The sequence below is a fragment of the Hordeum vulgare genome, chromosome 6H (genome assembly GCF_904849725.1).
Source record: "Hordeum vulgare subsp. vulgare chromosome 6H, MorexV3_pseudomolecules_assembly, whole genome shotgun sequence".
NCBI lineage: Eukaryota > Viridiplantae > Streptophyta > Magnoliopsida > Poales > Poaceae > Hordeum > Hordeum vulgare.
Window position 1 is genome coordinate 200,724,404 of NC_058523.1, and position 72,089 is coordinate 200,796,492.

Consider the following 72,089-nt stretch of genomic DNA (forward strand, 5'->3'; position numbering starts at 1 on the left):
ATGCCTGGTCCCAAGGGACCTATTATGATCAACACAGACAGGAAGATAGCCCAAGAATACGAAGAGGGAGATGCGGCTTAGGCCGAGATGGCTTGCGCGGCTGAGGAGCTCAAGTTTCACCAAGCCAATGTTGATCCGGCAGACATGACGCCGCTCAAGAGGCCAACAATCGACTCTGAGCCGCCCCTCAAGTTTAAACCAACGGATGATACCAAGGTCATAGACTTCACGCCTAGCGACTCAACCAAGAAGTTCACAATTGGGACGGATCTGGATCCCAAATAGGAAAGCGCTCTCATCGAATTCATCCGTGAGAATCGGGACATCTTCACGTGGAAACCTTCTGACATGCCAGGTATACCGAGAGAATTCGCTGAGCACCATCTTAATACTGACCCCAAAGTAAAGCCAGTTCGGCAGTAGCTTCGGGGGTTTAATAAGGAGCGACGTAAGGCGATTGGAGAGGAAGTTGCCCGGCTTTTGTCCGCCGGGTTCATAATCGAGGTTTTCCATCCTGAATGGTTGGCTGACCCGGTCCTCGTGCTAAAAAAGAACGGCACTTTCTGCATGTGCATCGACTAAACCGACCTCAACAGAGCTTGTCCGAAGGATCCCTTCACCCTCCCCCGCATTGATCAAATCATTGACTCAACGGCGGGTTGTGAGCATTTGTGTTTCTTGGATGCTTATTCAGGATACCACCAGATCAAGACGGTGGTGCCAGACCATAAGAAAACGTCCTTCATAACCCCCTTCGAGCCTTTTGTTACGTGTCTATGCCGTTGGGGCTCAAGAGTGCGGGGGCGACTTATCAACATTGCATCCAAAATTGTTTGCATAACCAGATTGGACGTAATGTCCATGCTTATGTGGATGACATCGTAGTGAGATCTTAGAAGAAAGAGTCGCTCTTGGAGGATCTCAAGGAGATTTTGACAATTTGCGTGTATACCAGATGAGTCCTAACCCCACCAAGTGCGTTTTTGGTGTTCCTGCAGGAAAGTTATTGGGTTTTCTGGTGTCAGAACGCGACATTGTAGCTAACCCGGACAAAATTGAAGCTATTACTTCGCTAGGAGAGCCGGCCAATATTAACCAAGTCCAGCGCATGGCGGGTCGTATCGCGGCTCTAAGCCGTTTTATAAGTTGCCTTGGGGAGAAGGCCATCCCTCTTTATCAGTTGCTCAAGAAAACTGATCAATTCGTATGGACGGACGGAGCCAACGAAGCCCTGAAGAGACAATTGGCTAAGCCGCCAGTATTGGCGGCTCCGACGGACAAGGAGCCTATGCTTTTGTACATCGCAACCAATTCTAAAGCAGTGAGTGTGGCGGTGGTTGTCGAGCAGAAGGAAGAAGGAAAGGAATACCCGATTCAGCAACGAGTATATTTTATCAGCGAAGTCCTGACCCTCTCCAAACAATGCTACCCGCATTGGAAGAAGCTAGTCTTTGGGGTGTTTATGGCGAGTCAGAAGCTGAAGCACTACTTCCAAGAGGATCCCATCACGGTAGTCAGTTTTGCCCCCCTTGGTGACATTATACAAAATCGAGAAGCAACTGGACAGATTACTAAGTGGGCCATTGAGTTGGGGCCTCATCACGTGCGATATACTCCCCGTACGACCATTAAGTCTCAAGCACTAGTGGATTTCATTAACGACTAGACGGAGTTGCAAATTCCAGAGGATAGGCCCGATCACACATATTGGACCATCTATTTCGATGGATCCAGGCAGTTGGAAGGCTCGGGGGCTGGCGTGGTGATAACCTCGCCTCACGGTGACAAATTTTGCTATGTCCTCCGGCTCATGTTTCCATGTAGCAACAACACAGCAGAGTATGAAGCCTTGCTGCATGGGTTGCGACTCGCCAAAGAGATGAATCTCACGTGAGTCAGATGTTTGGGCGACTCAGATCTGGTGGCACAGCAGGTTTCTGGCACCTGGGATTCTAGAGATCCCTTGATGGCGGCTTACAGGCGAGCTGTGTCGGATGTAGCGGGTCACTTTCATGGTTATCAAGTGGATCACATCGACCGGCGACTCAATGAAGCAACATATGCTCTTTCTCGTCTCGGTTCACAGCATAAGCCGGTTCCTCCCAATGTCTTTTTGGATGTATTACATAACCCTTCGGTGAGGCTACCTTCAGAGGAAGATTGGCGGTGCCCGACCCTGAGTCTCAACTTGTGGCGGATCTTGGTGCCACCCTAGATTGGACGATGCCCTACATGGCGTATCTCACACGAGGCGAGTTACCCGCGGATGAGTTATTGGCTTGCCAGATCGTTCGTTGGTGCAAATCCATGGTCATACACAACGACGAGTTGCATAAGCGAAACACTTCAGGGGTATTCCAAAGGTGTGTTTCTTCCAAGGAAGGATGTATGATCCTTAATGAAATTCATGCAGGCGACTGTGGCCATCATGCCGGGTCACGCTCCTTGGTCTCTAAAGCCTTTAGGCATGGGTTTTATTGGTTGACGGCTCATCCAGACGCGGAAGAGATAGTTTGCCGATGTGATGGTTGCGAGAAATTTGGATGCCAGATGCACGTACCGGCTCAGGAGTTACGAATGATTCCAATCACTTGGTCGTTTGCACTCTGGGACTAGACATGGTTGGTCCTTTCAAGATGTCATCCAATAAAAATACTCACCTATTGGTGGCGGTTGACAAGTTCACCAAGTGGGTTGAAGCAGAACCTGTTAGTAACTGTGATGCAGATACGACTGTCAAATTCTTGAAAAAATTGTTTTTCCGGTTTGGATACCCTCATAGTATCATTACTGATAATGGTACTAATCTATCAAAGGGCGCAATGCAAGAATTTTGCGGTTGAGAGCATATCTGGCTTGACGTTTCTGCAGCCGCACATCCCCAGTCTAATGGGCAGGCAGAAAGGGGAATCAGGAAATACTACGAGGAATCAAGCCCGGGCTTATGGTGCCTTTGGAGCGTACTCCAGGATGTTGGGTGGAAGAGTTGCCCTCAGTATTATGGAGCATCAGGACCACCCCCAACCGCTCCACGGGTTTTACTCCTTTCTTTCTGGTCTACGGGGCAGAGGCGGTGTTGCCAAGTGACATCAGACATGATTCACCGCGAGTCGCCGACTATGTGGAACAGGACAACGAGTTGGCACGACAAGATTCGTTGGATGCTTTGAGGGAAGAGCGAGACTTGGCTGCGTCGCGATCGATGATCTATCAACAAGACTTGCAACGCTACCACAGCCGCCGTGTCAAGAGCCGGACTTTTCAAGAGGGCGACTTAGTGCTCCGGTTGATTCAGGATCACACTGGTATGCATAAGTTATCACCTCCATGGGAAGGACCATTTGTCATCAGCAAGAATCTTCGGAACGGCTCGTACTACTTGGTGGATCTTTGCCCAGATCGGCCAACTACAGAGGTTGAGACCACTCGCCCTTGGAATATAGCCCACCTGCGGCCTTACTACACCTAGAGCCATGGGCTCCTTTCTTTTTTACAAATATCAGAACTTCTAATCTTTTATTTATAAAGTAATAAAGCCGGCACCCACGAACTTGGGGGTCCTTTGCCATTTCAGCTTCTGGAAAGCATGAGTCTTTATTGTTCTATGAGTCGTCCAAGCATGGACGCTATCAGTACCAAAGAGCATAAGTCACGATGATGCACTTATTTCAAAACTGGGTACTGATAAGACAAAGAGGACCAGTCGCCACGTTGCGCGGTTCAAACATGGGCGCATTATATGATTCTGAGAATTAAGGCGGCTTACATGGGGGCTACTAGTTCCCAAGTCGTTTTGCAGTAAGAGCGTACGTGCTTCTGCAATCCTATGTCTGACTTTTCCCTAACCATAGGTGACTTGGGGGCTTCCACTCATTGAGTTCAGCCTGAGTACCCTCTTGGCTAGCGAAAAATTACCGCATTACAAATAGTTATACTGGACTATGTGTTGGACAAGTCGCCACATGGACCCATGTACTTTGGGCGAGTCAATCCGTTATTTGGACCCTGAATTCGCCTTGGTTAAAACATAAAAGGTACCGGCCAGAGCCACACATGGAAAATAGAGAAACCATTGGTTCACTGAACCTGCTTCACTGAAGCTTGACTCGCGCCTGATCAGCCAGTCTAAACAATATGGGCTGTTGTAAAAGCCTTCTTGGGGTAACACTAGAGTTTTGCAAACTCGTCTTATCCTGTCGCAGCTCATTGAGCCGTCGAATTTTATGATTAACTTGGTGGCACGGCCACAAGGTTTCATAAACACCATTGTATAACTTGCCGCGACTCATTGAGTCGGCCTTTGTTCATAACTTGCCACGATTCATTGAGTCGGCCTTTGTTCATAACTCGCCGCAACTCATTGGGCCGGTTTTTAATTATTATTTGCCATGACCTAGGGGGCTGGTTTATATTCTGCCATAACTCACTCAGTCGGCTTGTGGTGTTTTTTCCTGACACACAGGTTGAAGATTTTTATGTCAAACTATGACACTTCCTCGTTTATCAAGCAGAGGGATTGTAAAAAGGCGATTCATGATTCACATAAAGGATAAACTATCCAGCAATGCCAAGCAAAAGGCATAGGCGGAAGACTGTTTTCCTACAATATAACAAACTATTACATGGCTCACACAGCCAAGTCGGGCGTCATCTCCCGATCAAGAAGAGATCAGATTGTTTTTTAAAGCAATGGTTACATCCTAAGAAGACTCAAGATGCCTCCGGGTCGCCTTGCCTCGAGCTTTCTCTACCTTCAATTTGTAAGTCGCCCAGCTTCCAGTTACACTTGGCCAAGGCGACAGTTACACTTGGCCAAGGCGACGAACTCATCTTCATCGTCAAGGAAGGTAGATAGATCTGCTTCGAAGTCGAAGGGATTCTTGGGCCGACGAGGAGTCAGGCTGGTAGTTTCATACGACGGAGGAGTCACCTTCTTGTTATTATCATCATACGCAGCTTGGTATTTGTTTAAATCCAAGCCGGCTGCTAGTTGAGTCGCTCCAAAGCGGGACTCTATGATTACTCGATGGTAGTATTCTTGGAACACTCCGACCCGTCGTCTTTCAGTTCAGGATAGCCAGCAGTTACCTCCTATGGTTTGAACTCGGGAGCATAGGCCAGGCACCGGCTTAGGGTATTCAGGGCTCCCTTCTGGGCGGCTGATCTCTTCAGCTCCTCCACTTGAGGAGGCAATGTAGACAGGTAGCCAAGCATGCTCTTGATGGACTTAACTGGATCCTTGTTGCCCATCACTGCTTTTATCGCCAGCATGCTCCACGTATACAACTGCTCGGTGAAGGTATACATCACCTTTAGTTTCAGCATGCAGTCGTCTTGGAGATTGGCGGCTCGTGGACCTACAAAGGATAAATCCGTGTTTGTTAGTCTTGGCAAAATAGACTTACTTTTCGATGAAGGGAATTGATCCTCACCAAACATGGCTTGAGTCATGTTGGAGATGTGTTTTTTCAAGCTGGAGAGCTCTTGCTGGGCGGGTTCTAGTTTCTCCTCGGCCTGCTCAGCCCGCTTCAGGATGGTGGCTTGGTCAGCTTTGGCTTTCTTTTCAAGCTTCTGGTGATCAGCCTTCATTTTCTCTATTTCAGCCAGGACCACCTAATACTTCTTCTCAGACTTAGACCAAGCATTCTCCTGTTCGGCTAAATTTTTCCTTAAATCAGCTAGAGATGACTCGGCCTGGGTCACAGATTCGTGCAAAACAAAATTTGGGGAGACAAGTCTCAAAATTATTGCAAGCAATATTCCTGACACTTGGGGGCTAATGTATGATTCTATTCGAAGTCATACAAAATACAAGACCCGACTCATCTTTCAAAAGATGACCCGTCCCTTGCGGGCTACAGGTTGAAGTTTTTCTCTAAATACAAGACCCGCCTCATCTTTCAAAAGATGACCCGACCCGTGGGGGCTACAAGTTCAAGATTTTCTTTAAGTACAAGACCCGACTCATCTTTCAAAAGATGACCCGGCCCTTGGGGGCTACAGGTTGAAGTTTTTCTCTAAATACAAGACCCGACTCATCTTTCAAAAGATGACCCGACCCTTGGGGGCTACAGGTTGAAGTTTTTCTTTAACTACAAGACCTGGCTCATCTTTCAAAAGATGACCCGGCCCTTGGGGGCTACAGGTTGAAGTTTTTCTCTAAATACAAGAGTCGGCTCATCTTTCAAAAGATGACCCGACCCTTGGGGGCTACAGGTTGAAGATTTTCTTTAACTACAAGACCCGGCTCATCTTTCAAAAGATGACCCGGCCCTTGGGGGCTACAGGTTGAAGTTTTTCTCAAAATACAAGACCCGGCTCATCTTTCGAAAGATGACCCGGCCCTTGGGGCCTACAGGTTGAAGTTTTTCTTTAACTACAAGACCCGACTCATCTTTCAAAAGATGACCCAACCATTGGGGGATACAGGTTGAAGTTTTTTTCTAAATACAAGACCCGGCTCATCTTTCAAAAGATGACCCGGCCCTTGGGGCTACAGGTTGAAGTTTTCCTTTAACAACAAGACCCGGCTCATCTTTCAAAAGATGACCCGACCCTTGGGGGCTATGAACAGATATGGGTTTACCAGATATTGCAAAAAAAATATGTCATCACGCAAGACTAGTTTACTGGAAGGCTAGTGGGCGGAAGAATACGTAATAAAGAACGTACCTCATGTTTTACTCTCATCATGTGGATCAAGCTTTTATTCATTTCATAACTCATCTCCAGGCGACTTGCGAAGCCAGAGCAGAGTTGATAAAATTCTAGCTTCTCATAATGGGGAAGCTTCAACTTACTGACATCTTGTTCTGTGGAAGGATGGCATTCATTTGAGGTGTGTTTAGATAACACCGCCGCTGCAGGTTTGGAGTAGCCAGTAATGACGGCATCTGGATCCTCAGTTGCCCTGGGAGAGCTCGGCGGGTTAACATTGCCAGTGGTTTCCTTTAAGGAGCTTGGAGAGTCGTCCCGGACGTCAGGGATATCTTTCGCAGGAACATCCTGAGCAGCCACTTGGTCCTCGTCAAGCTCCGGGGCAGAGGTGCTCGTGACTAATGCCTCAGTCGCCTTAGGAGCGGAAGACAAGTCGCCAGTTTTTCTCTTCTTTGCTTGTGCTCTGAGATTAAGACATCAAAGTTAGAGCAAATATAATTATTGGGAAGAGAAAGGGTTAATAAAAGAACTCACCCCTGTACACGAATCAATGGCGGAAGAGCTGACATCACTGATTCGCCAGATGAAGGAGGAGAAACCTGATAGAATAAAAGTTCGAGGAGTCAAGGAGTTGTCAATCGCGTTTTCTACAAGGAAGAGAGTGTGTTTAAACAAGAGCATACCTCGCCCGTGCGCTTCCGACCGATTGTCTTTTCAGGCAACCCGGAAACTAAGTCACCAGAGCGGCTCCGGGTTTTACGTTTGGGAGTATATTTTGCCTCCTTCAAAAGGAAATCAGGGTCCATATAAGAATTTGGGTGAGGCATGGCAACTTTCCCACAAATCCGCGTGGCTGGCCTAGGTGAAGAGGAAGGTGAGTCGGGAGAAATAGAAACTACCTCAACCGCGTCATCTTCGCTCTCATAGTCATCGCCCCACGCATGAAGGCACAGGTTATAAGCATGAGTCGGAACATAATAATGATAAGTAAAGGGGAAGTTTTACCTCCGACTGTTCTTCGACGGCTTGTGACTCGCCGACGACGGATGAATCCTTGACGGCAGCTTTGCCCTTGCTTGTTTTCTTCTTCGTCTTTGGTGGCGATTTAGTTCTTTTTTGGGTAGTCACCTTTGGCCCCCTTCGCCAAAAGGGATCACCTTTCTGGTGAATAGAATAAAATTTCAAACCCGGAGCATTGGCGCGTATATTTAAAAAGGAAAAGGGAGGCGGCTTAGATTATTAACGGTGGGGCCGGGTTGGAGCGACAGAAGGGCTTGAGCCCGATCTTGGCACAGTCTTCCAACGACTCGCCGGTTAAATTTTTCATTATCGCAACAATGTCCTTCTCTAAGAGTTTTTTATGATGGAAGCATTGCGGATGGTTCACGCTACCATCATATTCGCACATCAGACCATTCAGGCGGCTCAGAGGAAGAATGTTCCATTCCACCCAGCAATGGAATAGGTCAACCCCGGTGAGCCCGTTATTGGTGAAGGACCGCAACTCGGAGAAGATAGGGATGAATTCCAATTCTTCTTCTTCTGTAAGCTTCTCGGGCAGCTTGAAGTCCATGGGCAGGCGATCTTCTCTATAACTCGGAAGTGGGTCCTCACCAGGAGGTGAAGTGTCACGATAGTAAAACCAAGACTCGGTCCAGCCTTTGGGATCGCTGGGCAGAAGGAGAGATGAAAACCCACGTTCGCGGCATCGCTGGATATTGACTCCTCCGAGTTCCAGATTGGGCCTATTGGAAAATTCAGTCTGGCGATTCAGATAGAAAAGTTCCAAAATAACGGAATTGTGGGCTCTCTTTGCAGGTATACGTGGAAAAATACTTGAAACTGGCAGAGATTACTGATGGAGTTGGGTCCCAGGTCCCGAGGATGGACGTTGAAGAAATGTAGAGTGTCTCTAAAGAACTTTGACCCGGGCGGTTTGAAGCCTCATTCAAGATGATCAGTAAAAACGACTACTTCCCATTCGGCAGGGTTGGGGATCACCTCGCGTGGGGCGGTTCACCAACCAATAACTTTCTTACTGTCGAGATGACCCGACTTGACAAATTTCTCAATAATAGCGTCATCAATCTTGGTTGGTAACCAATCGCATTTCGAGACACTGACCATGACTACAAAAAGAGGAAACAAGGCGGCTCGGTGAGAACCATGAAATGTGGTAACTCGCCAGTTGGAGATCTATGATGTGTCTGTGAAGACCTTATGACTCGCCATTAGGTGACTAAAAACCTGGATATGAGGGTATTCTAACTCGCTAGCTGAGAGATTTATGCAATGTCCACGAAGGTGTTATGACTCGCCCCTCGACTGACAAAAGGCGTAGCTATGGTGATGATCTAACTAGCCATGGTGAAAAAGGTGAGCGGCGACTCTCAAAGGATTTTTTCCTTAGGGATATTCCCGGGAGAAGGATAAACATGTTTCTAAAAGCAAGTAGTGAATTACGGATCTATGAACGGATCGAATTAAAAATAATAATACTTTGCAAAATTGCAAAGGCTATGAACGCAAGAATGCGGCAGGGATATCATCTGGATCTACAAAGTAAAACCTCAAATGGCCGAGAGATGCAATGAAACTACCACGGTTTGCTATTACAAAGGACCTACTGCAAGTATATTAAGCTGATCCAGAGTAAATAGAGGTCTTCGTTGTATTCTGGAGTTAAACTAGAAGAACATGGGGTCCTCAGTCTAACCCTAATTGAGAAAGGTGTTTACCTGAGAGAGGAGGACGACGCCGGAGATGGATGCGGAAAGCTTCGCGCCTTCGATTGGCCCGGAGACGCCCAGGATGCAGCGGCTGGTGATGGAGCTTCGGGAAAACGGCGAGAAGGCCGAGCCGTTGGCGCGAGGAAGACGAAGGGTGATGGGGAAGATGGAGCCGAAGTGGGGGTTGGTGACGGTGCCCCCACACACCCCTGCGATTATTTAAAGGTATGGAGCTAGAATCGAGGCAGCAGGCGCGGTAACAGGGGCGACAAACTAAAAATTTGCAATGATGGCGCCTGGATTTCCGGGATAAGTAAATGGCAATGCAAAAGATCCATTGGTTGCGGCATTGAAGCCTCGAAATTGGAGGGATAAGGTGATGTCATCAAAGAGCGCATGGCGGCTCAAACAATTCATGATGGATGACGGCTTATCATCCGTCAAAAGGTAGGAGTGATTCAAGTCGCCCCAAAATGAGTGAAAGTTTATTGGCGTGAATAAATTGAAGACAATCTGGGGCCTAATGTTGGGGATATTACCTGCGGTGTAACCCACCCTAGCTGGGCCGGGTCACTAAAGGGGCGACTCATTCATTGTTAATACAGGCCTTGGCCCAAGGGGCTCCTACTTCTCAAACAACAGCGCTAGAAATTGACACGTTGGCGGAGACTTTCTTGCGTTGGTTTTTCCCTTGAAGAGGAAAGGGTGATGCAACACAGTAGCAGTAAGTATTTCCCTCAGTTTGAGAACCAAGGTATCAATCCAGTAGGAGAATCTCGTCAAGTCCAGAGTACCTGCGCAAACACAAAAGAGCTTGCACCCAATGCTTTAAAGGGGTTGTCAACCCTTCAAGATTGATTGCAAAGTGAGATCTGAAGGCGGAAAGTGCAATGAAGTAAAAAGAGTAAGGCTTTAAATATGGTTTGGAGTAGACCCGGGGGCCATAGTGTTCACTAGAGGCTTCTCTCAAAATAGCAAATATCACGGTGGGTGAACAAATTACTGTCGAGCAATTGATAGAACCGCGCAAAGTCATGACGATATCTAAGGCAATGATCATACATACATGCATCACATCCGAGACAAGTAGACCGATACTTTCTGCATCTACTACTATTACTCCACACATCGACTGCTACCCAGCATGCATCTAGTGTATTGAGTTCATGACGAACAGAGTAACGGCTTAAGCAAGATGACATGATGTAGAGGGATAATCTCAAACAAATGATGAAAACCCCATCTTTTTACCCTTGATGGCAACAACATGATGCGTGTCTCGCTACCCCTTTTGTCACTTGGTGAGGTCACCGCACGGTATGAACCCAAAACCAATCATTTCTCCAATTGCAAGAATCATAGATCTAGTTGGCCAAACAAAACCCACAACTCGAAGAGAATTACAAGGATATGAAATCATGCATAAAAGAGATCAGAAGAAACTCAAATAAGATTCATAGATAATCTGATCATATATCCACAATTCATTGGATCTCGACAAACACACTTCAAAAGAAGATTACATCGGATAGATCTCCATGAAGATCATGGAGAACTTTGTATTGAAGATCCAAGAGAGAGAAGAAGCCATCTAGTTACTAGCTATGGACCCGTAGGTCTATCATGAACTACTCACACATCATCGTAGAGGTCATGGTGTTGATGAAGAATCCCTCCGTATCCGAATCCCCCTCCGGCAGGGCACCAGAACGTGCCCCAGATGGGATCTTGCGGAGACAGAAGCTTGCGGCGGCGGAAAAGTACTTTCGATGATCTCCTGATTTTTAGGGAATATATAGGCGCAAAACCTAGGGCAAAGGAGCCTCAGGGAGCCCACAAGCCAGGGGGCCGCGGCCCCCCTGGCCGCGCCATGAGGGCTTGTGGGGCCCTTGGTGGCCCCCTGCCCTGATTCTCCGGCTCCCCGATCTTTTTCTGTTCCGAAAAAAATCTTTTTGGCAGTTTCATGCCGTTTGGACTCCGTTCAAAATCCTCCTCTGAAAGGGCTCAAAAACATGGAAAAAACAGGAACTGACACTTGGCACTGAGTTAATAAGTTAGTCCCAAAAAAATATAAAAGGCATGCAAACATCCAAATTTGACAAGATAATAGCATGAAACCATAAAAAATTATAGATACGTTGGAGACGTATCAAGCAACCCCAAGCTTAACTCCTGCTCGTCCTCGAGTAGGAAAGTGATAAAGACTGAATTTTTGATGTGGAATGCTACCTAGCATAGTTGTCCTTTGCAACTTATTTCACGTGACATGAATGTTCAGATCCGTAAGATTCGAAACAATAGTTTGCTATTGACATGAAAACAATAATACTTCAAGCAAACTAGTAAGGTAATCATGAACTTTCAAAATAACAAGGCCAAGGAAAGTTATCCCTACAAAATCATATAGTCTGGCTATGCTCCATCATCCTCACACAACTAATGTAAATCATGCACAACCCCGGTATTGGCCAAGTAATTGTTTTCACACTCTTACTTTCTCAAACCTTTTATAACTATCACGCAATACATGAGCGTGAGCCATGGATATAGCACTATAGGTGGAATAGAGTGTGGTGGTCGTTGTTAGACAAAAACCAAAGAGGAGATGGTCACATTGACTCGGCGTATCAAAGGGCTATGGAGATGCCCATTAATAGATGTCAATGTGAATGAGTAGGGATTGCCATACAAGGGATGCACTAGAGCTATAAGTATGTGAAAGCTCAAAAGGAGAACTAGTGGGTGTGCGTCCAACTTTCTTGCTCACGAAGACCTAGAGCAATTCCGAGGAAGCCCATCAGTGGAATATACAAGCCAAGTTATATAATGAAGATTCCCACTAGCATATGGTAGTGACAAAGCAAGAAGCTCTCAATCATGAAGAACATGGTGCTATTATGAAGCACAAGTGTGGAAAAAGATAGTAGCATTGTCCCTTCTCTCTTTTTCCCTTTTTTTCATTTGGGCTCTTAGGCCTCTTTTTTTCTCTTTTTATTTTTATTTTTGGTCTCTTTGGCCCCTTTTTTTCCTCACATGGGACAATGCTCTAAGAATGATGATCATCACACTTTTATTTACTCACATCACAAAGCTCAAAATGATGACGACTCTATAGGAAATGCCTCCGGTAGTGTACCGGGATGTGCGACGATCTAGCTTGGCGTATGACATTTGAAACATCTCGCTAGCTATCGTACGATCATGCAATGGCAATATGAGAGTGACGGCACACGTCATGAGACGGAACGATGGGAGTTGCATGGCAATATCTCGGAATGGCTATGAAAATGCCATAGTAGGTAGGTATGGTGGCTATTTTGAGGAAGGCATATGGTGGGTTTGTGTACTGGCGAGAATTGCGCGGCACTAGAGAGGCTAGCAATGGTGAAAGGTGAAAGTGCATCTATACCATGGACTCACATTAGTCATGAAGAACTCACATACTTGTTGCGGAAGTTTTTATTAGTAATCGAAACAAAGTGCTAAACGCATACTCCTAGGGGAAGGGTTGGTAGGTGTTAACCATCGCACGATCCCGACCTCATGTGAGAACCTGGAATTTACTTCCAGACCCTCCTGTGTATATTTGTCAACCTCGGGATCATTGTTGACAAGACAACAAAATGGTATCATTGCACGATACATAAAATTATCTTTAATACAAATTGCCACAAGGCATACATTGACAAATGTCTCATGACATTTATTACAGTCAGAAAACAGCGGAAAATACAATGCGTAGAGACTCCATCTCAGCCACAGGCAGTCGATGTAGTCCACATAACCTCACTCCTACGGATCGCCATAGTGGTCGTAGTCATCACCTTCATCTTCATGTAACTCTGTTCTCAACAAAAGTATTGCCATGAGTACATTACGTATTCAACATGCCTCCCTCGGAGAAGGTCTTAACAGCTACATGTGGCTTCAAAGGAAGGTTGTATGGCTCATTTGCATAGAAGCTAATTTTATTTGAAAACAATAGCAATTGGATAAAAGCAGTTTTTGATGAAAACATGTTTATATCCAGAGTAACTTTCATCAAAGTGAGGATCCTGGATCAACTCACACTCATCATAGGTTCCAACAATTGGGGCAAAGAGGGAATAAGCAAGACAGGTCCTGTATGTCAAGAAAGATTCATGTGTCGTCCATGACCGTGGACACGGCTATTCGAATAGTTTTACACTCTACAGAGGCTATACACTTTACCCACACGACACAATCTCGTCTTGATGCCACCAGTGGCCGCTGGTCTAGTACACCATTTGGTATACCGGCAGGGAGATTGTGACGAGGTCTTTCGACTAGATCCCCCAAAGATGTGACATGCCCAACGGGTCTGGGGCACGGAACTAAGAGTAGGTCCTCAAACCGGTCCCCCCATCTATGCCTAGGATAATCCTCGCAAGGCAGCCATCCCATCTGCGGTACGGCGACATCGACACCTAAGGCTGACTAGCTTGCTTGACCAAGCCAGTGCCCATATAGCATGTGGTTGTACTGTTTACACAATCTTCAAATCCAAGACTTATTAGGCCTCATGCGGCAACGGATGACTAATTGCTCCCATCACCTTGGGCAGCCAATCGCTCCTTCAATCCTTGATTCAGCTGTCGCCCGCGCCAGTATTCAGATGGTAATTTTCACCCAGAGCAGAACAAGATAGAGAAGGTCACCAAGGCCAACTGGCCAGCTCAGTTACAATTTGCAAGTGTCAATGACTCCAAGGTCATCCAACAAGTACCTATAGGGTAATAAGCATGGCTAAGCATTTCTACTCTACCGAAATACTATATAGTTCTACTCAGGTGTCAAATGGATAGGCGACAAGCGGATCAAGGTAATGTGTCAATCGACACGCTAGATACGATATTAAAAACATGCATGGTGTAACCATAAAACTCAATGCAATTTATAAAACATAGGATAAGTATGATCAAAGAAGGAGGCATGCCTTCGTTGTTGAGTCCTTCTTCAAAACTTGTTTCTGTCCATGTCCAACATCGTCACTCCCTACTCATCGTAACGATAGAAAAGGACAAACAAATAAATACCGAAGCCAAAAATTCCAAATAGCATCCAAAACAACAATAAGAGTGGATGGGTAGCAAGATATTGATCAAGATGGATATTTCGAAATGGGATAGCACGATAGGGATGTAAGAGAGATGATTCAATGAGGTGACATGGTTTAGGTTGACGATGACTAAGGAACGCTTGGTGATCAAGACTAGCGTTCTAATGGGAACGACGATACTGACGATTAGTACTGTCCACTACACAACTCAGTTAACTATATATGACTACTACATGATGAAGCCGATGAAGTTCAACACACATGTAATGGAATCAACATATGCATTTTTACTACACAATCTCAACATAACACGGTAGATGTAAAGGTTAACCACAAATAAATATTTAGATATACAGTGGTAACTATAAGAAAAACAAAACATCAACCATAACAAACAATGTTTTCTAGAACAAAAGATAAACCAATACTATGGTAGAACCAATTAGGTAACTTAATAATAAGGCGCATCTCATGAAAGCCATGTGAGTATAGGATAAATATGCATTAACTAATAACACAAGCATCAAACATACAAGTGATCATGAGAAATAATTAAACTAGGAGATGCTCTTTATGAAATAACAAATATCCAATTAACTACTAACAACAAGATTATACCCACATGCTTGTAATAACATGGCAAACTAAGCACAGTAAGCATATGAGAAAGGAACAAGTCAACTAACGAAAGGTAAACCATCCAATCATGTGGTGAACTAATGAAACAAGTATTAAACACTCATAATACTAAAATGATACAAAGTCAAACATCTATACGGAGGAACTAAGTAGGCGACTATAACACACAAAACATCATGAGGCACGAAAGATGTCTAAGCATAGAATAACGCAATAGCAAGGTAAACAAATATAACATCTAAACATGGATGATCATCACATGAGATACCACACTAAGCTACAAATAGAATACAACTCGTAACTATGAGATAACTTAGTTGATATCCACTATCATGAAGATCAAGCATGGCACTAGCACTAGTAGAAAACGGGCCTTTGGCCTGGACCATTTAGTCCCGGCCTGCCTCTAGGCCGGGACTAAAGGCCCGGCCACGTCACCCCAATTCTCAATGCCTCCCTCGAGGCTTTAGTCCTGGCCCGTAAGGAGCCTGTAGTCCCGGTTCGAGTCACAAACCGGGACTAAAGGGCTACGCGGCGGGCAGTGGTGGTGGCAACCGTTCGCATCCCACTTTAGTCCCGGTTGGTGGCTCAACCCGGGACTAAAGGACTAACACGTGGCATGTCGTGGTTGTGGCGACGGTTGGTATACCTCTTTAGTCCCGGTTGGTGACTCAACCCGGGACTTAAGGACTAACACGTGGCCTGCCGTAGTGGGGCGACCGTTGGCGTACCTCTTTAGTCCCGGCTGGTGGTTGAACCCGGGACTAAAAGCCTAACACGTGGCCTGCCGTAGTGGTGGCAACCGTTTGGTATACCTCTTTAGTCCCGGTTGGTGGCTCAAACCGGGATTAAAGGCCCAAACGGTTTGCATCCCGCGTCGTTTCGGGCGATGAAAAGCACGAACCGAAGCGTATAGTCGCCATTTCTCTGTTCTTCTTCTCTCTCGCGTCGCCCTCTCTGTTCTTCTTCTCTCTCGCGTCGCCCTCTCTGTTCTTCTCCTCTCTTCTTCCCTTCTCTTCTTCCACCATGCCAACTACCTTTCATGAGGTGGTCGTGCATGGCACGACGAAGCTCTGTGTCGTGTACACGAACCTGAGCACGGAGGTGCCGTTTTTCCTTCAATAGTTGAAGGAACGATGGTTTAACCACGCACCAGTTCATGAGAAGTTTTTCGGGCTGGATCTGGAGTACACGGCCGATCAACGCGGTGTTTCCGTCATCCAAATATGCTTCGCAAGCCATGTCTTGATCTTCCAATGGGCGAGGTAAGTTTTGAGGCTTTCTTTGATCCAAGATAATGACATTGTATAAGTTTATTTGTTTCTATCATAGTTGGTTCCCTTCAAATAGTTGTAGTGAAACAATTTTGATTAGTTGAAGGGGAGCACAATCTAATTGGAATAGTGTTCCATAATCTGAAAAATCGTATTAGAATCAACTAGTGTTTAATATGTTCCATTGGAATCATAGTTGCTTCCCTTCAAATAGTTGTAGTGAAACAATTTTGATTAGTTGAAGGGGAGCACAATCTAATTGGAATAGTGTTCCATAATCTGAAAAATCGTATTAGAATCAACTAGTGTTTAATATGTTCCATTGGAATCATAGTTGGTTCCCTTCAAATAGTTGTAGTGAAACAATTTTGATTACTTGAAGGGGAGCACAATCTGATTGGAATAGTCTTCTATAATCTGAAAAATCGTATTAGAATCAACTAGTGTTTAATATGTTCCATTAGAATCATAGTTGGCTCCCTTCAAATAGTTGTAGTGAAACAATTTTGATTAGTTGAAGGGGAACACAATCTGATTGGAATAGTGTTCCATAATCTGAAAAATAGTATTAGAATCAACTAGTGTTTAATATGTTCCATTGGAATCATAGTTGGTTCGCTTCAAATAATTGTAGTGAAACAATTTTGATTAGTTGAAGGGGAACACAATCTGATTGGAATAGTGTTCCATAATCTGAAAAATCGTATTAGAATGAACTAGTGTTTAATATGTTCCATTGGAATCATAGTTGGTTCGCTTCAAATAGTTGTAGTGATCTCTCTAGGTTCCATTGCATATGTTCTATTTGAATCCTAAAGATAAGTTTCTCTTTAGTTGTAGTGAAACATGTTTCCTTATGGCAGCAGTATGTAACATTTGTTCCATTCTAATTTGTTTCTGTTGCAGGAGTGACAAGCATTGTCCTGGACTCATGGAGTTCCTTCGCAGCGGCGTCACTTTTGCTTCCGTTGACATAAGGAACGACAGGCTGAAGATGAGGCACAGCTTCGGTATTGAGATACCAGCTGGTTGCCTCGTTGATCTCCAAACGATATTCAGGCTTCGACATGACAGGACTTCGATGGCTCATATGGTAGTTGCCTTGATCGACGAGTCATATGGTGATATGAAGACCAGTTTCCCAAAGTATCAGCACAAACTTTGGGAGAAGGGCCCACTTGATGATATCAACATTCAGTATGCAGCAAAAGATGCATACGTTTCATACGAGTTGTACCGCAAGATTCGAGTCGTCAACTATGGCCAGCGTCACCTCGAGGAACTTGGACATTCTGATTTAGATGATTCAGACGAGTAGTGTTCTGAACGTCTAACACTTGTATATATATCTATGGTAGCTATTATTATGTACTGTTTGGGCTAGTATCATGTACTTCTTGGACCAATTTATATATGTCTAGTTTCTGTTTGTGCCATTATAGTTTCCAAATTTGAATGGTTTAGCCCTTTCTAACTTCATTTGCTACTTTTGAATGGTTTAGCCCTTTCTAACTTCATGGTATCATGCATTTCGACCACATATATATACAAAAAGTCTTCAGTTCAAATAAGTTCAAATAAGTTCAGTGCTTTTCAATTTCAGGGTCAACTAGCTCAAAAAAAAAAGTAAATGCACGAAATATACCAAATGAAGTCAGAATTGTTGAAAAATTGTGATGTGCCTTTGAATGGTGCATTTTGAACACACAAAAAGTATGGAGTTCAAATAAGTTCAAAAAAAATGAAATCCCTTTGTAAGAGATGAGTTCTCGTTCGAAACCCTGCTACTTCGAGAGAGATTGTCAGTTTTGTACACGAACTGCATCCAGTTTTTGTCGTAGCCCTCTCAACTTTTTAACACATGCTATGTGGGTGAAATGATGATAGCATGCCAACTTTCAACATTTTCAGAGTTCATTTGTAGTGCTTTTCAATTTCAGGGTCAACTAGCTCAAAAAAATAAGTAAATGCACGAAATATACGAAATGAAGTCAGAAATTGTTGAAATTTTGTGATGTGCCTTTCAATGGTGCATTTTGAACACACAAAAAGTATGGAGTTCAAATCAGTTTAAAAAAAATGAAATCCCTTTGTAAGAGATGAGTTCTCGTTCGAAACCGTGCTACTTCGAGAGAGATTGTCAGTTTTGTACACGAAGTGCATCCAGTTTTTGTCATAGCCCTCTCAACTTTTTAACACATGCTATGTGGGTGAAATGATGATAGCATGCCAACTTTCAACATTTTCAGAGTTCATTTGTAGTGCTTTTGAATTTCAGGGTCAACTAGCTCAAAAAAAATAAGTAAATGCACGAAATATACCAAATGAAGTCAGAAATTGTTGAAATTTTGTGATGTGCCTTTGCATGGTGCATTTTGAACACACAAAAAGTATGGAGTTCAAATAAGTTCCAAAAAATGAAATCCCTTTGTAAGAGATGAGTTCTCGTTCGAAACCCTGCTACTTCGAGAGATATTGTCAGTTTTGTACACGAAGTGCATCCAGTTTTTGTCATAGCCCTCTCAACTTTTTAACACATGCTATGTGGGTGAAATGATGATAGCATGCCAACTTTCAACATTTTCAGAGTTCATTTGTAGTGCTTTTCAATTTCAGGGTCAACTAGCTCAAAAAAAATAAGTAAATGCACGAAATATACCAAATGAAGTCAGAAATTGTTGAAATTTTGTGATGTGCCTTCGAATAGTGCATTTTGAACACACAAAAATTATGGAGTTCAAATAAGTTCCAAAAAAATGAAATCCCTTTGTAAGAGATGAGTTCTCGCTCGAAACCCTGCTACTTCGAGAGAGATTGTCAGTTTTGTACACGAACTGCATCCAGTTTTTGTCGTAGCCCTCTCAACTTTTTAACACATGCTATGTGGGTGAAATGATGATAGCATGCCAACTTTCAACATTTTCAGAGTTCATTTGTAGTGCTTTTCAATTTTAGGGTCAACTAGCTAAAAAAATAAGTAAATGCACGAAATATACCAAATGAAGTCAGAAATTGTTGAAATTTTGCGATGTGCCTTTGAATGGTGCATTTTGAACACACAAAAAGTATGGAGTTCAAATAAGTTCAAAAAAATGAAATCCCTTTGTAAGAGATGAGTTCTCGTTCGAAACCCTGCTACTTCGAGAGAGATTGTAAGTTTTGTACACGAACCGCATCCAGTTTTTGTCGTAGCCCTCTCAACTTTTTAACACATGCTATGTGGGTGAAATGATGATAGCATGCCAACTTTCAACATTTTCAGAGTTCATTTGTAGTGCTTTTCAATTTCAGGGTCAACTAGCTCAAAAAAAAGTAAATGCACGAAATATACCAAATGAAGTCAGAAATTGTTGAAATTTTGTGATGTGCCTTTGAATGGTCCATTTTGAACACACAAAAAGTATGGAGTTCAAATAAGTTCAAAAAAAATGAAATCCCTTTGTAAGCGATGAGTTCTCGTTCGAAACCCTCCTACTTCGAGAGAGATTGTCAGTTTTATACACGAACTGCATCCAGTTTTTGTCGTAGCCCTCTCAACTTTTTAACACATGCTATGTGGGTGAAATGATGATAGCATGCCAACTTTCAACATTTTCAGAGTTCATTTGTAGTGCTTTTCAATTTCACGGTCAACTAGCACAAAAAAAAAAGGAAATGCACGAAATATACAAGATGAAGTCAGAAATTGTTGAAATTTTGTGATGTGCCTTTGAATGGTGCATTTTGAACACACAAAAAGTATGGAGTTCAAATAAGTTCAAAAAAATGAAATCCCTTTGTAAGAGATGAGTTCTCGTTCGAAACCCTGCTACTTCGAGAGAGATTGTAAGTTTTGTACACGAACTGCATCCAGTTTTTGTCGTAGCCCTCTCAACTTTTTAACACATGCTATGTGGGTGAAATGATGATAGCATGCCAGCTACCAACATTTTCAAAGTTCATTTGTAGTGCTTTCCAATTTTAGGGTCAACTAGCTCAAAAAAAAGAAGTGAATGCACGAAATATAACAAATGAAGTCAGAAATTGTTGAAATTTTGTGATGTGCCTTTTAATGGTGCATTTTGAACACACAAAAAGTATGGAGTTCAAATAAGTTCAAAAAATGAAATCCCTTTGTAAGAGATGAGTTCTCGTTCGAAACCCTGTTATTTCGAGAGAGATTGTCAGTTTTGTACACGAACTGCATCCAGTTTTTGTCGTAGCCCTCTCAACTCTTTAACACATGGTATGTGGGTGAAATGACGATAGCATGCCAACTTTCAACATTTTCAGAGTTCATTTGTAGTGCTTTTCAATTTCAGGGTCAACTAGCTCAAAAAAAATAAGTAAATGCACGAAATATACCAAATGAAGTCAGAAATTGTTGGAATTTTGTGATGTGCCTTTGAATGGTGAATTTTGAACACACAAAAAGTATGGAATTCAAATAACTTCAAAAAAATGAAATCCCTTTGTAAGAGATGAGTTCTCGTTCGAAACCCTGCTACTTCGAGAGAGATTGTAAGTTTTGTACACGAACTGCATCCAGTTTTTGTCGTAGCCCTCTCAACTTTTTAACACATGCTATGTGGGTGAAATGATGATAGCATGACAACTTTCAACATTTTCAGAGTTCATTTGTAGTGCTTTTCAATTTCAGGGTCAACTAGCTCAAAAAAATAAGTAAATGCACGAAATATACGAAATGAAGTCAAAAATTGTTGAAATTTTTTGATGTGCCTTTGAATGGTGCATTTTGAACACACAAAAAGTATGGAGTTCAAATAAGTTTTAAAAAAAATGAAATCCCTTTGTAAGAGATGAGTTCTCGTTCGAAACCGTGCTACTTCGAGAGAGATTGTCAGTTTTGTACACGAAGTGCATCCAGTTTTCGTCATAGCCCTCTCAACTTTTTAACACATGCTATGTTGGTGAAATGATGATAGCATGCCAACTTTCAACATTTTCAGAGTTCATTTGTAGTGCTTTTCAATTTCACGGTCAACTAGCTCAAAAATAATAAGTAAATGCACGAAATATACCAAATGAAGTCAAAAATTGTTGAAATTTGGTGATGTGCCTATGAATGGTGCATTTTGAACACACAAAAAGTATGGAGTTCAAATAAGTTCCAAAAAATGAAATCCCTTTGTAAGAGATGAGTTCTCGTTCGAAACCCTGCTACTTCGAGAGAGATTGTCAGTTTTGTACACGAACTGCATCCTGTTTTTGTCGTAGCCCTGTCAACTTTTTAACACATGCTATGTGGGTGAAATGATGATAGCATGCCAACTTTCAACATTTTCAGTGTTCATTTGTAGTGCTTTTCAATTTCAGGGTCAACTAGCTCAAAAAAAATTAAGTAAATGCACGAAATATACCAAATGAAGTCAGAAATTGTTGAAATTTGGTGATGTGCCTATGAATGGTGCATTTTGAACACACAAAAAGTATGGAGTTCAAATAAGTTCCAAAAAATGAAATCCCTTTGTAAGAGATGAGTTCTCGTTCGAAACCCTGCTACTTCGAGAGAGATTGTCAGTTTTGTACACGAACTGCATCCTGTTTTTGTCGTAGCCCTCTCCACTTTTTAACACATGCTATGTGGGTGAAATGATGATAGCATGCCAACTTTCAACATTTTCAGTGTTCATTTGTAGTGCTTTTCAATTTCAGGGTCAACTAGCTCAAAAAAAATTAAGTAAATGCACGAAATATACCAAATGAAGTCAGAAATTGTTGAAATTTTGTGATGTGCCTTTGAATGGTGCATTTCGAACACACAAAAAGTATGGAGTTCAAATAAGTTCCAAAAAATGAAATCCCTTTGTAAGAGATGAGTTCTCGTTTGAAACCCTCCTACTTCGAGAGAGATTGTCAGTTTTGTACACGAACTGCATCCAGTTTTTGTCGTAGCCCTCTCCACTTTTTAACACATGCTATGTGGGTGAAACGATGATAGCATGCCAACTTTCAACATTTTCAGAGTTCATTTGTAGTGCTTTTCAATTTCAGGGTCAACTAGCTCAAAAAAATTAGTAAATGCACGAAATATACCAAATGAAGTCAGAAATTGTTGAAATTTTGTGATGTGCCTTTGAATGGTGCATTTTGAACTCACAAAAAGTATGGAGTTCAAATAAGTTCAAAAAAATGAAATCCCTTTGTAAGAGATGAGTTCTCGTTCGAAACCCTGCTACTTCGAGAGAGATTGTAAGTTTTGTACACGAACCGCATCCAGTTTTTGTCGTAGCCCTCTCAACTTTTTAACACATGCTATGTGGGTGAAATGATGATAGCATGCCAACTTTCAACATTTTCAGAGTTCATTTGTAGTGCTTTTCAATTTCAGGGTCAACTAGCTCAAAAAAAAGTAAATGCATGAAATATACCAAATGAAGTCAGACATTGTTGAAATTTTGTGATGTGCCTTTGAATGGTGCATTTTGAACACACAAAAAGTATGGAGTTCAAATAAGTTCAAAAAAAATGAAATCCCTTTGTAAGCGATGAGTTCTCGTTCGAAACCCTGCTACTTCGAGAGAGATTGTCAGTTTTATACACGAACTGCATCCAGTTTTTGTCGTAGCCCTCTCAACTTTTTAACACATGCTATGTGGGTGAAATGATGATAGCATGCTAACTTTCAACATTTTCAGAGTTCATTTGTAGTGCTTTTCAATTTCACGGTCAACTAGCTCAAAAAAAAAGTAAATGCACGAAATATACCAAATGAAGTCAGAAATTGTTGAAATTTTGTGATGTGCCTTTGAATGGTGCATTTTGAACACACAAAAAGTATGTTGTTCAAATAAGTTCAAAAAAATGAAATCCCTTTGTAAGAGATGAGTTCTCGTTCGAAACCCTGCTACTTCGAGAGAGATTGTAAGTTTTGTACACGAACTGCATCCAGTTTTTGTCGTAGCCCTCTCAACTTTTTAACACATGCTATGTGGGTGAAATGATGATAGCATGCCAGCTACCAACATTTTCAAAGTTCATTTGTAGTGCTTTCCAATTTTAGGGTCAACTAGCTCAAAAAAAAGAAGTGAATGCACGAAATATAACAAATGAAGTCAGAAATTGTTGAAATTTTGTGATGTGCCTTTTAATGGTGCATTTTGAACACACAAAAAGTATGGAGTTCAAATAAGTTCAAAAAATGAAATCCCTTTGTAAGAGATGAGTTCTCGTTCGAAACCCTGTTATTTCGAGAGAGATTGTCAGTTTTGTACACGAACTGCATCCAGTTTTTGTCATAGCCCTCTCAACTCTTTAACACATGGTATGTGGGTGAAGTGACGATAGCATGCCAACTTTCAACATTTTCTGAGTTCATTTGTAGTGCTTTTCAATTTCAGGGTCAACTAGCTCAAAAAAAATAAGTAAATGCACGAAATATACCAAATGAAGTCAGAAATTGTTGGAATTTTCTGATGTGCCTTTGAATGGTGAATTTTGAACACACAAAAAGTATGGAGTTCAAATAAGTTCAAAAAAATGAAATCCCTTTGTAAGAGATGAGTTCTCGTTCGAAACCCTGCTACTTCGAGAGAGATTGTAAGTTTTGTACACGAACTGCATCCAGTTTTTGTCGTAGCGCTCTCAACTTTTTAACACATGCTATGTGGGTGAAATGATGATAGCATGCCAACTTTCAACATTTTCAGAGTTCATTTGTAGTGCTTTTCAATTTCAGGGTCAACTAGCTCAAAAAAATAAGTAAATGCACGAAATATACGAAATGAAGTCAGAAATTGTTGAAATTTTGTGATGTGCCTTTGAATGGTGCATTTTGAACACACAAAAAGTATGGAGTTCAAATAAGTTTAAAAAAAAATGAAATCCCTTTGTAAGAGATGAGTTCTGTTTCGAAACCGTGCTACTTCGAGAGAGATTGTCAGTTTTGTACACGAAGTGCATCCAGTTTTCGTCATAGCCCTCTCAACTTTTTAACACATGCTATGTTGGTGAAATGATGATAGCATGCCAACTTTCAACATTTTCAGAGTTCATTTGTAGTGCTTTTCAATTTCACGGTCAACTAGCTCAAAAAAAATAAGTAAATGCACGAAATATACCAAATGAAGTCAGAAATTGTTGAAGTTTTGTGATGTGCCTATGAATGGTGCATTTTGAACACACAAAAAGTATGGAGTTCAAATAAGTTCCAAAAAATGAAATCCCTTTGTAAGAGATGAGTTCTCGTTCGAAACCCTGCTACTTCGAGAGAGATTGTCAGTTTTGTACACGAACTGCATCCTGTTTTTGTCGTAGCCCTGTCAACTTTTTAACACATGCTATGTGGGTGAAAGGATGATAGCATGCCAACTTTCAACATTTTCAGTGTTCATTTGTAGTGCTTTTCAATTTCAGGGTCAACTAGCTCAAAAAAAAAATAAGTAAATGCACGAAATATACCAAATGAAGTCAGAAATTGTTGAAATTTTGTGATGTGCCTTTGAATGGTGCATTTTGAACACACAAAAAGTATGGAGTTCAAATAAGTTCCAAAAAATGAAATCCCTTTGTAAGAGATGAGTTCTCGTTCGAAACCCTGCTACTTCGAGAGAGATTGTCAGTTTTGTACACGAACTGCATCCAGTTTTTGTCGTAGCCCTCTCCACTTTTTAACACATGCTATGTGGGTGAAACGATGATAGCATGCCAACTTTCAACATTTTCAGAGTTCATTTGTAGTGCTTTTCAATTTCAGGGTCAACTAGCTCAAAAAAATAAGTAAATGCACGAAATATACCAAATGAAGTCAGAAATTGTTGAAATTTTGTGATGTGCCTTTGAATGGTGCATTTTGAACACACAAAAAGTATGGAGTTCAAATAAGTTTAAAAAAATGAAATCCCTTTGTAAGAGATGAGTTCTCGTTCGAAACCGTGCTACTTCGAGAGTGATTGTCAGTTTTGTACACGAAGTGCATCCAGTTTTTGTCATAGCCCTCTCAACTTTTAAACACATGCTATGTGGGTGAAATGATGATAGCATGCCAACTTTCAACATTTTCAGAGTTCATTTGTAGTGCTTTTGAATTTCAGGGTCAACTAGCACAAAAAAAATAAGTAAATGCACGAAATATACCAAATGAAGTCAGAAATTGTTGAAATTTTGTGATGTGGCTTTGAATGGTGCATTTTGAACACACAAAAAGTATGGAGTTCAAATAAGTTCAAAAAATGAAATCCCTTTGTAAGAGATGAGTTCTCGTTCGAAACCCTGCTACTTCGAGAGAGATTGTATGTTTTGTACACGAACTGCATCCAGTTTTTGTCGTAGCCCTCTCAACTTTTTAACACATGGTATGTGGGTGAAATGATGATAGCATGCCAACTTTCAACATTTTCAGAGTTCATTTGTAGTGCTTTTCAATTTCAGGGTCAACTAGCTCAAAAAATAAGTAAATGCACGAAATATACGAAATGAAGTCAGAAATTGTTGGAATTTTGTGATGTGCCTTTGAATGGTGAATTTTGAACACACAAAAAGTATGGAATTCAAATAAGTTCCAAAAAAATGAAATCCCTTTGTAAGAGATGAGTTCTCGTTCGAAACCCTGCTACTTCGAGAGAGATTGTAAGTTTTGTACACGAAGTGCATCCAGTTTTTGTCATAGCCCTCTCAACTTTTTAACACATGCTATGTGGGTGAAATGATGATAGCATGCCAACTTTCAACATTTTCAGAGTTCATTTGTAGTGCTTTTCAATTTCAGGGTCAACTAGCTCAAAAACAATAAGTAAATGCACGAAATATACCAAATGAAGTCAGAAATTGTTGAAATTTTGTGATGTGCCTTTGAATGGTGCATTTTGAACACACAAAAAGTATGGAGTTCAAATAAGTTCAAAAAAAATGAAATCCCTTTGTAAGAGATGAGTTCTCGTTCGAAACCCTGCTACTTCGAGAGAGATTGTAAGTTTTGTACACGAACCGCATCCAGTTTTTGTCGTAGCCCTCTCAACTTTTTAACACATGCTATGTGGGTGAAATGATGATAGCATGCCAACTTCCAACATTTTCGGAGTTCATTTGTAGTGCTTTCCAATTTCAGGGTCAACTAGCTCAAAAAAAAATAAGTGAATGCACGAAATATAACAAATGAAGTCCGAAATTGTTGAAATTTTGTGATGTGCCTTTTAATGGTGCATTTTGAACACACAAAAAGTATGGAGTTCAAATAAGTTCAAAAAAAATGAAATCCCTTTGTAAGAGATGAGTTCTCGTTCGAAACCTTGTTATTTCGAGAGAGATTGTCAGTTTTGTACACGAACTGCATCCAGTTTTTGTCGTAGCCCTCTCAACTCTTTAACACATGGTATGTGGGTGAAGTGACGATAGCATGCCAACTTTCAACATTTTCAGAGTTCATTTGTAGTGCTTTTCAATTTCAGGGTCAACTAGCTCAAAAAAAATAAGTAAATGCACGAAATATACCAAATGAAGTCAGAAATTGTTGGAATTTTGTGATGTGCCTTTGAATGGTGAATTTTGAACACACAAAAAGTATGGAGTTCAAATAAGTTCAAAAAAATGAAATCCCTTTGTAAGAGATGAGTTCTCGTTCGAAACCCTGCTACTTCGAGAGAGATTGTAAGTTTTGTACACGAACTGCATCCAGTTTTTGTCGTAGCCCTCTCAACTTTTTAACACATGCTATGTAGGTGAAACGATGATAGCATGCCAACTTTCAACATTTTCAGAGTTCATTTGTAGTGCTTTTCAATTTCAGGGTCAACTAGCTCAAAAAAATAAGTAAATGCACGAAATATACGAAATGAAGTCAGAAATTGTTGAAATTTTGTGATGTGCCTTTGAATGGTGCATTTTGAACACACAAAAAGTATGGAGTTCAAATAAGTTTAAAAAAAAAATGAAATCCCTTTGTAAGAGATGAGTTCTGTTTCGAAACCGTGCTACTTCGAGAGAGATTGTCAGTTTTGTACACGAAGTGCATCCAGTTTTCGTCATAGCCCTCTCAACTTTTTAACACATGCTATGTTGGTGAAATGATGATAGCATGCCAACTTTCAACATTTTCAGAGTTCATTTGTAGTGCTTTTCAATTTCACGGTCAACTAGCTCAAAAAAAATAAGTAAATGCACGAAATATACCAAATGAAGTCAGAAATTGTTGAAGTTTTGTGATGTGCCTATGAATGGTGCATTTTGAACACACAAAAAGTATGGAGTTCAAATAAGTTCCAAAAAATGAAATCCCTTTGTAAGAGATGAGTTCTCGTTCGAAACCCTGCTACTTCGAGAGAGATTGTAAGTTTTGTACACGAAGTGCATCCAGTTTTTGTCGTAGCCCTGTCAACTTTTTAACACATGCTATGTGGGTGAAAGGATGATAGCATGCCAACTTTCAACATTTTCAGTGTTCATTTGTAGTGCTTTTCAATTTCAGGGTCAACTAGCACAAAAAAAAAAAGGAAATGCACGAAATATACAAGATGAAGTCAGAAATTGTTGAAATTTTGTGATGTGCCTTTGAATGGTGCATTTTGAACACACAAAAAGTATGGAGTTCAAATAATTTCAAAAAAAATGAAATCCCTTTGTAAGAGATGAGTTATTGTTCGAAACCCTGCTACTTCGAGAGAGATTGTCAGTTTTGTACACGACCTGCATCCAGTTTTTGTCGTAGCCCTCTCAACTTTTTAACACATGCTATGTGGGTGAAATGATGATAGCATGCCAACTTTCAACATTTTCAGAGTTCATTTGTAGTGCTTTTCAATTTCAGGGTCAACTAGCTCAAAAAAAAGTAAATGCACGAAATATACCAAATGAAGTCAGAAATTGTTGAAATTTTGTGATGTGCCTTTGAATGGTGCATTTTGAACACACAAAAAGTATGGAGTTCAAATAAGTTCAAAAAAAATGAAATCCCTTTGTAAGAGATGAGTTCTCGTTCGAAACCCTGCTACTTCGAGAGAGATTGTAAGTTTTGTACACGAACCGCATCCAGTTTTTGTCGTAGCCCTCTCAACTTTTTAACACATGCTATGTGGGTGAAATGATGATAGCATGCCAACTTCCAACATTTTCGGAGTTCATTTGTAGTGCTTTCCAATTTCAGGGTCAACTAGCTCAAAAAAAAATAAGTGAATGCACGAAATATAACAAATGAAGTCCGAAATTGTTGAAATTTTGCGATGTGCCTTTTAATGGTGCATTTTGAACACACAAAAAGTATGGAGTTCAAATAAGTTCAAAAAAAAATGAAATCCCTTTGTAAGAGATGAGTTCTCGTTCGAAACCCTGTTACTTCGAGAGAGATTGTCAGTTTTGTACACGAACTGCATCTAGTTTTTGTCGTAGCCCTCTCAACTTTTTAACACATGCTATGTGGGTGAAATGACGATAGCATGCCAACTTTCAACATTTTCAGAGTTCATTTGTAGTGCTTTCGAATTTCAGGGTCAACTTGCTCAAAAAAAATAAGTAAATGCACGGAATATATACCAAATAAAGTCAGAAATTGTTGGAATTTTGTGATGTGCCTTTGAATGGTGCATTTTGAACACACAAAAAGTATGGAGTTCAAATAAGTTCAAAAAAATTATTAATTATGAAAATAAAAAATTGTTTTGCATTATTTATTCAATTTGAAACACTTTTCATTATCATAGTTTTGTCAAATTCTCAAATATGCAAAAAGATTTTTTAATAAACATAGTTTTTAATTGAAAATAACAAAATAGATAATAGTTTGGATAGTCAAAATTATTAATTATGAAAATAAAAAAATGTTTTGCATTATTTATTCAATTTGAAACACTTTTCATTATCATAGTTTTGTCAAATTCTCAAATATGCAAAAAGAATTTTTAATAAACATAGTTTTTAATTGAAAATAACAAAATAGATAATATTTTGGATAGTCAAAATTATTAATTATGAAAATAAAAAAAATTGAAACTATATTCGAGATCATAGAGAAAATTCAACCTAAATTCTCATTTGAATTTAGATTGAATTTTCCCTATAATTTCTAATATAGTTACAATTTTCAGTGAGTTTAGGCCCGTAAGCCTGCTTTAGAGAGGAGCTCGATGGAGAAGCTGCGACGGGGCTTACAAACAAGTGTTAGTCCCCCTCGCTGGGCGAGGTGGGACTAAACTTATCGTACAGCCGAGGAGGGGGTTTAGTCCCGGTTGTAGCCACGCCCCGAGACTAAAGACCCCCTTTAGTCCCGGCTGGAGCCACGCACCGGGACTAAAGACCCCCTTCTTCCCGCCTCCTGGTCTGCCCGAAAAGAGGCCTTTAGTCCCGGGTCGTGGCTCCACCCGGGACTAAAGGGGGTCTTTAGTCCCGGCCCGAGCCACGCACCGGGACTATAGATCCACCTATATAAGCGGGACTTCGAAAATTTCCAACCCAATTTGTCCATTTCTCTTCTTCTTCCTCTCGTTCTCCTGCCCGGCGCGGCACATCGACGAACGTAACCGACGCCGTCAGGCTGCCCGCCGTCCTCCTCGCCGCCGCGCCGTCCTCCTCGCCGTCGCGTCGTCCTCCTCGCCGCCGCACCGTCCTCCTCGCCGCCGCGCCGTCCTCCTCGCCGTCCTCCTCGCCATCGCGCCATCCTCCTAGCCGTCGCGCCGTGCTCCTCGCCGTCGCGCCGTCCTCCGTGCCGTCCTCCTCGCCAACACTCCGGCCAGTAAACCCCCACCCCCTCCTCCCCAACACTCCGGCCAGTATAGAAGAAAAGAAGAAAAAGGAGAAGAGAAGAAAGGAAGAAAAAGGAGAAGAAAAGAAGAAAAAAGAGAAGAAAAGAAGAAAAAGAAAAGATTTTTTTGTCATTTAATTCCTATTATTATTAGGTTTGTGCTAGATTATTAGGGTTAGTAATATTTAGAATTAGGTTTAGGTTACAAGAAGAAGAAATATGAACAAAAATAAGAAAATAAGATTAGGAAAAATGAAAATAAGAAGAGGAGGAGAAGAAAAGAAGAAAAAGTGTATATTGTATAGTGTATATGCTTAAGTGTATAGTGCATATAGTGTATAGTGTATAAGGAGAGGAGGAATTTTGCTATAGTGTATATAGTGTATAGTATATAAGAAAAGAAGAAAAGAAGAGGAGGAGAAGCGAAGAAAAGAAGAGGAGGAGAAGAGTAAAAGAAGAGGAGGAGAAGAAAAATGAAAATAAGTGTTAATAGTTTAATTTTGCTATTGTATATGCTTAAGTGTTAATAGTTTATTTTTAGCAAGAAAATTAATAGAACTAGTTTATTTTTTTAGTTCATTTTACGATGCCTATCCCGCATCCTCGTCTTTGACTCGGCGGAGGACACCTGCTTGATCAGAGGGGCCCTATCCGGGACTGGGCTGCGCCCGCCTGGTATTGGGAGGTGCTACCTTCCGGGGGGCGTAGGTTGGTGAGGAGTCAGCCCGTCGTTGACCCGATCCTTGTTTGGTGGCGGTCGCGTGGGCCAGTGAGGGTGCCGAGGCTTCCGGACACCGCGGAGGTGGTACATCACCGTGTCAGAGAGGAGGATGAGCACGTCCGTCGCTACATGGTTGCGTTGGAGGGCAGGTTCGAGCATACCTGGCAGGTTCTTCGGGGATCTCACTGGAGCTATGACCCTGTGATGGTTCCTTCTCTTTGGGTGTCCACCGCCCGCACCGATACCCGTCGGGCACTACGGTTCTAGATGTATTAGTGATGCTATATGTATGATAGTATTCGAGGAGTATTAATGATAATATTCGACGATGTACGGACAAAAGTGATGATGAATTAGCTTATAATTGAATGCATGCTAATTTGAATACTACTTTATTTTACGATTTGGTTTTGGTTATTGAATGCTCAAATTGGAAAATTACTCCTACTTTGAGTACTATGAAGAAATCTAGGAGTCCCAAATTGGAAAAGTACTCCTACTTTGGTTTTTGGTACAAAGGTTAAGAGAATCCGTTTTTTGCAGAACTGTGGATCCACATATCAGGAACCTCAAAGAGGAAGAACTTCTGGAAGATATAATCAAAGACGGCCCCGATGTTGAACCAGCTAAACCTCCGTCGTTATATCTAAACCAGGACATTGGAATGGAGGTCGAGCGACACGAAGATGAAGCTGATGGGGCAGGAGATAGGTCCAATGACGGAGAAGGTGATAGCTCCACTGATGGAGAGCCGGTGAAGAGGATAAGTCCGGCGAGGTATACATATGAAGTTCGACAATCACTTGTAATATGTGAAAAATATTGGAGATAGCGCTATATTGTATACATATACATTCATTTGACGAATGTTTCTCCCTCTTAGGCCTCCACATCGAGCAAAACTACGAAACGAGGCCCGACTAGAAAGTTGGATGCATGGACGCATTACACATTTGAGGTGATATTTCCTACGGGCGAACGCAAGCTTCCTAAGAATGCTGCTGACACATTCAAGAAGCAATGCGGAGTTCTCGTTAGGGATCATGTCCTGATCAGCGTTCGGGAGTGGAACAAGCGCAAAGGGGCAGCCGATAGTGACTATGTCGCCGAAAGGTACAAAGATAATCTTTGGAATGATCTCATGTCACATTTCAGCCTGCCAGAATGTGAGAATGAAGACGCCGCAGAAAAACTGAGGGCCAAAGTCAAGCAGTGGACTCTGAAGAAGATGGCCGAACTGTTCCGTAGCTAGAAAAAGAAGCTATGGAAAAACTATCTGAAGACACAGAAAGTGCTAGTATTCGAGGGGTATCTAGCCAAGCAGGCGAATCACTAGAAGGCATTTCAAGAGTACAAGGAGTCAGAAGATGCCCAGGCATTATCAGAAAAGAACAAGATAAATGTCGACAAGAAGATATATCACCACAAGCTGGGGCCAGGGGGCTATGAGACTGCCATCCCAAAGTGGGATAAGAAAGAGCAAGATCTAATAGATAAAGGCGTCGTACCTGAACCACTTCGTGATGAGTGGGAATTGAGAGCAAGAAATTGGTTCCTTGCGCATAATGGGTCGTACGACGAAACAACAGGGGACCTCATCTGCAATGACAATCTTAGGATACCCAGGGAGAATTGGAAAAAGATAGTGAAAGAAATTAAGGAGGGAAGAAGAAAGTTCACTGCAGATAGAGAGAAAGATTTGCTCACACTGGTCCTCGGCAATGACGAACATGGAGGACGAACGCGAGGCTTCGGTCCTTCTTACCCGTGGTGGCTTGGGTTTGCCAGAGACCAAGACACTTATAGAAGCCGAGAGAGAGCAAAGAAGCGGCAGCAGGATGAGGAGAATGACAAGTTCAACCAGTTGCTTGCCACGATTAACGAGCAACAGAAGCAGATTGATGAGCTTAGAGGAGTACCGCGCGAGGAAGATCCTGCAGTTGATATTACCGGCGCCCCATCTAAGCGGAAAAGCAGCGTGGCTGAATCTGAGGCCCCGCCCGACAATGAACGAAGAATGATAGAGGGCGGTCCCAGCTACCCCGTGGATGGAATCAAGGAGTCAACATCATGTGAACTCCATCAGAAATTCAAGAACATATCCATGAAGGTGGCCGTCGGACAAGCTTTACCTTCTGGCCCTGATGCACGCTGGCATGGCCGTGAGATTCCAGCTGGCTTTGCTAAAGTCGGGGTGGATGAAATCATGACGGGGTTTAATGATATGGAGCTCGACATAGCTAGACTCGAAGATGAGAGGACACTCGGAGAAGTACTGGGTGGAGTCATCTATGGGACAAGAACTACATCAAGCTTCCAGGCTCGTCCCCAAGGACAACACCGCCTCCGAGTCGTCGCAGGTCTACACCTCCATTACCTCCAAGCCCTCCACATGACGTCGGCCAGCACAACACGAGTCCAACTCGATCACCGTCGGCGGACTTGGGTCGTCCGTCTCCGCCGCCGCCCGCACATGATACTAAGCGGAAGCGTGCCAGCAAGAACGCTTTGTCGATGATTTCTAAGGGACGGAGCTCCCCAAAGCGCAAACTGTCACCCCTCCCAAAGGTACCTCATGCTAATCTTCCTATCAGACCTTATGATCGTACCCCCGAGGAAAACGCCAGGATAGCAAAGGAACAACATGAGGCGCAGATGAAAAGGAAGGAACCCGAGCCCCGCCCGAAATACACCGAGAAGAACATAGCATGGGCAAAAGACTTCATAACCACTCCATCACAGTATGACTTACACTATAAGCCTGATGACTATACACGCACATTGCAGAAGGAAGTGAAAAAGAGCAGGTCACATGCAAGTGCAAGTGGGAGCAAATCAAGTTCAACTACAAGCAAGAAAAAATCAGAAGTTCCTCAGCTTGGACAACAGGCCAAACAGTCGATCCCACCCCTCAAGGTGTTAACCGAGTATGTTCCCCCTCCGGTGCAGGGGCAAGCTTTTGAAAAAGCAAAGGAGTTGGCGGATGAATGTGGTATCTTGGTTGAAAATTTGCTGGCTTCCCAAGACGACAGGATACCCAAGGCTGTGGTAGCCCCTAAGCCACAGTTTGTCATGGGAGAGCCTTTGGTCAGCAAAGATGATCTCCCAACAAATATGCGTTACTTGCATACATAGTACTTAAGTGAATCAAAGAATGGGAGAACAATGATCGTGCTGAGTGTCCCACAGGAGTACTACGGCCGCTCCGAAGAAATCCATATCGACTTTGATGAACTCTTCCAGATGTACAATGGCGACGCCCTCGACAAATCGCTTATGAGTTGCTATTGTCTGTAAGTTTTTCAATTCGTTGTCTACATATAACTTGTTTAGTTATTTCAATTCATTGTCTATATATAACTTGTACTCTATTATGCAGAATGAAGATTCTGGAGTGTAAAAGTAAGAGCATCATAAATATTGGGTTTATTGATCCAGATAAAATACATATAGAGACGCTAAATAATTATCCCAAGGAGACGGAGGAAAACCTTCTAAGGTTTCTAAGAGATCAAAATTTCTGTGACCACATACTGTTTCCATACAACTTCAAGTGAGGGTCTTTACTCTGTTGTGTCCATTCACTTATAAGTGTAATTGATAAGTTACTCACACACACACACACACATATATATATACATGTGCAGCTTCCATTGGATTCTGTTGGACATTCAAATTGATAAGGGAAGAGTTGATGCCTTCGACCCATTATCGAGACCCTTGGAACAGTTCCAAAGCCTACAGGACATGCTCCAAGGGTAATTTTAATCATTCTTGCGCTCTGTCGGTCTCTTTCGATGATTTTCTGATATATCAATTAATGAAAAACTTAGCAAATCATTATCCTTGTCGGGCAGGGTTTGGAATCGGTTCAAGTGCGTGACTCCCGGTAACTTTCCTGAGAAGCTGACCTTTAGAGCGGCTCAGGTAAGTAGTAGTATGATATACTTCTATTAATTTTCAATACATTTATGATGCTAGATTATTATTTTGATTATATATATTCCATTCTCGTAAAGTGCGACAAGCAGCCACGGGGAACGCATCTATGCGGATACTATGTTTGCGAGACCATTCGCACGTTTACCTCTGAGTTCAAGGAGCAAAGATTCGACGTAAGCAATGAACATTCACACCTCTATTTTTACCCGTCATTCTATGTTATCATGATTGATATTCATATTCATCTCCTCTTCTTATATAGCACAAGGCCATGAGGACGAAGGTCCTACCAGAGCAACGCGCAATTGTTGTTGCAGAGGAGCTTGCGGGATTTCTGAGGACGGAAGCTATAGAAGACAAAGGACGATTTAGTGTAGCTAAGGGCCATTACTGATGTTCGTCCATGTAATCGAATAGACGGGCTCTAGTCCCGATAATTCAGATCTCCATATAATTGTATATATATGATCGCTTGTAAGATAAGTTAATCTTATATATATATGCATAATTATTTCTATTTTAAATTATATGAAAACTAATTCCCGAACACAAAACGACGCATCACGTTAATCTCCTGAACACCTAAACCCTAAAACCCTAAAACCCAAAAATAATTTCATTCAAAAAAAACCCAAAAACCAGCAAAATCTGAAAATCTGTAGTCCCGGACCGTGTAACGAACCGGGACTAAAGGGCCTGCCCCTGTGGCGCTACGAGGCGCCCACGTGGAGCACCTTTAGTCCCGGCGTGTAAGAGGGCCGGGACGAAAAGGTTAGGCCTTTAGTCCCGCCCCTTTAGTCCCGGTTGGTGAACCGAGACTAAAGCCCCTTACGGGTCGGGGCTATAGGCCCTGTCCCCACTAGTGTAGCATGCAATCTCACATTCTAGTCATGACATGTAAGAACACGAAATTATGGAATAAGCACACGACCCTATCATGTTGGTTAATATAGGTAAGCACGTTCATAAATAGTAATGAGCATGTAGGTAAGTAAACAACTAGATCATATAATCAACTAATCAACATGCATTATACAACACGAATAACATGATGGCATGCGTTTTTAAATAGTACAACCTCACTTGCAAATACATAGAAGCACAACCAAGGCATCGTACAACACACGGGTTGGTACACACATGACATGTAAGTCAACTAAGCATGCATAGCTACCATCCTAGGTAAACAAGACAACTAAGATAATTAACAAGAAGTGATAAAGTAGGTTATATGCTACAACATAAATCATATGTAACAATACAAATCTGAAACGTGACATGAAACAACCAACCATGAATAATGGATAGCAAACATCTATAAAACTAGATGATCCACTAGGCAATAATATCTATGACACAAACTATAATGTAGTCACCTCCAATAACAAAGCATTTCATTTGATATCTATCATAATTAACATATGCAGAACACATGAAATAATACAACTAACCTGTACTAGACATGCATGATTAAATGTTAGTCGAACAAGATAAATATTTAGATAACTCTAAATATTTGTAAAGATTAAATGACAATTAACTATATGCAACAACCAATGATTAACCTTGGCTTCGTTTAGCTTATAGCAACTCTAAAACAATATCAACTTACTCTAAAATCTAATGTAACATAACATGCTCATGATAACTAGTCATTGGAAATTAAATATATAACACATATGATTAGATAAGCGCTAACTTACAACATGCCATTTAATTACACCTAGAATACAACAAAAATTAGATGCCACATAATTAAAACAAATATCAACCTAGAACATGACATCACATAAAAACTATTCAGCATGCATGTGATAGACACTCGTGACAAATATATATATATATATAACACATCTAAGTATCTTCATGTTAAACTATATAATCAAAACATGGAATATTTCACAACTAAATAAATCAAGCAATACCTAGAAAAATTCTAACGAATTATAAGCATGGCAATCATTCACCAAAATTTGTACGCACACATACAATAGGTATCGAGCATTACCAAAATACTAATAATAAGAGTACCTTAACAATGATCCAAATCTAATTAAAATAATAACACCTGTCAAGCATGTATGAACATTGATAAACCGGTAAACTGAATCAACTCCTACACGTGGTAATAAATATATAAAAGTAATACAAAGCCATATCATATTTCTATATGATGAACGAAATTATCTAAAACACAACATACAAAACTATACTTAAAAAATAAAAAGTACATTCAAATCAATCGAGTGAAATATAAGATACTCTTAAAATTATGATATAATACAACATGACTCCTAACCATGGTATCACATATATATACAAATAATATATTACCACAAAAGCTAATCGGACAAATATAACACACTTTGATTTTAACCAAAAAAAAATATACTAAATCCACAATACAACCTACATATGAACATGACAATTCAACTCAACCGTCAAGTTCCTATGGCCTAACCAACCATGTCATATGTTGGCCACAAAGTCATCCAAGGGACAGAAAATAAAGACACAAGCTAAGGCCTTCTAGTGGACTTGGATTTTGGATACGCGCGGCCAACGACTGTGATAGGTTGAAACATGATGTCTACGGGATACATCAGATAATTTCGAGTACGCGTACAAAGGAAATTTGATAGAGGCTCACCGAGCGCGATAAATATATGCGACGAACTCGCTGAATAGTGTAGACGTACATGCGAAATTCTTCGTGTGCAGTGAACCGAACACGTTCTTTCTTTCCTGAATGGATTCACGACGTGACGGAGAAGCTCCTGGCGCAAGGGTTTGTGTCCAAATGCGCGAAGCCGCTAGGAGCGAACAATGGTGTCCATGGATCACCATTGTATCGGGAAGAGCTCTTGGGTGAAGAGGGAAAGGAAGATGTGAGGGGTTGCTGCGGGAATCGAAGAGGAGCTCGGGGCGCACATATATATGCTCACAGGTTGTGAAACTCTTGAGATCAATGGGAGTTATGGGAGGGCTGTACGTTCCTCTTTTTTGTACGGGTAGATGTGCCTGTACGTTTCTGCTTCATGTACGCATGTAGGTGAATTGGGTGAAAGCGTGAGGAAGGAGAAGCGCTTGGGGTGCTGGGAGATAAAAAGTGGAGCAAATAGGCACAGAGAGAGGGAGGGGAATTAAAGGAGGCAAGGTGAATGGACGTGGTGGCTCTTTCTCTCCTTTAGCTAGGAACGAGAGAAGAAACTGTAGACGAGATAAAGAAGAGACATTCACTTCCTTGTACTGGGCTAGTTCGGCCAAACAAGTGGCAAGGTGGCAGAGCAAAGGAAAAAATGGGCTTTGTACAATTTGGTTAGGCGAAAGAAATAGACATAAAGAGAAAAGGAAGAGGTAGGAAGGACTCGGAAATTCTGTCCAGAGTTTTGACAGAAAGAAAAAATAAAACTGAAGTTCTTTTATGGAAATCTAGAAAATGAATAAATCTTAATAAAACTTCAATGAACTTAAAAAAAGGCAAAGGCACACAAAGTAATATGCCAAAGAACAAAAATAAAGCACGATAAAAAAAATAAACCTAAATTTTTCTTTTAGGTTCGCATTAGTTTAAATTAAATCATCCAAATCATAAATACACAATTTAATCTTTTGCAATCAATAAAATAAACGAAATTTTCTCGCCCACATATTTGGAAAACTTTTTCTGAAACATTCCAAGAATCGGGATGTTACACCTCAACACAAAGGATGACAATCAATAGATCAATTATGCTCCGACTTCCTAACATAGCGGTTCACCATACGTGCATGCTACGGGAATCACTAACTTCAACACAAGTATTTCTAGATTCACAACACCCTACTAACATAGCTCTTAATATTACCGAATCCACGTCTCAAAACTAATTGAGAGGAAAAAAGACTTCTCTTTCTACTCAATGCACATGAAGATGGAGGTTTTTGTATCCCCTTTGGGTACCTATCACCTTTGGGACTACTTTCATAGCATAAGCCAACTACCAAGTCACGCACCGCCGTGCTCTAAATAATAAAAGTGAAGCACACAGAGCAAAAGTATCTAGCTCAAAAGATATAAGTGAAACACTATGAGCATTCTAGCAAAATCACGATGAGTGCATGTCTCTCTCTCTCTCAAAAAGGTGTGCAGAAAGGATGATTGCGACACAACAAAAGGAAAAGACTCCTACGATACAAGACGCTCCAAGCAAAACACATATCATGTGGTGAATAAAAATATAGCTCCAAGTAATGTTACCGATGGATTGAAGACGAAAGAGGGGATGCCTTCCCGGGGCATCCCCAAGCTTAGGCTTTTTGGTGTCCTTGAATTTGGCTTGGGATGCCTTGAGCATCCCCAATCTTGAGATCTTTCCACTCTTTATCTCATCGTCCATGAGAACATCACCCAAAACTTGAAGACTTCACAACACAAAACTTAAACAGAAACTCATGATAACATAAGCACAAGAAAACAAACTACCACCTCTTTTGGTACTGTAGCAACTTGAGTTATATCTATATTGGTGTTTTGCTACTGTATTTTCACTTTTCCATGGCTAGTACCCCCCGATACTAACCATAGTTTAATCAAAATAAGCAACCAACTCAACAAAAACTGAATCTATCAAAAACAGACCAGTCTGTAGCAATCTGTATACTTCCTATACTTATGTTACCTCAAAAATTCTGAAAAATTACGGCTGCCTGGGAAAAAGGCATATAAACCAGCAGCAAAAAGAATCAACTCAAAAGCTCTTTCGTAATAAAAATTTAAAATCATCTCGTGAGCGAAAAGTTTCTGTCTTTTTCCAGCAGGATCAAACAACCATTACCAAGACTAGTCATAAAGGTTTTGCTTGACTCAAACAAAAAAAGAAACATAAAAAACACAATCACAACAGAATTATGATGGCGTGGATGCAGAAAAAACAGAAATAAAAAAGATAAATTCATTGGGTTGCCTCCCAACAAGCGCTATTATTTAACGCCCTTAGCTAGGCATAAAGCGATAGAATCATGTATCGTCGTCTTTGGTGCTCAAACCGTAAGTGGCCCTCATCATGGATTCATAAGGCAATCTTATTTTCTTTCTCGGAAAGTGTTCCATGCCCTTCCTTAAAGGAAACTGAAATCTAATATTCCCTTCCTTCATATCGATGATAGCACCGATAGTCCTTAGGAAAGGTCTACCAAGAATAATAGGGCATGTAGGATTGCAATCAATGTCAAGCACAGTGAAATCTACGGGTACATAGTTCCTATTTGAAATAATAAGAACATCATTGATCCTTCCCATGGGTTTCTTGACAGTAGAATCAGCAAGATGCAAATTAAGGGAACACTCTTCAATCTCATTAAAACCCAGAACATCACATAAAGACTTTGGAATCGCGGAAACACTAGCACCCAAATCACACAAAGCATTGCATTCATAGTTTTTGATTTTTATTTTGATGGTAGGTTCCCACTCATCATGAAGCTTTCTAGGGATAGAGACTTCCAATTCAAGTTTCTCTTCAAGAGATTTTATCATAGCTTCGACGATATGATCGGTAAAGGCCTTGTTTTGGCTATAAGCGTGTGGAGAGTTTAACATGGATTGCATCAAGGAAATGCATTCAATCAAGGAGCAACTATCATAATTGAATTCCTTGAAATCCATAGTAGTAATGAAATTACTACTCAAAGTTTTAATATCTTCTACTCCACTTTCAATGCTTTTAGCATCAAGATAGATGGACTCCGAATCATTGGGGCACTTTTCAACCAAAGTGGATTCATATCCAGCCCCAAAATCATTAGGTTTTACACAAGAAAACAAAGATTCAATGGGAGTCACACCAAGCACTTTAAGATCTTCGTGATTCTAATCATGAGAACACGCCTTTTTAAGCCATTCATGTCTAGCATGAATTTGGGCGATTCTTTCTTTGCTCTCAATCATGGAAACACGCATAGCTTTCAAAGTTTCATCCATATTTGATCTTGGGAGGAGCACATCTAACTTTAAAAGCATCAACATCACTAGACATTCTATCAACGCTCTTAGCCAAATCGTCAATTTGGAGTAGCTTTTCCTCTATGGACGCGTTGAAAATCTTTTGAGAGTTGATGAACTCTTTGATATTACTCTCTAGATCAGAGGGTAATCTATTGTAATTTCCATGAGTATTGTTGTAGGAGTTACCAAAGTTATTAGAGGAGTTACCAAAGTTATTAGAGGAGTTACTAGGAAAAGGCCTAGGAACATAGTTTCCTCTAAAAGCATTGTTGTTGCCAAAGTTATTCCTACCACCAAAATTAACGTCCAAGCTAGCGTTGCTACTCTCGATTAAAGACGACAAGGGCATATCAATAGGATCTAAAGGAGCACTTCTACTAGCAACCAAATTCATTAACTCATCCATCTTAGCACTCAACGAGTTAATTTCTTCTATAGCGTGTACCTTCTTACTAGTAGGTGACCTTTCAGTGTGCCACTGAGAGTAGTTCGTCATGATGTTGTCTAGGAGCTTTGTGGCTTCCCCTAACGTGATTTACATGAACGTTCCACCTGAGGCGGAGTCCAAGATATTTCTAGAAGCGAAATTCAAGCCAGCGTAAAAGATTTGTATCATCATCCAAAGACTCAAGCCATGAGCGGGAGAATTTCTAATCATCAATTTCATTCTCTCCCAAGATTGTGCAACATGTTCATGAAAAAGTTGCTTGAAATTCATGATATCATTACGAAGAGAGATAATCTTAGCTGGCGGAAAATACTTGGATATATAAGCATCTTTGCACTTATCCCAAGAATCGATACTATTTTTGGGCAAAGAAGAAAACCAAGTTTTTTCGCGATCTCGCAACGAGAAAGGAAAAAGCTTCAATTTAATCAAATTATTATGCACATCTCTCTTCTTTTGCATATCGCAAAGCTCAATGAAGGTATTGAGATGGGATGCGGCATTTTCACTAGGAAGGCCAGAGAATTGCTCTTTCATAACAAGATTCAGCAAAGCGGCATTGATTTCATATGACTCCGCACTAGTGGCGGGAGCAATCGGAGTACTAATAAAATCATTATTATTAGTATTCGAGAAGTCACAAAGTTTGGTGTTTTCATTCATGGTGACTTCAGCAAGCAAGCAAGCAAACAAGCGAACAAAGAGCAAGCGATAAAAACAGCGAACAAAAAGGCAAATTGGTGAAGTGGGGGTGAGGAAAACAAGAGGCAACTGGCAAAAAAAGTAAATGCAAGAGATGAGTTTGCGACACCTACTTGGATGAGTTCTTGACTTGATCCACCCCGGCAACGGCGCCCGAAATCCTTCTGCTACTTCTCAAACAACAGCGCCAGAAATTGACACGTTGACAGAGACTTGCTTGCGTTGATTTTTCCCTTGAAGAGGAAAGGGTGATGCAGCATAGGAGTAGTAAGTATTTCCCTTAGTTTGAGAACCAAGGTATCAATCCAGTAGGAGAATCTCGTCAAGTCCAGAGTACCTGCGCAAACACAAAAGATCTTGCACCCAATGCTTTAAAGGGGTTGTCAATCCCTTCAAGATTGATTGCAAAGTGAGATATGAAGGCGGAAAGTGCAACGAAGTAAAAAGAGTAAGGCTGAAAATATGGTGTGGAGTAGACCCGGGGGGCATAGTGTTCACTAGAGGCTTCTCTCAAAATAGCAAATATCACGGTGGGTGAACAAATTACTGTCGAGCAATTGAGAGAACCGCCCAAAGTCATGACGATATCTAAGGAAATGATCATACATATAGGCATCATGTCCGAGACAAGTAGAACGATACTTTCTGCATCTACTACTATTACTCCACACATCAACCGCTATCCAGCATGCATCTAGTGTATTGAGTTCATGACGAACAGAGTAATGCCTTAAGCAAGATGACATGATGTAGAGGGATAATCTCAAACCAATGATGAAACCCCCATCTTTTTACCCTTGATGGCAACAACACGCTGCGTGCCTCGCTACCCCTTCTGTCACTGGGTGAAGTCACCACACGGTATGAACCCAAAACCAAGCACTTCTCCCATTGCAAGAATCATAGATCTAGTTGGCCAAACAAAACCCACAACTCGAAGAGAATTACAAGGAGATGAAATCATGCATAAAAGAGATCGGAAGAAACTCAAATAAGATTCATAGATAATTTGATCATAAATCCACAATTCATCGGATCTCGACAAACACACTGCAAAAGAATATTATATCGGATAGTACTCCAGGAAGATCATGGAGAACCTTGTATTGAAGATCCAAGAGAGAGAAGAAGCCATCTAGCTACTAGCTATGGACCCGTAGGTCTATGGTGAACTACTCGCGCATCATCGGAGAGGTCATGGTGTTGATGAAGAAGCCCTCCGTATCCGAATCCCCCCTCCGGCAGGGCACCAGAATGTGCCCCAGATGGGATCTTGTGGAGAGAGAAGCTTGCGTCGGCGGAAAAGTACTTTCGATGATCTCCTGATTTTTTATGGATTTTAGGGAATATATAGGTGCAAAACCTAGGGCAAAGGAGCCTCAGGGAGCCCACAAGCCAGGGGGTCGCGGCCCCCCTGGCCGCGCCATGAGGGCTCGTGGGGTCCCTGGTGGCCCCCTGCCCTGATTCTCTGTCTCCCCGATCTTTTTCTGTTCCGGAAAAAGTCTTTTTGGTAGTTTCATTCCGTCTGGATTCCATTCAAAATCCTCCTCTGAAAGGGGTCAAAAACATGGAAAAAACAGGAACTGACACTTGGCAATGAGTTAATAAGTTAGTCCCAAATAATATATAAAAGGCATGCAAAACATCCAAAGTTTGACAAGATAATAGCATGAAACCTTCAAAAATTATAGATACGTTGGAGACGTATCAGGGGCCCAGGAGACGGATGGCGGTTCAAGAGCTATACAGAGGATAGACCGCCAAAGAGGTTTCCAGTCTTGGAAAGCACGGCGACTTAGAGATAGGGAAAGCTACGATCTGTAGCATAGTCAGGACTCTTGTAAATCCTAGGGCCTCAACCTGTATATAAAGGTGAGTACCTGGGGAAGATAGAGGCAAGTTAGAAATCATCGAGAGCTAGGTTTGGCGAGTTACGACCTCCTTGTAATCGAAACCATCATCAATCTACACAAAGCAGGACATAGGCTTTTACCTCCACACGAGGGGCCGAACCTGGGTAAATATGAGTCTCGCTTTCGCTCACCCCCTTTGAGTCACCACCAAGGTGCGATGGCTCCATCCTTAAGTCCTTTCACGAGGACATCTGTCATGACAAAACCACGACACTACGGGTTCTATTTCTTCAACTCTTTCATTTCCTCATTGCATGTTGAAGACTTTCATCTATGATGTTTGAAGAATTTGTTTGAAGATTTTCTCTGAATTTCCTCAACCCCAAATTCTTCACTTGAGTAAATCCTCACCTGCGTACTCTGTACTTGCGAACTGTGAAAACCGAATCTCATTAACTTCACTGAGTACTTTGCTGTAGTCATTTTGCACTCCTGGTCCTGCGATATTTCTGCTGCACTAAGTTCATCATTGAGGACTTTCCTCACAAGGAATTTCCTCAGCGATGAAATTCTAAAAATCACCTATTCACCCCCTCTAGCCGATATAACACACTTTCAAAGACAATTATGTTCATATGGAATCTTACAACAAAACACTACCGAGTTCTCATTTGGAACCATCATTAGAGGAGAACGAAGTCTTGTGCATAGCCTAGGATTAGCACATACAACTCTTCTCGAATAAGTCAATCAGTGGCTATGTGTGTTAGGGATACATATGGTATGGAGGTATCTAATCTCTCAAACCATAGAATACTTCGCACGTGCATGACTGACTTGGGCTGATTACACAGGAAGCAAAACAAACTTTCTTGAATTCATGGCGGTGACTTGCATCAAATGCACAAGAACTTTAGAGGAAGCCACTTCTTGCACCTAACATATACTTCATGTATGGGACACGATGATATTGCATGACAAGTTTCCAACACTAGCTAAATATCCACCATGAATCATGGAACAGATGAAATTATTGCCGATGGGCTTAACAACAATTTATCGAGATTTCCATGAAGATGGGACTCCACGACCATGTGAACAAAGTGATAGCATTGGTCAGACCCAAAGACATAATGATGTATACTTTAGGAAATAACCACGAGTAAAACAACATAAGAAAAATTGTTGGTTCTGATTTCGATTTGATGATAGCCCACACTCAAATCAAAGACTACACAAAATAATAGCTCCAACAACTGATCACAAGGACTAACCAATGGGGATATCACTTTTCTTCAATGCAACACACACACACATGCACACACACACACACAAAGATATCCCTTTGGAATGAACTAAGTTAGGTAAGCTTTTATTTTGCAACTCCACAAGTTGTGTTTAGCTTAACCAACTAGTTTAGGGGTATCCAACATGAATCCTTGGACAAGAGGTGGCTTAGAAGAAAACCAACATGATCACGAGCTCAATATAACAGTCATGAAACAACCCAGTAATACTTCCGAGAAGATATTCAGAAAATCAAGAACCACTGATATGTTATTGAGCTTGAGAACGATCTTGCTTTTTAGGGCAAGAAGATATGATCATAAGAGCTAAAGATTGACACAATCCTAATTCATTGATCAAAGAGTGCACCAGGAAATATGGACTAGGTAGCACAATCAAACTTCGAATGGTGATTCAATAACCAACATGCTAAGAATGAATTTATTGTCCATTAACTACAAAGCAACAGGGTTGCTAGGAGTATTGATTTCACACACCATGGTTCACTCATCGATATTCTAGTTACAACCAACACGGAGACCGAGGGATGAATAATGATGGTGCGAAGTACCATAGTATCAAGAATCCATAAGAGGTTATTCAATTCTCATGACATTCCTGACATAAAGAGGGTAATACTACAAGATAGAACAAAGAAAAAGCCAGATTGGCATTTTGATCTGCGGAATACAACATCTTTGACCAAACCCAAGAAATGGATGAGGAATTAGTGTTTGTTTCTCCTAGTCATTCTGAAATAGAATGACTTGACAGACCACAAGAATAATAGGCATCAACAACATGAATGCACAATTATTCTTGACTATCCACTTATACCTGAAGGTCAGAAGACAACTGAGGAGGGACAACTCAAAGAGTAGATATTTTTTCCGAATTGTGGATGCATAGATTAGCATGTCTAATGAGTTCAGCATAACTCTTCCGGATAACCCATGCAGAAAGAGAGGATTGGCAGAGTCACAATGAGAATGGAGAACTCATCGAGCACTCTGATTGTGACTATTTGGTTCACGAAGAACTTATGCCATGATAGTTCACGGTATTGTAAGAATGATATGCCATGGACCTCGAGGACTAGAACAAAGTTAATTACTATTGTCCTAAAGCCACGAGCAAACACAATCAACAAGAGTGAGCAGAATAATCCTTGGGTTCAAGAACCCAGAAATAGAATATCTACTCCTATATAACATCACATGATGTTTGTGATAATGACGGATAGAATTATCACACGAGGAACACAAAACACAACTAGACTATCAGGTGGTTCTCTGAGATAACATGGTTTCCTAACACTTCAACAAATACCTCGAGGTAATAGAGTACCTCAACACAGTAATTAGTGTGTTTTGTCTGGCCCAAGAGACATCGGGAACACAAGGAAGGAATTTGCAATTGCATTAGATTTTTATAAACCTTGGATGGCTCAGAAAACATAACGGTTGTACGTGCATGAAATATGAGGCAAGATGCAAGACAACTGACAAGATAACACAAAAGTCTTATGGAGACACCAATCCAAGAAGATAACAACTTCCTATAAGTATGCAACATAGTAAGTCGTCATCGTCATAGATAGATAAGAAAACCTAGTTCTTAAACCTCGTAGAATAAAGAAGAGGGTAACTCAGAATAAGAATAACACAAGAAAAGGAGTAAAAGAATCTTATGTTCCCTTCCACAAAAAATTCCATTATATAACTAAAGCAGTTGTAGACTCAACATCAACTAGTTTGGCTTGGTAATCCTACACACAGTCAAGCTCTGATACCAATGCTGTCGGGACCCCGATCTTAAGCCATACGAATCTAGCATGTAACATATCACATCACTTTGCGACATCATGCACGGTAATCCCCATGGCTGCCATCTTACCTTCGCGGGACCGGTTGCGTCTTTTGGCTCATGTATATGAATACGTCACTAGCAATCTTATGTCAGAGAACCCGGGTCGACATGACTATTTATAAACCCAAGGGGCACATCCGTACACGAATAGGCATACGTAACCCAACAATGCAGGTGTCAGTCATCAACTACGTGTAAACAAGTCATAGCTAGCTACACAGACTCCATTACACTGTGAGACAGTTCTCTCATCAACTGCATGTAGACGAGTCATCGCAGGCTACATGTAATCCATTAAACCATGTGACATTTCCCCGTGGGGACAAACACAGCATCAAAGAAGGATACACGCCGGTCAATCAATGTGTCTGGAGCAGTACCAAGGTACCATAGCTCGGTGGAAGCACAAAGAGGCATTTCCATGAAAGAGGGCTACTAAAGGCACACAACTAGGCGTCGAATCCCACATATACAATGCATTTCAAAACATACCCACAATATGCACCATATGTGTAGATACAACATGGCATCACAACACAACTCTATGAATCAAGTATTTATTAAAGACTCATAAGAGCCAACATATCGTGATATTACAAACATGGTTATATGACCCAACACTCAAGTCATACAAGCAACAAACGAAAGCAAAACATGTCTGGGTACACACATCTACTAAAAGTGGCTGGAGGAGCCTAAAAGTATACAACGACTCTCCTAAAGGACCGAGCCGACTGTTTGGGATTCCTAAGCTATTACGGTCAACATCGAACACATCGCATAGAACTATTAGTGAGACTAAGCTCTCATCTGCGGAAACATCAATAAGCAACCATGAGTACAAAGGTACTCAGCAAGACTTACATCAGAACTATCTACATATGCATCATTATCAACAAAGGGGGTTGTGGAGTTTATTGCAGCAAGCCAGCTTGGACTCTTGGCTAACCTGTAGTACAACCATGATTTCTTTCTTTCAGGTGGGATAGCACACACGAGTCCACATATTCACCATATCAATATACCACTATGGATCCTCTTCCATCTCCCTACGAGAAGGCCACCCATAGCACTCACACTTATCTTACACATTTTAGAGTATCTATTTCACTTGTCTATGAACCATATAAGTTTCCAAGTAGTCCATATCCAAGGACGCGGCTATTCGAATAGATCATTAAACCTTTCAGGGGTATACTCTACCCCTGAAATGGACGATAACTTACGATGACTCACGCTCAAGGTAGTCGCCTATCTGAGTTCAAACCCATAATGGAAGTCCGGTTAAGGTTTCCAATATGGCCTCAAACATTGTGAGCAGGGCCCCAAGCCGTCCCGATTGGGCCGTTCATCCACTTTGCAGGCCCGACCACACCTATCAACGTTTCGAACTACTGCGACCCCTAGACTGAGAACATGGTAGGTTAACAGGCCGAGCGGGGTCGAGTTACCGGAACCTGATGTGCGGTGTTATGTTGTCTTGGAACACAAATATACAAGATCTTGGGTCCTAAGAGCAGTTTCAATGAGACAACCCACCATGTACTCCTACATGGCCTTGATGTCTACTACGCAACCTTCTCCTTGTAGACGTTGTTGGTCCTCCAAGTGCAGAGGTTTGTAGGACAGTAGCAATTTTCCCTCAAGTGGGTGACCTAAGGTTTATCAATCCGCGGGAGGCGTATGTTGAAGATGGTCTCTCTCAAGCAACCCTGCAACCAAATAACAAAGAGTCTCTTGTGTCCCCAACACACCCAATACAATGGTAAGTTGTATAGGTGCACTAGTTCGGCGAAGATATGGTGATACAAGTGCAATATGGATGGTGGATATAGGTTTTTCTAATCTAAAATTACAAAAACAGCAAGGTAACTAGTAACAAAAGTGAGCACGAACGGTATTGCAATGCATGGAAACAAGGCCTTGTTGGAAATATGCCCTAGAGGCAATAATAAATTAGTTATTATTATATTTCTTAGTTCATGATAATCATTTATTATCCATGCTATAATTGTATTGATTGGAAACACAATACTTGTGTGGATACATAGACAAAACACTGTCCCTAGTAAGCCTCTAGTTGACTAGCTCGTTGATCAAAGATGGTCAAGGTTTCCTGGCCATAGGCAAGTGTTGTCACTTGATAACGGGATCACATCATTAGGAGAATCATGTGATGGACTAGACCCAAACTAATAGACGTAGCATGTTGATCGTGTCATTTTGTTGCTACTGTTTTCTGCGTGTCAAGTATTTGTTCCTATGACCATGAGATCATATAATTCACGGACACCGGAGGAATGCTTTGTGTGTATCAAACGTCGCAACGTAACTGGGTGACTATAAAGATGCTCTACAGGTATCTCCGAAGGTGTTCGTTGAGTTAGTATAGATCGAGACTGGGATTTGTCACTCCGTGTGACGGAGAGGTATCTCGGGGCCCACTCGGTAATACGACATCACACACAAGCCTTGCAAGCAATGTAACTTAGTGTAAGTTGCGGGATTTTGTATTACGGAACGAGTAAAGAGACTTGCCAGTAAACGAGATTGAAATAGGTATGCGGATACTGACGATCGAATCTCGGGCAAGTAACATACCGAAGGACAAAGGGAATGACATACGGGATTATACGAATCCTTGGCACTGAGGTTCAAACGATAAGATCTTCGTAGAATATGTAGGATCCAATATGGGCATCCAGGTCCCGCTATTGGATATTGACCGAGGAGTCTCTCGGGTCATGTCTACATAGTTCTCGAACCCGCAGGGTCTGCACACTTAAGGTTCGACGTTGTTTTATGCGTATTTGAGTTATATGGTTGGTTACCGAATGTTGTTCGGAGTCCCGGATGAGATCACGGACGTCACGAGGGTTTCCGGAATAGTCCGGAAACGAAGATTGATATATAGGATGACCTCATTTGATTACCGGAAGGTTTTCGGAGTTGCCGGGAATGTACCGGGAATGACGAATGGGTTCCGGGAGTTCACCGGAGGGGGGCAACCCACTCCGGGGAAGCCCATAGGTATTTGTGGAGGTCACACCAGCCCTTAGTGGGCTGGTGGGACAGCCCACCAAATCCTATGCGCCAAGGAAGAAAAATCAAAGAAAAAAAAAAGGGGAGGAAGAAGTGGGAAGGGGGAAGGACTCCCTCCCACCAAACCAAGTAGGACTCGGTTTGGGGGGGAGAGTCCTCCCCCCTGGCTCGGCCGACCCCTTGGGGTTCCCTTGGACCCCAAGGCAAGGTCCCCCTCCCTCCTCCTATATATATGGGGCTTTTAGGGCAGATTTGAGACGACTTTCTCACGGCTGCCCGACCACATACCTCCATAGTTTTTCCTCTAGATCGTGTTTCTGTGGAGCTCGGGCGGAGCCCTGCTGAGACAAGATCATCACCAACCTCCGGAGCGCCGTCACGCTGCCGGAGAACTCTTCTACCTCTCCGTCTCTCTTGCTAGATCAAGAAGGCCGAGATCATCGTCGAGCTGTACGTGTGCTGAACGCGGAGGTGCCGTCCGTTCGGTACTAGATCGTGGGACTGATCGCGGGATTGTTCGCGGGGCGGATCGAGGGACGTGAGGACGTTCCACTACATCAACCGCGATCTCTAATCGCTTCTGCTGTACGATCTACAAGGGTACGTAGATCACTCATCCCCTCTCGTAGATGGACATCACCATGATAGGTCTTCGTGCGCGTAGGAAAATTTTTGTTTCCCATGCGAAGTTCCCCAACAGTGGCATCATGAGCTAGGTTCATGCGTAGATGTCTTCTCGAGTAGAACACAAAAGGTTTTGTGGGCGGTGATGTGCGTTTTGCTGCCCTCCTTAGTCTTTTCTTGATTCCGCGGTATTGTTGGATTGAAGCGGCTTGGACCGACATTACTCGTACGCTTACGAGAGACTGGTTTCATCGTTACGAGTAACCCCCTTTGCTCAAAGATGACTGGCAAGTGACGGTTTCTCCAACTTTAGTTGAATCGGATTTGACCGAGGAGGTCCTTGGATGAGGTTAAATAGCAACTCATATATCTCCGTTGTGGTGTTTGCGTAAGTAAGATGCGATCCTACTAGATACCCTTGGTCACCACGTAAAACATGCAAGAACAAAATTAGAGGACGTCTAACTTGTTTTTGCAGGGTATGATTGTGATATGATATGGCCAATGATGTGATGTGATATATTGGATGTATGAGATGATCATGTTGTAATAGAAATATCGACTTGCACGTCGATGGTACGGCAACCGGCAGGAGCCATAGGGTTGTCTTTATACTGACATATGTGCTTGCAGATGCGTTTACTATTTTGCTAGGATGTAGCTTTAGTAGTGATAGCATAAGTAGCACGACAACCCCGATGGCGACACGTTGATGGAGATCATGATGATGGAGATCATGGTGTGGCGCCGGTGACAAGAAGATCGTGCCGGTGCTTTGGTGATGGAGATCAAGAAGCACGTGATGATGGCCATATCATGTCACTTATGAATTGCATGTGATGTTAATCCTCTTATGCAACTTATTTTGCGTAGAACGACGGTAGCATTATGAGGTGATCTCTCATTGAAATTTCAAGACGAAATTGTGTTCTCCCCGACTGTGCACCGTTGCGACAGTTCTTCGTTTCGAGACACCACGTGATGATCGGGTGTGATAGACTCAACGTTCACATACAACGGGTGCAAACCAGTTGCACACGCAGAACACTCGGGTTAAGCTTGACGAGCCTAGCATGTGCAGACATGGCCTCGGAACACATGAGACCGAAAGGTCGAGCATGAATCGTATAGTTGATATGATTAGCATAGGGATGCTTACCACTGAAACTATTCTCGACTCACGTGATGATCGGACTTGAGATAGTGGATTTGGATCATGTACCACTCAAATGACTAGAGAGATGTACTTTTTGAGTGGGAGTTCTTAAGTAATATGATTAATTGAACTAATTGTCATGAACATAGTCTAATGGTCTTTGCGAATTATGATGTAGCTTGCGCTATAGCTCTACTGTTTTTTTATGTTCCTAGAGAAAATTTAGTTGAAAATTGATAGTAGCAAACTTTGCAGACTGGGTCTGTAAAACCGAGGATTGTCCTCGTTGCTACGCAGAAGGCTTATGTCCTTAATGCACCACTCGGTGTGCTGCACCTCGAGCATCGTCTGTGGATGCTGTGAACATCCGACATACACGTTTCTGATGACTACACGATAGTTCAGTGCAAGGTACTTAATGGCTTAGAAGCAAGGCACCGAAAACGTTTTAAAACGTCACGGAACATAAGTGATGTTCTAAAGAGATGAAATTGTGATTTCATGCTTGTGCCCTTGTTAAGAGGTACGAGACCTCCAACAAGATTCTTTGACCACAAAGTAAAGGAGAAAAGCTCAATCGTTGAGCGTGTGCTCAGATTATCTGAGTACGACAATCACTTGAATCGAGTGGGAGCTAATCTTCCAGATGAGATAGTGATGGTTCTCCAAAAATCACTGCCACCAAGCTTTGAGAGCTTTGTGATGAACTATAACATATCAAGGATAGATACAATGATCCTTGAGCGATTCGCGACGTTTGACACTGCGAAAGTAGAAATCAAAAGGGAGCATCAATAGTTGATGGTTTGAAAAACCACTAAGTTTCAAGAAAGGCGAGGGCTAGAAGGGATACTTCGTGAAACGGCAAAACAGTTGCTGCGCTAATGAAGAGACCCAAGATTAAACCCAAACCCGAGACTAAGTGCTTCTGTAATAAGGGGAACAGTCACTGAGGCGGAGCAACTCTAGATACTTGGGAGATAAGAAGGCTGGCAAAAAAAATCGAGAGAAGTATATTTGATATACATAATGTTGATGTGTACTTTACTGGTACTCCTAGTAGCACGAGGGTATTGGATACCGGTTCGGTTGCTAAGTGATTAGTAACGCGAAATGAAAGCTACGGCATAAGCGGAGACTAGCTAAAGGCGAGGTGACGATACGTGTTGGAAGTGTTTCCAAAGTTGATATGATCAAACGTCACACGCCCCCTCTACCATCGGGATTGGTGTTGAACCTAAATAATTGTTATTTGGTGCTTGCGTTAAGCATGAACATGATTGGATCGTGTTTATTGCAATACGATCATTCATTCAAAGAGAATAATGGTTACTCTATTTGCTTGAATAATCACCTTCAATGGTTTATTGAATCTCGATTGTAGTGTTACACATTGGTGCCAAAAGATACGAGTTAAATGATGATAGTACCACTTACTTGTGGCACTGCCGCTTGAGTCATGTTAGTATGTAAATTGCATGAAGAGGCTCCATACCGATGGATCTTTACTCACCTGATTTTGAATCACTAGTGACATGCAAATCATACCACATGAGCAAAGCCTTGTTTTCGTTGAGATGAAACAAGATAGTAACTTGTTGGAAGTGATACATTTTGATGTATGCAGTCCAGTGAGTGCTGAGGCACGCAGTGGATATCATTATGTTCTTACTTCACTGACGACTCGAGTAGATACAGGAGTATTTACTTAATGAATCACAAGTCTGAAATATTGAAAAGTTCAATTCTGTTTCAGAGTGAAGTTCGTCGTAACAAAAGGATAAACTGTCTACGATATGATCATAGAAATGAATACCTGAGTTGCGAGTTTTTGGTACACAGTTAAGACAATGTGGAAATTGTTTCACAGTTCATGCCACCTGGAACATCATGGTGTGATGATGTGTCTGAACGTCATAGCCACGCACTATTTAGTATGGTGCATGCTGTGATGTCTCTTATCGAATTACCACTATCGTTTATGGGTCTTGCATTAGAGACAACCACATTCACTTTAAATAGGGCACCGCGTATTTCCGTTGAGATGACAGAGTATAGACTGAGGTTTAGAGAAATCTAAACTGTCGTTTCTTGAAAGTTTGGGGCTTCGAAACGTATGTGAAAAAGTTTCAGTCTGATAAGCTCGAACCCAAAGCGGATAAATGCATCTTCATAGGATATCCAAAACAGTTGGGTACATCTCCTGTCTCAGATCCAAAAGCAAAGTGTTTGTTTCGAGAAACGGATCCTTTCTCGAGAAAAGGTTTCTCTCGAAAGAATTGAGTGGGAGGGTAGTAGAACTTGATGAGGTTATTAAACCATCACTTCAACCAGTGTGTAGCAGGGCATAAGAAGTTGTTCCTGTGGCGCCTACACTAATTGAAGTGGAAGCTGATGATGGTGATCATTGAGCTTCGAATCAAGTTACTACAAACCTCGTAGGTCGACAAGGTCGCGTACTGCTGCAGAGTAGTACGGTAACCCTGTCTTGGAGGTCATGTTGTTGAGCAACAGTGAACCTACGAGTTATGGAGAAAGCGATGGTGGGTCCAGATTCCGACAAATGGCTGGAAGCCATGAAATCCGAGAGAGGATCCATGTGTGAAAACAAAGTGTAGACTTTGGTAGAACTACTTGATGGTCATGGGACTATTGGGTAAAATGGATCTTTAAAAGAAGACAGACGATGATGGTGATAAGTCACTATTAAGAAAAGCTCGACTTGTCGCAAAAATGTTTTCGACAAGATCAAACAGTTGACTATGATGAGTCTTTCTCACTCGTAGCGATGCTAAAGGTCTGTTAGAATTGTGTTAGTAGTTGCTGCATTATTTATGAAATATTGCACGTAGGATGTCAAAACATTGTTTCCTCGACGGTTTCCTTGAGCAAACATTGTATGTGATACAACCAGAAGGTTTTGTCGATCCTAAAGATACTAGCAAGTATGCAAGCTCCAGTGATCCTTCAATGGACTGGTGCAAGCATCTCGGAGTTGGAATAAGCACTTTGATGAGATGATCAAAGATTTTGGGTGTGTACAAGGTTTATGAGAAACTTGTATTTCCAAAGAAGTGAGTGGGAGCACTATAGAATTTCTGATAGGTATATGTGGTTGACATATTGTGGATCAGAAGTAATGTAGAATTTCTGTAAAGCATGCAAGGTTGTTTGAAAGAAGTTTTCAAAGGAGTACCTGGATTACGCTACTTGAACGTTGACCATCAAAAGATCTATGGAGATAGATCGAAAGCGCTTAATAGAAGTTTCAACAAGATGCATGCCTTGACAAGTTTTTGAAAGAGTTCAAAATAGACCAGCAAAGAAGGAGTTCTTGGTTGCGTTGTGAGGTGTGAATTTGAGTAAGACTCAAAACCCGACCACGGCAGAATAAAAAGAATAGACGAAGGTCGTCTTCTATGCCTTAGCCGTAGAATCTAAAGTATGCCATGGTGTGTACCGCACCTGAAGTGTGCCTTGACTCAAAGTATGTTGAGAGGTACAGAGAGTGATCCATGATTGAATCACTAGCAGCGGTCGAAAGTTATCCTTAGTAACTAATGGACTAAGGAATTTTTCTCGATTATGGAGGTGGTTAAAGAGTTTGTCGTAAAGGGTTACGTCAATGCAAGCTTTGACACTAATCCGGATAACTATGAGTAGTGAAACGGATTCGTATAGTAGAGTAGATATTTGGAGCATTTCCGAATAGCACGTAGTAGCAGCATCTATAAGATGACATAAAGATTTGTAGAGAACGCACGAATATGAAAGTTTCAGAACCGTTGACTAAAACCTCTCTCACGAGCAAGACGTGATCAGACCCCATAACTATATGGGTGTTGGATTCGTTGGAATCACATGGTGATGTGAACTAGATTATTGACTCTAGTGCAAGTGGGAGACTGTTGGAAATATGCCCTAGAGGCAATAATAAATTAGTTATTATTATATTTCTTAGTTCATGATAATCGTTTATTATCCATGCTATAATTGTATTGATTGGAAACACAATACTTGTGTGGATACATAGACAAAACACTGTCCCTAGTAAGCCTCTAGTTGACTAGCTCGTTGATCAAAGATGGTCAAGGTTTCCTGGCCATAGGCAAGTGTTGTCACTTGATAACGGGATCACATCATTAGGAGAATCATGTGATGGACTAGACCCAAACTAATAGACGTAGCATGTTGATCGTGTCATTTTGTTGCTACTGTTTTCTGCGTGTCAAGTATTTGTTCCTATGACCATGAGATCATATAATTCACGGACACCGGAGGAATGCTTTGTGTGTATCAAACGTCGCAACGTAACTGGGTGACTATAAAGATGCTCTACAGGTATCTCCGAAGGTGTTCGTTGAGTTAGTATAGATCGAGACTGGGATTTGTCACTCCGTGTGACGGAGAGGTATCTCGGGGCCCACTCGGTAATACGACATCACACACAAGCCTTGCAAGCAATGTAACTTAGTGTAAGTTGCGGGATTTTGTATTACGGAACGAGTAAAGAGACTTGCCAGTAAACGAGATTGAAATAGGTATGTGGATACTGACGATCGAATCTCGGGCAAGTAACATACCGAAGGACAAAGGGAATGACATACGGGATTATACGAATCCTTGGCACTGAGGTTCAAACGATAAGATCTTCGTAGAATATGTAGGATCCAATATGGGCATCCAGGTCCCGCTATTGGATATTGACCGAGGAGTCTCTCGGGTCATGTCTACATAGTTCTCGAACCCGCAGGGTCTGCACACTTAAGGTTCGACGTTGTTTTATGCGTATTTGAGTTATATGGTTGGTTACCGAATGTTGTTCGGAGTCCCGGATGAGATCACGGACGTCACGAGGGTTTCCGGAATAGTCCGGAAACGAAGATTGATATATAGGATGACCTCATTTGATTACCGGAAGGTTTTCGGAGTTGCCGGGAATGTACCGGGAATGACGAATGGGTTCCGGGAGTTCACCGGAGGGGGGCAACCCACTCCGGGGAAGCCCATAGGTATTTGTGGAGGTCACACCAGCCCTTAGTGGGCTGGTGGGACAGCCCACCAAATCCTATGCGCCAAGGAAGAAAAATCAAAGAAAAAAAAAGGGGAGGAAGAAGTGGGAAGGGGGAAGGACTCCCTCCCACCAAACCAAGTAGGACTCGGTTTGGGGGGGGGGGGGGAGAGTCCTCCCCCCTGGCTCGGCCGACCCCTTGGGGTTCCCTTGGACCCCAAGGCAAGGTCCCCCTCCCTCCTCCTATATATATGGGGCTTTTAGGGCAGATTTGAGACGACTTTCTCACGGCTGCCCGACCACATACCTCCATAGTTTTTCCTCTAGATCGTGTTTCTGTGGAGCTCGGGCGGAGCCCTGCTGAGACAAGATCATCACCAACCTCCGGAGCGCCGTCACGCTGCCGGAGAACTCTTCTACCTCTCCGTCTCTCTTGCTGGATCAAGAAGGCCGAGATCATCGTCGAGCTGTACGTGTGCTGAACGCGGAGGTGCCGTCCGTTCGGTACTAGATCGTGGGACTGATCGCGGGATTGTTCGCGGGGCGGATCGAGGGACGTGAGGACGTTCCACTACATCAACCGCGATCTCTAATCGCTTCTGCTGTACGATCTACAAGGGTACGTAGATCACTCATCCCCTCTCGTAGATGGACATCACCATGATAGGTCTTCGTGCGCGTAGGAAATTTTTTGTTTCCCATGCGACGTTCCCCAACAGGCCTAGGGTTCATACTTTCACTAGTGAAGTTCTCTCAACAAAGATAACATACTTGGATCATATAACTAGCCTTCAACATGCAACAAAGAGTCACTCCAAAGCCGCTAATAGCGGAGAACAAACGAAGATATTATTGTCGGGTACGAAACCACCATAAAGTTATTCTTTCTGATCGATCTTTTCAAGAGTTCGTACTAGAATAACACCTTAAGATACATATCAACCAAGACCCTAATGTCACCAAGATACTACATTGTCACCTCAAGTATCCGTGGGCATGATTATATGATATGCATCACACAATCTCAGAATCATCTATTCAACCAATACATAGGACTTCAAAGAGTGCCCCGAAGTTTCTACCGGAGAGTCAAAACGTGTGCCAACCCCTATGCATAGGTTCCCAATGTCACGAACCCGCAAGCTGATCACAAAAACACACATCGAGTACTCACATGAATCCACGTGTGCCAACCCATATGCATAGGTTCCTAATTGTCACAAACCCGCAAGCTGATCAGAGCAGATAGACACGTGCAAGACATACATCAAGTGTTCTCAAAGACTTAATCCGATAAGATAACTCCAAAGGGGAAACTCAATTCATTACAAGAAGGGAGAGGGGGAAGAACATCATAAGATCCAACTATTGTAGAAAAGCCCATGGTACATCGAGATCAAGACATCTCAAGAACACGAGAGAGAGAGAGAGAGATCAAACACATAGCTACTGGTACATACCCTCAGCCTCGAGGGAGAACTACTCCCTCCTCATCATGGAGATCACCGGGATGATGAAGATGGCCACCGGAGATGGATTCCCCCTCCGGCAGGGTGCCGGAACGGGCTCCAGATTGGTTTTTGGTGGCTACAGAGGCTTACGACGGCGGAACTCCTGATCTAGGTTTCTTTTTGGGGGTTTCTGTATTCATAGGAATTTATGGCGGCAGAATTACGTCGGATGGGCCCACGAGGAGGTCACTAGCCTGATTGGCCCCGCCTAGGGGGTTGCTCGGGGCTCACGGGCTTGTGACTCCCTCGTGGCTCTTCTGGCCTTCTTCCAAAGCTTCGGCGGTCTCTTTTGGTCCAAAAAAATCATCGTAAAGTTTTATTCCATTTGGACTCCGTCTGAAAAAGGGTCAAAAACACGGGAAAAAAAATTTGCACTTGGCACTGAGTTAATAGGTTAGTCCCAAAAAAGATATAAAATAGCATATTCATGCATATAAAACATCCAAAGTTGACAAGATAATAGCATGTAACCATCAAAAAATATAGATACGTTGGAGACGTATCAAGCATCCCCAAGCTTAACTCCTGCTCGTCCTCGAGTAGGGAAGTGATAAAGACCGAATTTTTGATGTGGAATGCTACCTAACTTAGTTGTCCTTTGCAACTTCTTTCACATGACATGAATGTTCAGATCCGTAAGATTGGAAGCAATAGTTTGCTATTGGCATGAAAACAATAATACTTCAAGCAAACTAGCAAGGTAATCATGAACTTTCAAAATAACAAGGCCAATGAAAGTTATCCCTACAAAATCATATAGTTTGGCTATGCTCCATCATCCCCACACAACTAATGTAAATCATGCACAACCTCGGTATTGGCCAAGTAATTGTTTTCACACTCTTACTTTCTCAAAGTTTTTATAACTATTACGCAATACATGAGCGCGAGCCATGGATATAGCAATATAAGTGGAATAGAGTGTGGTGGTGGTTGTGAGACAAAAAGGAGGAGATGGTCACATTGACACAGCGTATCAAAAGGCTATGGAGATGCCCATTAATAGATATCAATGTGAATGAGTAGGGATTGCCATACAAAGGATGCACTAGATCTATAAGTATGTGAAAGCTCAAAAGGAAAACTAGTGGGTGTGCATCCAACTTGCTTGCTCACGAAGTCCTAGGGCAATTTTGAGGAAGCCCATGATTGGAATATACAAGCCAAGTTATATAATGAAGATTCCCACTAGAATATGGTAGTGACAAAGCAAGAAGCTCTCAATCATGAAGAACATGGTGCTATCATGAAGCACAAGTGTGGAAAAAGATAGTAGCATTGTCCCTTCTCTCTTTTTCTCTTCTTTTATTTGGGCTCTTAGGCCTCTTTTTTTCTTTTCTCCTTTTTTTTATTTTTGGTCTCTTTGGCCCCTTTTTTAATATTTTTTTATTACCTCACATGGGACAATGCTCTAATAATGATGATCATCACACTTTTATTTACTCACAGCTCAAAGATCACAATGATGATGACTCCATAGGAAATGCCTCCGGCAGTGTACCAGGATGTGCAACGATCTAGCATGGCGTATGACATTGAAACATCTTGCTAGCTGTCTTACGATCATGCAATGGAAATATGAGAATGACGACACAAGTCATGAGATGGAACTGTGGGAGTTGCATGGCAATATATCTCGGAATGGCTATGAAAATGCCATAATAGGTAGGTATGGTGGATGTTTTGAGGGAGGCATATGGTGGTTTTGTGCACCGGCGAGAGTTGCGCGGTACTAGAAAAGCTAGCAATGGTGGAAGGATAAAAGTGTGTATAATCCATGGACTCAACATTAGTCATAAAGAACTCACATACTTGTTCCGAAAGTTTTTATTAGTAATCGAAACAAAGTGCTAAACGCATACTCCGAGGGGAAGGGTTGGTAGGTGTTAACCATCGCGCGATCCCGACCTCAACACAAAGGATGACAATCAATAGATCAATTATGCTCTGACTTCCTAACATAGCGGCTTACCATACGTGCATGCTACGGGAATCACCAACTTCAACACAAGTATTTCTAGATTCACAACACCCTACTAACATAACTCTTAATATTACCGAATCCACGTCTCAAAACTAACTGAGAGGAATCAAAACTTCTCTTTCTATTCAGTGCACATGAAGATGGAGGTGTTTGTATCCTCTTTGGGTACCTATCACATTTGGGACTACTTTCATAGCATAAGCCAACTACAAAATCACGCACCGCCGTGCTCTAAAGATATAAGTGAAGCACAAGAGCAAAAGTATCTAGCTCAAAAGATATAAGTGAAGCACAAGAGCAAAAGTATCTAGCTCAAAAGATATAAGTGAAGCACAATGAGCATTCTAGAAAAATCACGATGAGTGCATGTCTCTCTCTCTCAAAAAGGTCTGCAGCAAGGATTATTATGACGCAACAAAAAGAAAAGACTCCTACGATACAAGACGCTCCAAGCAAGACACATATCATGTGGTGAATAAAAATATAGCTCCAAGTAATGTTACCGATGGATTGAAGACGAAAGAGGGGATGCCTTCCCGGGGCATCCCCAAGCTTAGGCTTTTTCGTATCCTTGAATATGGCTTGGGATGCCTTGGGCATCCCCAAGCTTAGGCTCATGCCACTCCTTGTTCCATAATCCATCAAAACTCTACCCAAAACTTGAAAACTTCACAACACAAAACTTCGTGAGATGGGTTAGTATGATAACGAGCAAATCAATCACTTGGGTACTATCAAAACAAGAATCATAATTATTTTCACACAATGCCTACTGTATCTTACTATTTCCACAATTTATATCACTCAAAATAATCTATGGAAACACCAAAACAGGCAAACTATGCATTGAAAACAGAATCTATCAAAAACAGAATGGTCTGTAATGATCTGAATGATCACCATACTTCTGCACCTCCAAAAATTCTGAAAAATTACGACAGTAAGGGAAATTTGCATGTAAATCAGCAGAAAAAAAATAATCAACTCAAAAGCTCTTTCTATATAATAATGAACAATAATTTCGTGAGCAGAAAGTTTCTTTCTTTTTCCAGCATGATCAAACAACTATCACCCAAGCTATCATAAAGGCTTTACTTGGCACAAACGCTAATTAAAACACGAAAAACACAATCATAACAGAATTATGATGGTGTGTAAAATGCAAAACAGAAAAAAAATAGAAAATAAATTCATTGGGTTGCCTCCCAACAAGCGCTATCGTTTAACGCCCTTAGCTAGGCATTGATTTCAATGATGCTCACATAAAAGGTAAGGGTTGAAACACAACGAGAGCATCATGGAGCATATGGCTAGCACATTTCAGTCTAACCCACTTACTATGCATAGGGATTTTGTGAACAAAAAACTTGTTGGAGCAAGAATCAACTAGCATAGGAAGGCAAAACAAGCATAGCTTCAAAAATTTCAAGACATGGAGAGGAAGGTTGATACTATTGCAATAAGTAGAAGCATATGATCCTCTCTCATAGTAATTTTTAGTAGCATCATGAATGAATTCAACAATATAACCAGCACCTAAAGCATTCTTTTCATGATCTACAAGCATAGAAATTTTACTACTCTCCACATAAGGAAATCTATTCTCAAGAATAGTAGTGGGAGTATCGTAAAAGACTTGAGCACTACAAATTGTGTCCACAATGAAAAAGCAAGGTTTAGCAAAGGGGTTTTTGAAAGTATGACAAGTTTTATCATCCCTCTTCTTCGAAGCATAAGTATCCTCACAATAATCATCATAGATAGGGGCAGGCTTTCATCAAAATGATTTTGATCATTTAAAGTGGAAGAACTAAAAAGATCATCTTCATCAAATATAGCATCCCCAAGCTTGTGGCTTTGCATATCATTAGCATCATGGGTATTCAAAGAATTCATGCTAAGAATATTGCAATCATGCTCATCATTCACATATTCTATGCCAAGCATTCTATGTAATTCTTCTTTCAGCACTTGAGCACAATTTTCCTTCCCATCATGCTCACGAAAGAGATTGAAAAGATGGAGCATATGAGGCATCCTCAATTACATTTTTTTGTAGTTTTCTAGCGGAAGAACAAGAAACAAAAAGATTCAGTTGCAAGATCTAAATATATACCTTCAAGCGCTAACCTCCCTGAAAACGCTTCATTGACGGGATGTTAGTGCCGCTTACCTAGCCTCCCCTGCAATGGCGCCAGAAAAATGCTTGCTCTCTACTACGCAACCTTCTCCTTGTAGACGTTGTTGGGCGTCCAAGTGCAGAGGTTTGTAGGACAGTAGCTATTTTCCCTCAAGTGAGTTACCTAAGGTTTATCAATCCGCGGGAGGCGTAGGTTGAAGATGGTCTCTCTCAAGCAACCCTGCAACCAAATAACAAAGAGTCTCTTGTGTTCCCAACACACCCAATACAATGGTAAGTTGTATAGGTGCACTAGTTCGGCGAAGAGATGGTGAGACAAGTGCAATACGGATGGTGGATATAGGTTTTTGTAATCTAAAATTACAAAAACAGCAAGGTAACTAGTAACAAAAGTGAGCACGAACGGTATTGCAATGCGTGGAAACAAGGCCTAGTTTTCATACTTTCACTATTGAAGTTCTCTCAAAAAAGATAACATACTTGGATCATATAACTAGCCCTCAACATGCAACAAAGAGTCACCCCAAAGTCACTAATAGCGGAGAACAAATGAAGAGATTATTGTCGGGTACGAAACCACCATAAAGTTATACTTTCTGATCGATCTATTCAAGAGTTCGTACTAGAATAACACCTTAAGATACATATCAACCAAGACCCTAATGTCACCTAGATACTCCATTGTCACCTCAAGTATCCGTGGGCATGATTATACGATATGCATCACACAATCTCAGAATCATCTATTCAACCAACACATAGGACTTCAAAGAGTGCCCCGAAGTTTCTACCAGAGAGTGAAAACGTGTGCCAACCCCTATGCATAGGTTCCCAATGTCACGAACCCGCAAGTTGATCACCAAAACATACATCGAGTACCCCCATGAATCCACGTGTGCCAACCCATATGCATAGGTTCCCAATTGTCACAAACCCGCAAGCTGATCACAGCAGATAGACACGTGCAAGACATACATCAAGTGTTCTCAAAGACTCAATCCGATAAGATAACTCCAAAGGGGAAACTCAATTCATTACAAGAAGGGAGAGGGGGAAGAACATCATAAGATCCAACTATAGTAGCAAAGCCCATAGTACATCGAGATCAAGACATCTCAAGAACACGAGAGAGAGAGATCAAACACATAGCTACAGGTACATACCCTCAGTCTCAAGGGAGAACTACTCCCTTCTCGTCCTGGAGATCGCCGGGATGATGAACATGGCCACCGGAGATGGATTCCCCCTCTGGCAGGGTGCCGGAACGGGCTCCAGATTGGTTTTTGGTGGCTACAGAGGCTTGCGGCGGAGGAACTCCCGTTCTAGGTTTCTTTTTGGGGGTTTCTGTATTTATAGGAATTTATGGCGGTGGAATTACGTCGGATGGGCCCTTGAGGAGGTCACAAGCCTGCATGGCCCCGCCTAGGGGCGTGGTCGGGCCTCACGGGCTTGTGACTCCCTCGTGGCTCTTATGACCTTCTTCCAAAGCTTCGGGGGTCTCTTTTGGACCCAAAAAATCATCGTAAAGTTTTATTCCATTTGGACTCCATCTGAAAAAGGGTCAAAAAACACGAAAAAAACAAAAATCGGCACTTGGCACTGAGTTAATAGGTTAGTCCCAAAAAGATATAAAATAGCATATTCATGCATATAAAACATCCAAAGTTGACAAGATAATAGCATGGAACCATAAAAAATTATAGATATGTTGGAGACGTATCAGGCCTCTCATAGCTACCTTTACCAAATTGGATTCACACATTTAGCTTTCACATAGTGGAACATGATCACAACCATTCAAATTCATCACCCAACTGGATCAGGCCCGACACGACTCTCGCATAGCAGGCAGAATAAGCAAGCATGGATGAGTAAGCATAATAAGGCTCAAGAAGGTGCTACTCATGTTGAAAATATGCCCTAGAGGCAATAATAAATTAGTTATTATCATATTTCCTTGTTCATGATAATTGTTTATTATCCATTCTATAATTGTATTGACGGAAACTCAAGTACATGTGTGGATACATGTTGAGGCATAATTTATGCCTAAGTAATTTTGGTGATTGATGACAGTACCGTACAGGACTAATCGTGTGTGTCAAGGTTTCAGGCAACATTCGTCAACGGCACAAGACGACACGACTCCTCTCTTCGGGAACGGAAGCACGGCGCTATCCTAGATTCTCTTCATTTGAGTCATAGGAAAGCCGTACTATTAAGAGGGGATCCGTAGTGGAAAGGTTTGGGTGGAATCTATCTTTGCACACGCACACCTCTATTTTCTCCCTTTCCTTTATCCTTGGAGCGGCCCTCGCCGTTTTGTTCTTTGCGTCTCGGCAAAATGGTCCCCAGCGGTAGTACCGCTGGTCCCAGCGGTAGTACCGCTGGACTGCCAGCGGTAGTACCGCTGCAGCCAGCGGTAGTACCGCTGGCTGGCGGTAGTACCGCCCCTGGTCACCGGTAGTACCGCCAGGCTGGCGGTAGTACCGCCCTGGCTGGCGGTAGTACCGCTCCAGGTGCCCTGTTCCACCTACCTAGCGGTAGTTCGTGGACGGACCCTTTTGCGAAGACTTTCTCGGCGGTAGTAGTGCTTATGCACTACCAAGGGCCAGCGGTAGTACCGCTGGTTCCAGCGGTAGTACCGCTGGAAGGGCCAGCGGTAGTACCGCTGGAAGCCCCAGCGGTAGTACCGCCAGGCAGCGGTAGTACCGCCCCTTCCGAGCGGTAGTACCGCTGGATCTCGGGCAGAGAGTGGGAAAACGGTCTGAATTTTCCCCCCACTATATAAAGGGTTCTTCTAGCTGAGGAACCCCATCTCTTACCTCTCTAAGCTCCATTGTTGCTCCACAAGCTTAAAAGTGCCCGATCTCTCTCCCTAGCCAATCAAACTTGTTGATTCTTTAGGGATTAGTTGAGAAGGCCTAGATTCACACTTCCACCAAGAGAAAAGTTGATTCCCCCACCTATCCCTTGCGGATCTTGTTACTCTTGGGTGTTTGAGCATCCTAGACGGTTGAGGTCACCTCGAAGCCATATTCCATTGTGGTGAAGCTTCGTGGTCTTGTTGGGAGCCTCCAATCTTTGTGTGGAGTTGCCCCAACCTTGTTTGTAAAGGTTCGGTCGCCGCCTTCAAGGGCACCTACAGTGGAATCACGGTACCTTGCATCGTGCGAGGACGTGAGGAGAATACGGTGGCCTTAGTGGCTTTTTTGGGAGCATTGTGCCTCCACACCGCTCCAACGGAGACGTACTTCCTGTTAAAGGGAAGGAACTTCGGTAACACATCCTCGTCTCCATTGGTTCCACTTGTGGTTATCTCTAACCTTTACTTTGTATTTGCTCTTACTTGTGACTATATCTTACTTGTCTTATTAAGTCTTGTTGGTAGCTTCTATTGGGGTCACCTCTTTGTCATATTATTTGAGCACTCGTTTAGTGTTTACCTTAACTTGTTAAGATTAGTTGAAAAGTGGTCGTTGTCTATTCACCCCCCCCTCTAGCCAACCATATCGATCCTTTCAATTGGTATCAGAGCCACGTCTCTTTATTAAGGGTTTAACCACCCGAAGAGTATGGAAGGCGGAGAGGAAGTTAACCGTGGACAACCCGAAGACATGGACTTGACTTCGATCACAAGGGACGACTTGAATACGGCTATGGCCGACCTCAAGACGTCCTTGACGAGCGAAGTCAAAACCATGCTTAAAGAATTAACTGATGGTCTTAAAAGTTCACCCGAACCGGATTTAGTGGTTAAACCCACCATTTCCGATTCGGAGGCCAACTCCTCTAAGGAAGCGGCTAAAGGTATGCAACCTGCTTCACCTCACGAAAAGGATGGGACTGGAACCTATGCTTTGGTTCCACCTCCCATGACATATGGAGGACCCGTTCTCGCACCTCGTCTTAATCCAGTTGGTCCTCCTCCTAAACTTGTAAAAGGTGACTTTGCTAACTGGGTATTTTCTATTAAGTCTCATTTGAATCACAGCTCAACAAACTTATGGAGAATTATCGAGCAAGGATATTACCCCCATGACCCAAGCAACCTCACTCCAAGAGAAGATGCAAACAATCAATATAATCACTCTGCGCTGTTTATTCTCCAGTCTGCTGTGCCACCTGAAGATCTTCCCCACTTACGTCCCTTCACATTGGCCAAGGATTGTTCGGAGCATATTATGGTGTTGTATAAGGGAAGCTCAAGTATTCTACGATCCAACTATGAAGTAATACTTGATCAGGCCGATGAGTTTGTGATGAAGGAAGAAGAAGACCCTCGTGATCTCTATCGGAGGGTGACTGCTATTGATGTGGCACTAAAGGACCATGGGAGTAAGGATGTGGATGACACTTGGGTCAAGCGTAAGTTTCTGAAAGCCATCATGCCTTTCAACAAAGCCATGTCATCTGTCATCCGTCAGCGGCCAGACTTCCACTCCTTGTCTTCCAGTGAAGTGTTGGATGAGTTCATTGCTATGTCAATCATGAACGAAACAGCCGACAATGCACTTGCTCGTGTCCGATCAAAAACCACCTCACCCAAACTTGCGTTAAAGGCAAGAGCAATGCTTGAAGAGGAAGAAGAAGATGAGGAAGAGGAGAGCTGCCCTGAAGACACAAAGTATGCCTATCATGAGCACATGGCTCTTGCATCAAGGTAATTTTGGGGAAATAAAAGGAACTCAAGACCAACCTTCAACAAGAACAACTCAAGTGGATTCAAACCCAAACAACGAGTAAGGACATGTTATAACTGTGGCAACGTGAGTCACTTCGTGGCAGAGTGCCCCTATGAGAAGAGAGAAGACAATGGAGGCAAGCTCATTCGCAAAGACAAAACCAAATCATATCCAATCAAGAACAACTTTGTGAAGAAACCTCACCCAAAAGGAATGGTGGCCCTAGAGGAGTATCCCTCTGATGATGGTGATGATGATGATACAGTGGCAACGGCAACTGTTGCTATAGCCACTACCCCTTCCCAGAAGGTGTCTCTCTTCAACGCCCCCAACGAGAACCACATCACCAAGTGCCTCATGGCAAAAGGTACCAATCAGGTAACTCCTATCATTAAGACCAACATTGCTTCTGCTCCTTCATTGCTAAATTGTGTAGAAGAGAGTGATGTTGGAGAACTTAATGAGCATGATCTTGATAAGTTTCTATGCACTATTAAGGGAGAAACCAAGAAGCATTTTGTTGCTCTCTTAGAACAACTGGGTGAGGCTACTGACCTCATTGAGTCTCATGAGGAGACCATCTCCGAGCTTCATGGACATAGCCGTGACTATGCCGATGAAATTGCCGAATTATCTAGTACTCTAGAAGATGAGCACACTCTTCGTTTGGCTCTTGAGGAGTCATATAACGATGACTGCACTAAAATGAAAAAGAAACTAGATCATGATGTTGTTCTTACTCTCATGCTTAAATCTGAAAAGTATGCTCTTGAGGTTGGCCGTGACAGACTCAAAGAAGAGTTTGATATACTTGACAAGGCCCACAAAGCCTTGAAGGGTGTTCATTTCGCTCTGAAAGAGTCTCATGATCAACTCCAAGCAAAGCTTACCAAGGAGATCTCTACTTGTCCTCCCTTTGTGTTAATTGATAATACTTGTGCAACTAACCCCTGTTGTGAGCATGTTCATCTTGTGGAGGAAAATGCCAAGTTAAAGGAGAAACTTGAGAAGGGCCTTGTGTCATGCAGACAAGGTGAGAAGAGTCTGAACGATCTCTTGAGCACTCAAAAGGGTGTTGTAGGAAAGGAAGGACTTGGACTTACCTCTAAGTCAAAAGGTAAAAGAAAGAACAAGAACAAACGATCTCTCACTCTCATGGACATCTTTGTCAAGGAGGGTGAGGGGACTCAGAAGGTGAACAGGAACAAGGTGGACTATGGAAACCCCAAGCAGGCCAAAACCGCTCCTACTAACACTGCCGGCAAACTCAATTCCTCTTATGTATTACGTTGTGCTAGTGATGGGCATGTTTATGCCAGATTTGTTGGTTCCTATGATGAGGATATTAAATGGGCTATCTGGGTTCCTAAGACCCTTGTCTCTAACATGAAAGGACCCATTAAAAAATGGGTACCTAAAACCAAGCCTTGATCTATTGCAGGAGTTTGCTTCCGGTGGGGTGTCATGGTTGCTCGATAGTGGAGCAACAAATCATATGACCGGAAGCAACGACTTAGTGGTGGATGTGCATCCTTCTCCATCTATGCCCACCCATGTCCAATTCGCCGATGCATCCTCGTCTAAGGTATTGGGATTTGGTAAGGTGATCGTCTCTCAAGATTTGTCTATTGAGAAGGTCATGCTTGTTGAGTCTCTTGCCTACAATTTACTTTCCGTTCGTGAACTTGCAATCATGGGTTTTTCCACATTCTTTAATATTGACACCGTGGTCCTCCTAAGGAGCAAGACTCTTAAAGTAGCCTATGTTGGACATGTCGAAAATGGTCTCTATGTGGTAAACTTTTCAAAGCGACCCACTAAGACTGCGACATGTTTAATGGCTAAAGTTGACGTGGGCTGGCTTTGGCATCGCCGTTTAGCCCATGTCAATATGAGATCTTTGCAAAGTCTTCTGATAGGGGACCATGTTCGTGGACTAACAAATGTGAGTTTTGCTAAAGATCATGTTTGCAGTGCCTGCATTGAAGGAAAGATTCATGAAACTGCTCATCGTCCAATGACTCTTATCTACACTAAGAGGCCATTGGAACTTCTCCACATGGATCTGTTTGGTCCTCCTACATTTGATAGTCTTGGAGGAAGAAAGTATTGCCTAGTCATTGTTGACGATTACTCAAGATATACCTGGGTATATTTCTTCAAAAAGAAGAGTGAAACCCAACAAACGGTCATCAACTTTGCTAATGAAGCGCAACGTCAACATGAAGCGAAGATCTTAATGATTAGGAGTGACAACGGCACCGAGTTCAAGAACTACACCCTAGATGAGTTTCTAGGTGATGAGGGAATAAAGCACCAATATTCTGCACCATATACCCCTCAGCAAAACGGCGTGGCAGAAAGGAAGAACCGGACCTTGATAGACGCTGCAAGAACTATGATGGTAGAATTCAAATCTCCATACAACTTCTGGGCAGAGGCCATCAACACAGCATGTCATGCGTCAAATCGGCTCTACATCCGCAAAGGCTTGAACAAGACTCCGTATGAGATCCTAACTTGAAACAAACCCAACCTCAAGTACTTCCGGGTATTCGGTTGTAAGTGTTTAATTCTTAAAAAAAGGAGCTCGACTAGCTAAATTTGATTCCAGAGCACATGAGGGTATCTTTGTTGGTTATGCTACAAACTCTCATGCTTACCGTGTCCTCAACAAGTCCACCGGACTAATTGAGGAGACGTGTAACGTAGAGTTTGACGAAAATAATGGCTCCCAAGTGGAGCAAAGTGGTCTTTGTGATACAGGTGATGAAATTCCTCCAGAAGCCATAAGAAGAATGGGGATTGGTCAAATACTCCCCATTGAGGAACCCCTTGTGGCCGAAGGAGAAGGACAATGCTCTACGCAAGTGGAGCCATCACCCCCACAAGCCCCACACGCTTCCGATGAACAAAGAGAAGACTCTCAACAAGTTGATCAAGCTCTCACTCAAGATCAATTGCCTAACAATGGTGATATGCCCTCTGAAGCACTACCAGACCCTGAACCAACACGAGATCAAGATCAAGAGCAACCACTAATACAAGATCAAACTAGTGAACCTGCTCAAGTCGAAGGACAGAGTGATCAGGAGACTGTCTCACAATTCCCTTCTGGAGCTCCAACAACCGGCTCAAGACGCAAGGGCAAACAAAAGATACAAGTCGATGCTCCCCTGTTATCTAATGAAGAACTATTGGAACGTCGAGCAGCCAAGAATGCAAACAAACTGAAAGCCAAGTCACATCTTATGAAGAATGTTCTTGATAGTTTAAAAAGGGGAGTATCTACCCGTCAACAGCTTTGGAATTATTGTGAGCATCACGCGTTTGTCTCGTATTGTGAACCTCAACAGGTACAGGAAGCGCTCGATGATGAGGATTGGCTTATGTCCATGCACGAAGAACTTAACAACTTCGAGCGCAACCAAGTATGGGATTTAGTGCCACGACCAACGAAGGAACATAATGTCATCGGGACCAAATGGATATTTAAGAACAAGCAAGATGCAAATGGAATTGTGATTCGAAACAAGGCAAGATTGGTGGCTCAAGGCTACTCCCAAGTCGAGGGTATCGACTACGGTGAAACCTTTGCCCCTGTTGCTCGTCTAGAATCTATTCGCATGTTACTTGCTTTTGCTTCTCATCATAACTTCAAATTACAGCAAATGGATGTGAAAAGTGCATTTCTTAATGGTCCTTTAAATGAGTTGGTATATGTCAAACAGCCCCCGGGATTCGAACATCCCAAGCTTCCCAATCATGTATACAAACTCAATAAGGCACTCTATGGCCTTAAACAAGCCCCACGCGCGTGGTATGAGTACCTTACTGAGTTGTTACAAGATCGTGGGTTTGAAATTGGGAAGATTGATCCCACTCTTTTTACTAAGAGGGTTAAAGGGGATTTGTTCATATGCCAACTATATGTTGATGATATTATCTTTGGCTCTCCTAACATTTCATTCAATGAAGAATTTGCTGCGCTAATGACTGAGAAGTTTGAGATGTCCATGATGGGAGAGTTGAAGTTCTTCCTCGGATTCGAGATTAAACAAGGGCTAGAAGGGACATTCATCAAACAAGCCAAGTACACTCAAGACATGCTTAAACGGTTCGAGCTCGAAGATGTCAAACCGGTCAAGTTCCCCATGCCAACCAGATGCAAACTTGATAGTGATCCCAATGGTAAAGCAGTGGATCAAAAGGTATACCGCTCCATGATTGGATCCCTCCTTTACCTTTGTGCATCTAGACCGGATATTATGTTGAGTGTAGGGATATGTGCACGGTTTCAATCCGCACCAAAATAAAGTCATTACATGGCTGTCAAACGAATCTTTCGATATTTGGCTCATACCCCAAACTTTGGCCTCTGGTATCCCAAAGGAGCAAACTTCAATCTAGTTGGCTATTCTGACTCAGATTGGGCTGGAGATTGTGTGGAGAGGAAGCCAACATCTGGAGGGTGCCAATTCCTTGGTCGCTCTTTGGTAAGTTGGTCTTCAAAGAAGCAAAACTGTGTATCCTTATCATCCACCGAAGCTGAGTATGTGGCAGCTGCAAGTTGTTGTGCACAATTGCTATGGATGAGGCAAACTTTAAAGGATTATGGTGTCACTTGTGACAAAGTGCCTCTTCTATGTGACAATCAAAGCGCCATCAAGATTTCCCTCAACCCAGTGCAACATAGCAAAACCAAACATATTGATATTCGTCATCACTTCATTCGTGAGCATATCAAGCTAGGTGATATTGAGGTTCACTTCATTCACACTGAAGAGCAACTTGCAGATATTTTCACCAAGCCACTAGATGAAGCAAGGTTCCGGGAGTTAAGGAATGAGCTAAATATCATTGACTCAAGTAATGTGGATTGAAACTAGGCATATGGCACCTCACTTCACATTCCATCTGGGTCTAGGTGTAGGCATGGACATAGGGGGAGTGTTGTTCTCTCAATGAACTTTCCCTCCCCCCATTATGCATAAATCAATCTAGTCTTTCACTTTAGCCATTGTCAAATGACACTTGTGCTTCAAAGACGAGCATTGGCCATGAACCCAAGGATAATTCTTCG